The sequence below is a fragment of the Panicum virgatum genome, chromosome 4N (assembly GCF_016808335.1).
Source record: "Panicum virgatum strain AP13 chromosome 4N, P.virgatum_v5, whole genome shotgun sequence".
Taxonomy (NCBI): domain Eukaryota; kingdom Viridiplantae; phylum Streptophyta; class Magnoliopsida; order Poales; family Poaceae; genus Panicum; species Panicum virgatum.
In genome coordinates this window covers 42,657,085-42,716,351 of record NC_053148.1, presented here as the reverse complement: position 1 = coordinate 42,716,351, position 59,267 = coordinate 42,657,085, and the positions used below count along the sequence as shown (strand labels likewise).

At 45.5% G+C, this 59,267-nt stretch overlaps 8 protein-coding genes across 9 annotated transcripts; 5 read left to right on the top strand and 3 right to left on the bottom strand.

Annotated features, from left to right (window-relative positions):
• Window positions 1-18,285: 18,285 nt before the first annotated feature.
• On the bottom strand, window positions 18,286-21,066 carry LOC120671271 (ESCRT-related protein CHMP1). Of its 2 annotated transcripts, none has more exons than XM_039951561.1 (2): window positions 20,209-21,066; window positions 18,286-18,580 (listed from the first exon to the last, which is right to left on the bottom strand). In XM_039951561.1, exon 1 carries the CDS (start codon window positions 20,849-20,851, stop codon window positions 20,237-20,239), a length of 615 nt encoding a protein of 204 aa, XP_039807495.1. In that variant the 5' UTR covers window positions 20,852-21,066; the 3' UTR covers window positions 18,286-18,580; window positions 20,209-20,236. The 2 variants fall into 2 exon arrangements, with proteins under 2 accessions (XP_039807495.1, XP_039807494.1); XM_039951560.1 differs by having other exon boundaries at window positions 18,290-18,569; window positions 20,209-21,063.
• Window positions 21,067-22,912: 1,846 nt separating this feature from the next.
• On the top strand, window positions 22,913-26,633 carry LOC120671270 (proteasome subunit beta type-3-like). Its single transcript, XM_039951559.1, has 7 exons — window positions 22,913-23,082; window positions 23,176-23,357; window positions 23,449-23,556; window positions 24,751-24,840; window positions 25,784-25,868; window positions 26,057-26,151; window positions 26,336-26,633. Exons 1-7 carry the CDS (start codon window positions 23,077-23,079, stop codon window positions 26,382-26,384), a joined length of 615 nt encoding a protein of 204 aa, XP_039807493.1. The 5' UTR covers window positions 22,913-23,076; the 3' UTR covers window positions 26,385-26,633.
• Window positions 26,634-28,860: 2,227 nt separating this feature from the next.
• LOC120671269 (PX domain-containing protein EREL1-like) lies at window positions 28,861-36,345 on the top strand. The gene is made up of 10 exons (XM_039951558.1): window positions 28,861-29,212; window positions 30,256-30,384; window positions 30,845-30,943; window positions 31,828-31,920; window positions 32,043-32,151; window positions 32,261-32,919; window positions 33,170-33,334; window positions 33,418-33,660; window positions 34,524-34,742; window positions 35,580-36,345. The coding sequence occupies exons 1-10, from the start codon at window positions 29,093-29,095 to the stop codon at window positions 35,856-35,858; spliced, it is 2,115 nt and encodes a 704-aa protein (XP_039807492.1). The 5' UTR covers window positions 28,861-29,092; the 3' UTR covers window positions 35,859-36,345.
• A 1,165-nt stretch (window positions 36,346-37,510) lies between these two features.
• LOC120671268 lies at window positions 37,511-40,646 on the top strand. Its single transcript, XM_039951557.1, has 5 exons — window positions 37,511-37,968; window positions 39,040-39,175; window positions 39,749-39,972; window positions 40,096-40,269; window positions 40,360-40,646. Exons 1-5 carry the CDS (start codon window positions 37,780-37,782, stop codon window positions 40,444-40,446), a joined length of 810 nt encoding a protein of 269 aa, XP_039807491.1. The 5' UTR covers window positions 37,511-37,779; the 3' UTR covers window positions 40,447-40,646.
• Window positions 40,647-46,083: 5,437 nt separating this feature from the next.
• On the top strand, window positions 46,084-47,900 carry LOC120669420. Its single transcript, XM_039949178.1, has 3 exons — window positions 46,084-46,328; window positions 47,004-47,443; window positions 47,539-47,900. The coding sequence occupies exons 1-3, from the start codon at window positions 46,084-46,086 to the stop codon at window positions 47,898-47,900; spliced, it is 1,047 nt and encodes a 348-aa protein (XP_039805112.1).
• LOC120669419 lies at window positions 47,543-49,728 on the top strand. The gene is made up of 3 exons (XM_039949177.1): window positions 47,543-48,424; window positions 48,512-48,724; window positions 48,917-49,728. Exons 1-3 carry the CDS (start codon window positions 47,926-47,928, stop codon window positions 49,726-49,728), a joined length of 1,524 nt encoding a protein of 507 aa, XP_039805111.1. The 5' UTR covers window positions 47,543-47,925.
• A 1,084-nt stretch (window positions 49,729-50,812) lies between these two features.
• Window positions 50,813-53,790, bottom strand: LOC120669418 (desmethyl-deoxy-podophyllotoxin synthase-like). Its single transcript, XM_039949176.1, has 5 exons — window positions 53,759-53,790; window positions 52,504-53,383; window positions 51,739-52,378; window positions 51,299-51,354; window positions 50,813-50,911 (listed from the first exon to the last, which is right to left on the bottom strand). Exons 1-5 carry the CDS (start codon window positions 53,788-53,790, stop codon window positions 50,813-50,815), a joined length of 1,707 nt encoding a protein of 568 aa, XP_039805110.1.
• A 205-nt stretch (window positions 53,791-53,995) lies between these two features.
• LOC120671266 lies at window positions 53,996-56,049 on the bottom strand. Its single transcript, XM_039951554.1, has 5 exons — window positions 55,735-56,049; window positions 55,185-55,338; window positions 54,801-54,979; window positions 54,526-54,699; window positions 53,996-54,440 (listed from the first exon to the last, which is right to left on the bottom strand). The coding sequence occupies exons 1-5, from the start codon at window positions 55,933-55,935 to the stop codon at window positions 54,354-54,356; spliced, it is 795 nt and encodes a 264-aa protein (XP_039807488.1). The 5' UTR covers window positions 55,936-56,049; the 3' UTR covers window positions 53,996-54,353.
• Between the last annotated feature and the right edge of the window lie 3,218 nt (window positions 56,050-59,267).

Below are 59,267 nucleotides of genomic sequence, written 5' to 3'. Positions count from 1 at the left end.
CCAATGTTATATGCTGAATACTGAACCCATTTTTCTTTTGTTGTCCCTGCTGATCTGGGATCTTTTGACAGCCCCTGGACTATAGAGTGCCCGGTTCATGTGTGTCTTTGCGACACAAAGAACATTTGTTCTTTCATAGGCCCAAAAGAAGCTACATTCACAGTGACGAACCGGTCTTTGACCCATTGAAAGGAGCCAAAACCGAACCGTGAGCAAGATATATGTCGAGTATTCAACCAGATACTAGAACAAGAACATGTAAACAAGCCTGATAAAATCATGAAGTATCTGTGTGCTGTTTTCAAAACAAAATATGGTCACCCAAAGCATCACAACCTCTCCAAAGACATTTATCACAAATTCGCTGAAACAAGTATAAGGCATATGTAACCGAAGCGACAAACACATTGATACTAGAAAGGATAACACACACCAAACTCACCACGCAAACGTGCAAACGTGGCTTGATTGAGTGGTTTAGTTAAAATATCAGCCAACCGCTGACTAGTATCAACATGCTTAAGCTCAATATCACCCTTTTCAACATGATCTCTTAGAAAATGATAACGAACATCAATATGTTTCGTTTTAGAATGCAGCACAGGATTCTTAGCAACACTGATGGCACTGGTGCTATCACACAAGAGAGGAACATGAGAAAACGACAAACCAAAATCGCGAAGGGTAGCTATCATCCATAAAAGCTGAGAACAACAACTAGCAGCAGCAACATACTCGGCCTCTGTAGTAGATTGAGCAACATTGGATTGTTTTCTAGAGGACCAAGAAACAAGAGAAGAACCCAAAAACTGGCAAGTACCCGATGTAGATTTTCTATCCAAACGACACCCAGCAAAATCAGCATCCGAATAACCACACAAACTGAGCGTCGAAGAAGCAGAGTACCAAAGGCCAAATTCAGGAGTGAAACGAAGGTACCTCATTATGCGCTTCACCGCCTGACGGTGAGAGGTCCTGGGAGACGCCTGAAAACGAGCGCACAGACACACAGCAAAGTGTATATCTGGTCTCGTCGCAGTCAAGTACAAAAGCGACCCAATCATGCTTCTATATTCCTTCTGATCCACGGATTCTCCATCTTCATCAGCATCCAAAGCTGCGCTAGTCGGAATGGGCGTTGAAATTGGCTTAGCATCAGCCATGTCGAACTTCTTCAGGACATCCATTGTATATTTTCCCTGATGCACAAATGTCCCTTCCTGTGTTTGTTTAATTTGCAATCCTAGGAAAAAGGTCAACTCACCCATCATAGACATCTCAAACTCCTTACTCATTGATTCTGCAAACTTTGCAACAAGAAAATGAGACGAACCACCAAAAATGATATCATCCACGTATATCTGAACTATTAGAGAATCATTGCCTTGTCTGAGGAGAAATAAAGTTTTATCAACAGAACCCATTTTGAACCCATTTTCAAGTAGAAAAATTTTCAGTCTAGCATACCAAGCACGAGGTGCTTGCTTCAACCCATATAAAGCCTTTTGTAACTTGAAAACATGATTAGGAAATTTAGGATGTTCAAAACCAGGGGGTTGTTTAACATAAACTTCCTCTTCTATATACCCATTCAAAAAGGCACTCTTCACGTCCATTTGATAAAGCTTAAAACCACGTGAGACAGCAAAAACAAGCAAAATGCGAATAGCTTCTAAACGAGCAACAGAAGCAAAAGTTTCACCATAATCAATACCCTCCTTTTGACAGAAACCCTGAGCCACCAATCTGGCTTTGTTTCTGACAACAAGACCATCTTCCCCTTGTTTGTTCTTAAAAACCCATTTAGTACCAATTGGTTTGCAAGAAAAAGGTGGATCAACCAAAACCCAAACCTGATTCTGTTCAAAATTTTCTAACTCCTCATGCATGGCATTGACCCAATTAGAATCAGACAGCGCATGTCCAACATCACGGGGTTCAAAAGGGGCAACAAATGCAGAATGCGCAAGGACACATTAATTTCTAGATTTATACCTTGTCGTGCGCTCATTCAAGTTACCTATCATTTGTTGAGGTGGATGGCGACGCTGAATATGTCGAGGTGCTGTTCTAACAGAAGTTGCCTCCCCCTCAATTGTAGCTGGTTCATGATCAACAGTAGGTATAGCTGCAGGATCTGCTGTGGATGTGAAAAGCTCAGAAGGCCCATCGTCTATCGTGCTGCTAGGCGTCTGAATGGGAGTTGCCTCGAGCACAGCAAGATCCTCTGTTGCATCATCATCATCGTCAAGTCCATCAACCTCATCTTCAAAAATGTTTTGTCCAATCTCATCATCACCTACACACTCAAAAGCAGAAGAGAAACAAGGCATCGTCTCGTCGAAGGTGACCTCACATGTCTCCTCGATGCGATTAGTATCAAAATTAAGAACCCGGTAAGCTCGCCCTTGCAAAGCATACCCCAAGAACAACCCATCAGAAGAACGTGATTCAAATTTGTCCAAAGGGGGAGATTTGACAAACAAGGTTACCGATAGAATCTAGAACTCGCGAATTGCCTTTCTTAAAACGCACTTCAAAACCATCATCAAGAAGTTGTGAGACAGAAAGCAAGTTATAATGTAAGTTCCGTACCTTCGCGACGTCCTTTAGCATGAATTTATTGGTTACCTTGATACAGCCATGTGCCATCACTTTTCCTTTACTATTGTCCCCGAATGTAATGTATTCTTTACCGCTCGTGGGGGTGAGGCTGGAGAACCATCTATCATCTCCGGTCATGTGACGCGAACAACTAGAGTCCATTATCCATATGTTCTCCTCGCCTCCATCCTGCAATCAATAACGAACACGAGAGTGAGCTAATGACTCAACACTGGGGTTAGGATAATGCAATGAAAATCAGTGCTGGGCCATTTGCTCAAAAGAAGCATTAGCAAAATCAAATCTCTCGAAAGAACGACGATGCCCACGAGGGGGAAAACGTGGCATGTCATTCCTATATGACACAGGGGCACTATTATGTGAGCGAAAACTAGAAAAGCGAACAACTGGCGCACGTCTATAGTCACTACGATCATAGGCACCATGTGCAGGGTACCGATCACGTCGTTCAGCACGCTTCCTACGGAAGCAAAACTCCGCCAAATGACCATCACGATCACAAAAATCGCAATGGTAAATATTTTGAGTAGGAGCAATGACAACCTTAGCCTTAGAAGTGGAACCAGAAAAATCAGGCTTAAGGTTATCCAAATGTTCACAAGTTGGTGGCCATGTGTTATTCAGGCTTTTGAAGTGTTTGGGTTTAACCCTCCAAACCTGCTTTTTAGGAACAGACTTGGGAGGTTCTACCACAAAACCTTCAGATGAGACCGGTGGACTCTTCTCACTGGGAGTAGGCCCATTGTTCTCACCATCTGCATTCTTTTTACCAAAAGTACGCTTCAAATCATAACCAACACCAAAATGTTCACCCCTTTTAATTTGTGCAATAGTCATACCAATCTGGGGCTCACGCATAGAACACCAACCAAGGATTGTTCTCAAATGAGTGTTTTCTTCTTCTAAAGCAGCATTGTCCTTCTTTAAGATGGAAATTTCAGCAACAAAAGTAGGACAAGTCAAACACTCAGGTAAAACAGGACAAGTGTGTTTTTCCAACTGAACAATATGTCATTTAGCAACATTCAACTCAGTTTGCAAAATTGGACAAGTAGCACAAGCACCAAGTAAAACAGAACGAGAGCGAAGTTCATCCAATTCAATCTTAGCACAATCAAATTTATCAACTAAAACAGCATGCTTAGATTGCAATTCAGAAATAGAAACCATATGAATAGAACATTCCTCACATTCTACAGCAGCAGGTGTAGCATCTTTTAGTGTTTTTAATTCAGCAGATATTCTATCATGATCAGCCTTAAGTCTTGCTAGAATTTTATTTTGTTTATCAACAAGTTTAGTCAACTCTTCAATTTCTTCTTCAGCAGAATTTTGTACCTCATTATCAGAAGAGTCGTTGCTGCAGTCATATGCATCACCCTCATTTAAAGCCATAGTGCACATGCCTCCCTTGATGTCAGCAAGAAAACAGAGTCCTCCATCATTGGTCTCTTTGGGCTTCTCATCTTTCGGACTCTGAATCACTAGAGTTGTAGGAGGCATCTGAATCAAAGCTACCCAGCGAAGAAAAGAGAACATGTGCAGCCTTCTTGATTTGCTTGTCAGTAAACTTCTGTTATCCCTTCTTTCTCCCACGCCTATCACTCTTGTTCTTCCTGTCCCTTGATTGTTCCTGGCGCCTGTAGCTGTTGCCATGCTCCGGTGCCTTCACCTTGCTTGGACAATCAGCAATGAAGTGTCCACGCTCACCACAGTTGAAGCATCCTTCTGAACGCCTTCCATTTCGCCTGTTTTCATATACCCGCTTGAACTTGTTGGTGAGCAAAACAAGCTGATCATCATCAAGTACCTCCAACTCATCATCTGCAATATGACACAAGGAGGACAAAACAAAACTAGGAGTAGATGAAAGATTAGCATTAGTGTTAGTACTCCCAGAAACCAAAGCCATTGGAATATTTGAAGAAGAACTAGCTGTGGGATTGTTAAGCTTTTTTCGAAATTGGATGTCGATCTCTTTGGATTTAAGCTTACTGAAAAGCTCATCAGTTGTAAGAGTCTCATAATTAGTAGACTCAACAATCGCTTCCACTTTTGTGCCCCAAACATCCAAGTCGAGTGCATGCAACAATTTGAGAGCCCTTGCATGATCATCATACGGCATAACCGTTATGTTGGCTTTTATTTTGTTGACAAGACTCAAAAATCGAGCGAAAAGATTTTCGATAGACTCACCAGGCGATTGCATAAAATTATCATATTCGCGCCTGTAAGTTTCGAATAACCGGATCTTCACTGCGTTGGTGCCCTCATGAAAATTTTGTAGAGTAGACCAAATCTCATGAGCAACTTGTTTGTCAGAAACACGATCAAATTTAGATTTGCTCAAAGCAGCAAAGAGAAAATCTACAGCTTTGTTATTGTTTTCATATTTTGTAGCGTGAGCTGCATTTGAGGGATCAGCTGGAATCACATAAGTCGTATCAATTGTAATGTTCCAAATTGCAATCCCTTTCCCCTTGAGAAAGGCACTCATGCGAGCCTTCCAGTACGGGTAATCGGTTCCATCAAAAGCAGGTGGATGTGAAGACGAAGTCATGATCGACACAAGTGGATTTCACAACAGATTAGGTATGAGAAAACCTTAACCGGCTCTGATACCAATTGTAGGACCGGAAAATGCGACCAGAGGGGGGTGAATGGGAGCAACTCAAAATAATTTCGCACGGAAGCAAACAGATCAAACTCCCAAATTTCAAGAATTTTAGCAAATTAGATCCAAACGCGAGGAAACTCGAAACATAGGTTCACAAGATCACTAGAAATCTATTCTCAAAATATTATGCAAGGAAATTAAGTATAAAATGCGGATCAAGAAAACCTAGATTGAAACCGACGATAAACCTGACGAAGAACAAATAAGCACGATACAATGAAATGAAGAACAATATTTAATGATAAAGTATTAAACCAAGTACTTGTTCTTACAAAATTGCATCTAGCCTCCGCCCGATCGTCCTCCCTCTCTTGATTAGAGAGATCAACAAAAATCCCTCACTAGGAATTAAACCCTAGGCTAGACTGGAGAGAGTGCACACAAGAAGAGCTTCAGGGAGGTGGCTATTGTAGCGCGGAACTGTTCACAGCGGCTACTGTAGCAAACGCCCCAAAAACCCTAAAACGCATACCCCTCAATCCTAGGTGCCACATATTTATAACCCATAGGGTGGCACTACCTAAATTACAAATTTGCCATTACGTAAATCAAATTAACGTAATCGGCGCGTATCACGCAATATCATCCTCCACGACAAACAATCTCGATGTCTGCGATCCTTCCATCTAGCACCATGGCGTCCCGTGATCTCGCCGCACGACGATCCGGAATCTTCTCGCGATCGACAATTGTTCCCGTCTTCGGCCACGTCCGCCGCAACGAATGTCCGGGATCTTGGTTTTGTGGCTTAACCAAGAAACCGTCCACCAACGTTCTCTCGCTGTGTCGTTAGGTACAGTAGACATACACCGCACGATCTCAAATCCCTCGAACACAAGTCTTGATCCACCCTTCACCGCTCTCAGTCCATCGGCGTGGCATCATATCTTCATTCTTCACACGTCGCCGCATGTTCAGTCTTCACCTATCACTTGCAACGACACCAACCAAGAGAAACGTCACACGCACACTGTGTTGTTCAATCACTCATCACAAGGTCCTAGCCCCACGAGCATCTCATGTAATATATCTTCTGCCGCCGCCATGGCTTCCGCTACTGCTGTTGAGATGGTCGCCATCTTCCTGGTGGTTCTGATGACCACGGGCCAGCTGATGATGGTTGATGCAACGTTCAAGTACAGTGAGCCGGAGGGCAGGAAAACGTTGCAGATTAAGCGGCTGGCGGCCGAGGGGGAGGCGGTCCCGACCTCCGAGAAGCCGGCGGCGGGCCTGTCGGGAGGAGGCGTCGCCGTCGAAAGCTTCCATGGCGGAATATTTTTCTAAAGAACTTTCAATTAAGAACATGTGACGATTGAGTGCTTTACACCTCACACGACATAGATGTCGGAATATTTTTCTAAAGAACTTTCAGCTCAATTTAGTCCTTGTCTTGTCCTCTTATTGCACGACGAGCTAACTTTGCGACGAGCTTCCCTAGGGCTAAGCCGCCAACAGATCGCCATACCCACACCCAACAGGAAGAGATACACAACCCGGAGCTACGGGTTTCCCACGAAAGCAGCCCGCCTCATATTGATATCTTCCTTTGTTCGCTCCGCCAAGCTTCCTTGCTCTAAATTGTCACTGCTGAACAATTGATTGCAATTAATAATATGTCTGAAACGAGGGATGGAGCTGAAAAGTTTTCAGTATCTAGGTACTGCAGATTAAACCAGGGGTCTACTGTGGCAGGAGTCCATTTATCTCCTCACTGTCAAGGCAGGTGCACCAATGGCTGCATGTCAATAATGCATTTGATTTACGCTAAATCAAAGCCACACGATCATTGGTCCCAGGTTGACCTAGAGCAGCTGCTAACCGGTTTGATTGAGATCAGCAAGTTTCAGTGGAACTCTCCAACCGAACCTGTTTACTTTAAGACCTTAATTACCTCCAAGATTTGCCTTTCAGTTTGTCATTTTGCTCGGAGATTTGTCTGCCACATTCAGAGGCCCTGCGCAATCGACATCTACGTCCCAAGGGTCTAACACCTGGATTTGTGAGTGTCATGATCATGCACGACAGCATGAGTAGTTTACAAGTACTGTCATTGACATTCTGAAAGAGACGAAGAAGCGACGAAGGCGGGGTTTGGAGGTATTCTAGTAGAGGATTGCCCACACGACATTGTCTTGATTAGACAATGCAACTTACCGTGGCATTTTCTGCTCAAGGAGAACTTACGGCGACATTTTGGCGCGCCAGTCTAATCTACCTCAATTATTTGGAGAAAAAGGCGTGCCATGGCTGAAACTTTTACTGCAGTAAACACACGTGATTTAGGGAGTGACAGATGTTATCGCCCATTCCTTCGTCTTTTGTCCTTTTGACTTGGTCGAATGCTGAGAACAAGTGTGGTGGTTGATTTGGAGGATATGGTTGTGTCCAAGAAACTCGAATCTTGGCGTCCATTTTTGACGCATGCTAATGCTTTCCGTCGTCAAAATTATGGACTCGTGTGATCTCGTGAACATGGATTCTTGGACACAATCCATCGTCTGGGCTTCGGCCATGACATGGGCCTGTCCAGGTTGACAAATGGCAACACGAGGCCCAAGTCCACGGCCCAGTCTTACAGCCCAAAAAGAAAGGGAGAAGGAAAGAACGGCCGCTCGGCGAGACGGCTGCGATTTTTGTGCAGATGGTGCTCTGGGCGTGGCGGACGGCAGCGAGCGGCTTCGTGGTGCATCGAAGAGCCCTGCCTTTTAGCTTTCCAGCAGCCCGCAGGTCTCAAGCGCCGCCGCCTCAAAAGCTCTAGACTCTAGCCGTCTTTCGCGCTGCACCGAGTCGATCGACACTCCACAGGGAATCCGTGCTCAACCACAATCGGCGTGGCATCATATTTTCATTCTTCACACGTCGCCGCATGTTCAGTCTCCACCTATCACTTGCAACGACAACAACCAAGAGAAACGTCACACGCACACTGTGTTGTTCAATCACTCATCACAAGGTCCTAGCCCCACGAGCATCTCAATCTCCTCCTTGATGAGTGCATTGACAACACCACACCACACAAATTTATTCAAACAAAAATAGAGTAAAAGAAGAAAGAAAAGAAAACAATCTAACAAACTTGATCCCCAAAGACATGGGCTAGCAACAAAAGCTAGGCTCGACACAATCAAGACAAATACAAGAGTAACTGAAAAGCTCCAAAGCTGACAAACTCCCCCTGTCAAAATGCTCAAACTCAACCACCCCTTGAGACTCAGCAACATTTCAAAAGCATAATCTCAGCAAGAAAAATTAACTCCCCCTGCAAAATGAATTTGTGTCACTCATTCTCCTCCTTGTTGACAAAGCACTCTATCAAGTAAAAGATACATGAGGGGACGGCACAGATAGAAGCTTCAGAGACATATATCAAATACTTATACCAGCGAACCAGCAAAACCAGTTGTTCAGAAAAGCAGCAACACAATGCAATGACCATAGAAATTTAAATTAGAACCTTTTGAAAACCAATTAGTCAGACCATGCAAACAAATTCAAAGCTAGTATCAAGCTGAAGACAAGACATATAGCAAGCTCACACGACGGGTAACAAAGCTTCCAATCAAAGTGCACTGCAAATGCTTGAATCAGGTCTATGCCATGAAAGACAAACCCGTGGCACACACAACACCTGCGACTGGGGCAAGCTGTGAGTAACCAACTTAGGCTGCCATGCCTAAAGCACAAGTCTGTATATACAAACCCAAATCTCAGCATCATATATATATATATATATATATATATATTGTTCCCAATGTTATATGCTGAATACTGAACCCATTTTTCTTTTGTTGTCCCTGCTGATCTGGGATCTTTTGACAGCCCCTGGACTATAGAGTGCCCGGTTCATGTGTGTCTTTGCGACACAAAGAACATTTGTTCTTTCATAGGCCCAAAAGAAGCTACATTCACAGTGACGAACCGGTCTTTGACCCATTGAAAGGAGCCAAAACCGAACCGTGAGCAAGATATATGTCGAGTATTCAACCAGATACTAGAACAAGAACATGTAAACAAGCCTGATAAAATCATGAAGTATCTGTGTGCTGTTTTCAAAACAAAATATGGTCACCCAAAGCATCACAACCTCTCCAAAGACATTTATCACAAATTCGCTGAAACAAGTATAAGGCATATGTAACCGAAGCGACAAACACATTGATACTAGAAAGGATAACACACACCAAACTCACCACGCAAACGTGCAAACGTGGCTTGATCGAGTGGTTTAGTTAAAATATCAGCCAACCGCTGACTAGTATCAACATGCTTAAGCTCAATATCACCCTTTTCAACATGATCTCTTAGAAAATGATAACGAACATCAATATGTTTCGTTTTAGAATGCAGCACAGGATTCTTAGCAACACTGATGGCACTGGTGCTATCACACAAGAGAGGAACATGAGAAAACGACAAACCAAAATCGCGAAGGGTAGCTATCATCCATAAAAGCTGAGAACAACAACTAGCAGCAGCAACATACTCGGCCTCTGTAGTAGATTGAGCAACATTGGATTGTTTTCTAGAGGACCAAGAAACAAGAGAAGAACCCAAAAACTGGTAAGTACCCGATGTAGATTTTCTATCCAAACGACACCCAGCAAAATCAACATCCGAATAACCACACAAACTGAGCGTCGAAGAAGCAGAGTACCAAAGGCCAAATTCAGGAGTGAAACGAAGGTACCTCATTATGCGCTTCACCGCCTGACGGTGAGAGGTCCTGGGAGACGCCTGAAAACGAGCGCACAGACACACAGCAAAGTGTATATCCGGTCTCATCGCAGTCAAGTACAAAAGCGACCCAATCATGCTTCTATATTCCTTCTGATCCACGGATTCTCCATCTTCATCAGCATCCAAAGCTGCGCTAGTCGGAATGGGCGTTGAAATTGGCTTAGCATCAGCCATGTCGAACTTCTTCAGGACATCCATTGTATATTTTCCCTGATGCACAAATGTCCCTTCCTGTGTTTGTTTAATTTGCAATCCTAGGAAAAAGGTCAACTCACCCATCATAGACATCTCAAACTCCTTACTCATTGATTCTGCAAACTTTGCAACAAGAAAATGAGACGAACCACCAAAAATGATATCATCCACGTATATCTGAACTATTAGAGAATCATTGCCTTGTCTGAGGAGAAATAAAGTTTTATCAACAGAACCCATTTTGAACCCATTTTCAAGTAGAAAAGTTTTCAGTCTAGCATACCAAAGCACGAGGTGCTTGCTTCAACCCATATAAAGCCTTCTGTAACATGAAAACATGATTAGGAAATTTAGAATGTTCAAAACCAGGGGGTTGTTTGACATAAACTTCCTCTTCTATATACCCATTCAAAAAGGCACTCTTCACGTCCATTTGATAAAGCTTAAAACCACGTGAGACAGCAAAAGCAAGCAAAATGCGAATAGCTTCTAAACGAGCAACAGGAGCAAAAGTTTCACCATAATCAATACCCTCCTTATGAAAGAAACCCTGAGCCACCAATCTGGCTTTGTTTCTGACAACAAGACCATCTTCCCCTTGTTTGTTCTTAAAAAACCATTTAGTACCAATTGGTTTGCAAGAAAAAGGTGGATCAACCAAAACCCAAACCTGATTCCGTTCAAAATTTTCTAACTCCTCATGCATGGCATTTACCCAATTAGAATCGGACAGCGCATGTCCAACATCACGGGGTTCAAAAGAGGCAACAGATGCAGAATGCGCAATGACACATTGATTTCTAGATTTATACCTTGTCGTGCGCTCATTCAAGTTACCTATCATTTGTTGAGGTGGATGGCCACGCTGAATATGTCGAGGTGCTGTTCTAACAGAAGTTGCCTCCCCCTCAATTGTAGCTGGTTCATGATCAACAGTAGGTATAGCTGCAGGATCTGCTGTGGATGTGAAAAGCTCTGAAGGCCCATCGTCTATCGTGCTGCTAGGCGTCTGAATGGGAGTTGCCTCGAGCACAGCTGGATCCTCTGTTGCATCATCATCATCGTCAAGTCCATCAACCTCATCTTCAAAAATGTTTTGTCCAATCTCATCATCACCTGCACACTCAAAAGCAGAAGAGAAACAAGGCATCGTCTCGTCGAAGGTGACCTCACATGTCTCCTCGATGCGATTAGTATCAAGATTAAGAACCCGGTAAGCTCGCCCTTGCAAAGCATACCCCAAGAACAACCCATCAGAAGAACGTGATTCAAATTTGTCCAAAGGGGGAGATTTGACAAACAAGGTTACCGATAGAATCTAGAACTCGCGAATTGCCTTTCTTAAAACGCACTTCAAAACCATCATCAAGAAGTTGTGAGACAGAAAGCAAGTTATAATGTAAGTTCCGTACCTTCGCGACGTCCTTTAGCATGAATTTATTGGTTACCTTGATACAGCCATGTGCCATCACTTTTCCTTTACTATTGTCCCCGAATGTAATGTATTCTTTACCGCTCGTGGGGGTGAGGCTGGAGAACCATCTATCATCTCCGGTCATGTGACGCGAACAACCAGAGTCCATTATCCATATGTTCTCCTCGCCTCCATCCTGCAATCAATAACGAACACGAGAGTGAGCTAATGACTCAACACTGGGGTTAGGATAATGCAATGAAAATCAGTGCTGGGCCATTTGCTCAAAAGAAGCATTAGCAAAATCAAATCTCTCGAAAGAACGACGATGCCCACGAGGGGGAAAACGTGGCATGTCATTCCTATATGACACAGGGGCACTATTATGTGAGCGAAAACTAGAAAAGCGAACAACTGGCGCACGTCTATAGTCACTACGATCATAGGCACCATGTGCAGGGTACCGATCACGTCGTTCAGCACGCTTCCTACGGAAGCAAAACTCCGCCAAATGACCATCACGATCACAAAAATCGCAATGGTAAATATTTTGAGTAGGAGCAATGACAACCTTAGCCTTAGAAGTGGAACCAGAAAAATCAGGCTTAAGGTTATCCAAATGTTCACAAGTTGGTGGCCATGTGTTATTCAGGCTTTTGAAGTGTTTGGGTTTAACCCTCCAAACCTGCTTTTTAGGAACAGACTTGGGAGGTTCTACCACAAAACCTTCAGATGAGACCGGTGGACTCTTCTCACTGGGAGTAGGCCCATTGTTCTCACCATCTGCATTCTTTTTACCAAAAGTACGCTTCAAATCATAACCAACACCAAAATGTTCACCCCTTTTAATTTGTGCAATAGTCATACCAATCTGGGGCTCACGCACAGAACACCAACCAAGGATTGTTCTCAAATGAGTGTTTTCTTCTTCTAAAGCAGCATTGTCCTTCTTTAAGATGGAAATTTCAGCAACAAAAGTAGGACAAGTCAAACACTCAGGTAAAACAGGACAAGTGTGTTTTTCCAACTGAACAATATGTCATTTAGCAACATTCAACTCAGTTTGCAAAATTGGACAAGTAGCACAAGCACCAAGTAAAACAGAACGAGAGCGAAGTTCATCCAATTCAATCTTAGCACAATCAAATTTATCAACTAAAACAGCATGCTTAGATTGCAATTCAGAAATAGAAACCATATGAATAGAACATTCCTCACATTCTACAGCAGCAGGTGTAGCATCTTTTAGTGTTTTTAATTCAGCAGATATTCTATCATGATCAGCCTTAAGTCTTGCTAGAATTTTATTTTGTTTATCAACAAGTTTAGTCAACTCTTCAATTTCTTCTTCAGCAGAATTTTGTACCTCATTATCAGAAGAGTCGTTGCTGCAGTCATATGCATCACCCTCATTTAAAGCCATAGTGCACATGCCTCCCTTGATGTCAGCAAGAAAACAGAGTCCTCCATCATTGGTCTCTTTGGGCTTCTCATCTTTCGGACTCTGAATCACTAGAGTTGTAGGAGGCATCTGAATCAAAGCTACCCAGCGAAGAAAAGAGAACATGTGCAGCCTTCTTGATTTGCTTGTCAGTAAACTTCTGTTGTCCCTTCTTTCTCCCACGCCTATCACTCTTGTTCTTCCTGTCCCTTGATTGTTCCTGGCGCCTGTAGCTGTTGCCATGCTCCGGTGCCTTCACCTTGCTTGGACAATCAGCAATGAAGTGTCCACGCTCACCACAGTTGAAGCATCCTTCTGAACGCCTTCTATTTCGCATGTTTTCATATACCCGCTTGAACTTGTTGGTGAGCAAAACAAGCTGATCATCATCAAGTACCTCCAACTCATCATCTGCAATATGACACAAGGAGGACAAAGCAAAACTAGGAGTAGATGAAATATTAGCATTAGTGTTAGTACTCCCAGAAACCAAAGCCATTGGAATATTTGAAGAAGAACCAGCTGTGGGATTGTTAAGCTTTTTTCGAAATTGGATGTCGATCTCTTTGGATTTAAGCTTACTGAAAAGCTCATCAGTTGTAAGAGTCTCATAATTAGTAGACTCAACAATCGCTTCCACTTTTGTGCCCCAAACATCCAAGTCGAGTGCATGCAACAATTTGAGAGCCCTTGCATGATCATCATACGGCATAACCGTTATGTTGGCTTTCATTTTGTTGACAAGACTCAAAAATCGAGCGAAAAGATTTTCGATAGACTCACCAGGCGATTGCATAAAATTATCATATTCGCGCCTGTAAGTTTCGAATAACCGGATCTTCACTGCGTTGGTGCCCACATGAAAATTTTGTAGAGTAGACCAAATCTCATGAGCAACTTGGTTGTCACAAACACGATCAAATTCAGATTTGCTCAAAGCAGCAAAGAGAAAATCTACAGCTTTGTTATTGTTTTCATATTTTGTAGCGTGAGCTGCATTTGAGGGATCAGCTGGAATCACATAAGTCGTATCAATTGTAATATTCCAAATTGCAATCCCTTTCCTCTTGAGAAAGGCACTCATGCGAGCCTTCCAGTACGGGTAATCGGTTCCATCAAAAGCAGGTGGATGTGAAGACGAAGTCATGATCGCCACAAGTGGATTTCACAACAGATTAGGTATGAGAAAACCTTAACTGGCTCTGATACCAATTGTAGGACCGGAAAATGCGACCAGAGGGGGGTGAATGGGAGCAACTCAAAATAATTTCGCACGGAAGCAAACAGATCAAACTCCCAAATTTCAAGAATTTTAGCAAATTAGATCCAAACGCGAGGAAACTCGAAACATAGGTTCACAAGGTCACTAGAAATCTATTCTCAAAATATTTTGCAAGGAAATTAAGTATAAAATGCGGATCAAGAAAACCTAGATTGAAACCGACGATAAACCTGACGAAGAACAAATAAGCACGATGCAATGAAACGAAGAACAATACTTAATGATAAAGTATTAAACCAAGTACTTGTTCTTACAAAATTGCATCTAGCCTCCGCCCGATCGTCCTCCCTCTCTTGATTAGAGAGATCAACAAAAATCCCTCACTAGGAATTAAACCCTAGGCTAGACTGGAGAGAGTGCACGCAAGAAGAGCTTCAGGGAGGTGGCTACAGTAGCGCGGAACTGTTCACGGCGGCTACTGTAGCAAACGCCCCAAAAACCCTAAAAACGCATACCCCTCAATCCTAGGTGCCACATATTTATAACCCATAGGGTGGCACTACCTAAATTACAAATTTGCCATTACGTAAATCAAATTAACGTAATCGGCGCGTATCACGCAATATCATCCTCCACGACAAACAATCTCGATGTCCGCGATCCTTCCATCTAGCACCATGGCGTCCCGTGATCTCGCCGCACGACGATCCGGAATCTTCTCGCGATCGACAATTGTCTCCGTCTTCGGCCACGTCCGCCGCAACGAACGTCCGGGATCTTGGTTTTGTGGCTTAACCAAGAAACCGTCCACCAACGTTCTCTCGCTGTGTCGTTAGGTACAGTAGACATACACCGCACGATCTCAAATCCCTCGAACGCAAGTCTTGATCCACCCTTCACCGCTCTCAGTCCATCGGCGTGGCATCATATCTTCATTCTTCACACGTCGCCGCATGTTCAGTCTCCACCTATCACTTGCAACGACACTAACCAAGAGAAACGTCACACGCACACTGTGTTGTTCAATCACTCATCACAAGGTCCTAGCCCCACGAGCATCTCATGTAATATATCTTCTGCCGCCGCCATGGCTTCCGCTACTGCTGTTGAGATGGTCGCCATCTTCCTGGTGGTTCTGATGACCACGGGCCAGCTGATGATGGTTGATGCAACGTTCAAGTACAGTGAGCCGGAGGGCAGGAAAACGTTGCAGATTAAGCGGCTGGCGGCCGAGGGGGAGGCGGTCCCGACCTCCGAGAAGCCGGCGGCGGGCCTGTCGGGAGGAGGCGTCGCCGTCGAAAGCTTCCATGGCGGAATATTTTTCTAAAGAACTTTCAATTAAGAACATGTGACGATTGAGTGCTTTAGGCTATCTCCACCCCATCCCCTCTAAATTTCAACTCTAAAAGGAATATTCTTGCCTAGTCATCGAGATTTTTCCCTCCATACCAACTTCTCCCGCACTCCATCAACTCTACATTTCTACTCCATACCCCACTACTCAATATTCTATACATTTGTATCAACCACCCCACCTCTCCGTCCAGGTGCGCGTGCGGCATGGCACCATTCGCAGGGCCCACGCCAGGGCAGTGGAGGTGTCTTTCTCTCACTCCAAGCGTGGAGGTGTCCATTCTCTCTCCCCACCATGGAGTTCATCGTAGAGGTGTGGGCTGCAGCGTTTTCCACTCCAAATAACAGCTCTAAACGGGTGGGGGAGTGGTGGAGGTGTGGGGTGCGGATAGTCTTACACCTCACACGACATAGATGTCGGAATATTTTTCTAAAGAACTTTCAGCTCAATTTAGTCCTTGTCTTGTCCTCTTATTGCACGACGAGCTAACTTTGCGACGAGCTTCCCTAGGGCTAAGCCGCCAACAGATCGCCATACCCACACCCAACAGGAAGAGATACACAACCCGGAGCTACGGGTTTCCCTCGAAAGCAGCCCGCCTCATATTGATATCTTCCTTTGTTCGCTCCGCCAAGCTTCCTTGCTCTAAATTGTCACTGCTGAACAATTGATTGCAATTAATAATATGTCTGAAACGAGGGATGGAGCTGAAAAGTTTTCAGTATCTAGGTACTGCAGATTAAACCAGGGGTCTACTGTGGCAGGAGTTCATTTATCTCCTCACTGTCAAGGCAGGTGCACCAATGGCTGCATGTCAATAATGCATTTGATTTACGCTAAATCAAAGCCACACGATCATTGGTCCCAGGTTGACCTAGAGCAGCTGCTAACCGGTTTGATTGAGATCAGCAAGTTTCAGTGGAACTCTCCAACCGAACCTGTTTACTTTAAGACCTTAATTAGCTCCAAGATTTGCCTTTCAGTTGTCATTTTGCTCGGAGATGTGTCTGCCACATTCAGAGGCCCTGCGCAATCGACATCTACCTCCCAAGGGTCTAACACCTGGATTTGTGAGTGTCATGATCATGCACGACAGCATGAGTAGTTTACAAGTACTGTCATTGACATTCTGAAAGAGACGAAGAAGCGACGAAGGCGGGGTTTGGAGGTATTCTAGTAGAGGATTGCCCACACGACATTGTCTTGATTAGACAATGCAACTTACCGTGGCATTTTCTGCTCAAGGAGAACTTACGGCGACATTTTGGCGCGCCAGTCTAATCTACCTCAATTATTTGGAGAAAAAGGCGTGCCATGGCTGAAACTTTTACTGCAGTAAACACACGTGATTTAGGGAGTGACGGATGTTATCGCTCATTCCTTCGTCTTTTGTCCTTTTGACTTGGTCGAATGCTGAGAACAAGTGTGGTGGTTGATTTGGTGGATATGGTTGTGTCCAAGAAACTCGAATCTCGGCGTCCATTTTTGACGCATGCTAATGCTTTCCGTCGTCAAAATTATGGACTCGTGTGATCTCGTGAACATGGATTCTTGGACACAATCCATCGTCTGGGCTTCGGCCATGACATGGGCCTGTCCAGGTTGACAAATGGCAACACGAGGCCCAAGTCCACGGCCCAGTCTTACAGCCCAAAAAGAAAGGGAGAACGAAAGAACGGCCGCTCGGCGAGACGGCTGCGATTTTTGTGCAGGTGGTGCTCTGGGCGTGGCGGACGGCGGCGAGCGGCTTCGTGGTGCATCGAAGAGCCCTGCCTTTTAGCTTTCCAGCAGCCCGCAGGTCTCAAGCGCCGCCGCCTCAAAAGCTCTAGCCGTCTTTCGCGCTGCACCGAGTCGATCGACAGTCCACAGGGAATCCGAGCTCAACCACCCGGGGCCGCGATGGCTGATGCTGCTGCGACCCCAGCGCCATCATCCGGATGGGACTTCAAATGGTAACTCACCTGAACACCTCCCTCCTCAGTCCTCCCTGCCCCACTCTCTTCACAGAGCAGCGACAACTGCCCGCTTCCAACGGTGGAAGGATAACGGGCCGCTGCGCTCTCGGCCCACCACGGGCCTCGCAGCCTACTCCAACGAACCACCATCTTTTGTTTTTTTTTTTCACAAAATGTTACTAGTGGCATCTAATCGTCGGGAAATAGAACAAACATGATCCGGTGCCGTATACTTCGTCGACGCAATTCTTTTTCAGAAAATGCTGCGCCGCTGTGCAAGATTGAAGCGAGCTTGAGAGATGGCATGAAAAGAATATTCGCATTTTCAAAGGAGATTTCCTTTCATTTTGTCTATGCTTATTCCTAGGAGGACTGGTACTTGATTTAACGAGGGGTACTTTGATTAGATTTCCCAATGCAAAATCCATTGTTACATTGCAAAAGGCCTGGATACACATATCCTTCTCCCAGCACATCTTCATATCCCTGTATATGCTTATCTCAAACCCATGGTTTAGGGTGCGATTGTGATCAATTCACAATAATGATTTTGTTGATGAGATGAGCACTTCTTTTTTTTATCAAAAGAACTGTATCACGAGTACAACCTGCCAATGTTGAGTACGAATTTGGTGATAACAGTTTGATCTTAGGGCAATGGAATGAGCGGTATGGCAAACTGATGCCAAGTATTGACAGCTTTCAATATTTGTTCAGACGAGATTTGGACTGGCCAAACAGCAACGGGGAACCACAATGTTTGCAAGCCCGAAAATTACGGATTTTATAGTACAATATGACACAGCAAAGTTTTCATCAAGTCCGCAGACCCCACATGGCGATGCCAACACACGCTTAAGCATCACAGTATTTACGAATCTACCAAATATGAGTAGCAGTCCACGTGACACTGGGTAATTGCCGCTCGGCAGCATAGCATGAATGGCATCTGCAAAAGAGCTACACTGATATTAGTATACAGAAGGTAAGTTCAATAAATCAAAAGCATGAATCTGAAGAATGCCACATAATGGAGAAGCGCAAGAGGAGATAATGAGGATACTCAGCATCCATTAGTTTAGCACACACATAAGATAGAGGACAATTGCAGAGCATTTATAAGTTATAACTTACCGTAAATTAACAGATCAGTATAGCTCAGAATTTTGAAAGTCTCGATCACATAGTATCTACGCAACAGCAGCACCAAAATCATTACCACTGCTTTCTTTGATAGAACTATAAGTTTGAGCAAATACCGCTTCTATATACAAGTCAAACTACTGATACTGTGCAAAATGTTACATGTGCTTCAGAAATTCATTTGCAGATATGCAATCTAAATGGCAACACACAATAAAGAGCAGCATGTCAAAATAAAACTGAAGTGAGACTACTACTTTATCCATACTGCAACTGGCCCTCCTAATTCCGTGAACATGCTAATAAATTGGTATCAGTGAAACTTGCTTCATACAATCATACAAGCCTTAATTTTGCAACTTAAACAAACCTTTTACAACCAAGAGAAACCATCTTTCACACATGTTCTAAGATTCACAGTGAGACTAGTCCTATGTCAGTTCACAAACTTTCTGCTGTCAAAAAAAAAACACCAGCTTTTTACTTCATAAGACATGATATGGTAAAGCAAACAGATGTGTTGATATGGATCAGCTGATAGAGCTTAAATCTGGATATCCCAGTATGCTTTCTGGAAATCCTCATACATAAAACACCAAGCAAGCAAGCAATTTTACTACAACTCTACCTGAACTTATCTCTGACTTATTAATGACTATGCTCCAGCAAAAATAAAACTGCAAAAGTATACACAGCCAGAGTTAATCTGGTAACAGCACCAATATTCAATATACTGGAGCACAAGATGAGCATGTTCCACATGCTGTAAGTTCAAGAACCGTACGCAATTGTTGACAAAATATTTTCCAAGAACACCCTCAGGCTTTAGCTGGCAGTAGCAAATTATGGAACAGCTAACTAGAAGAATGTGAAGAACACAGTAGGCGTTCATGTGGTCAATTCCTTAAGATAAAATGAACTTGAATATTACCAGGAAAAAAGAAAAAATTGTGAAGGGTCCTTATAGTCACAACTATTACAGGGGCAAGTGATTTTAGCAACATAGGCCTCGTACCCAGAATTGACCAGCTTTGTGATATGAAAGCCTCACAATCACAAGAGAAACTTACTTCTATGGCATTATCAGATTTAGTTATAATACTGTGAGCCTTTGCCAACCATATAACATCCATAATAATGATTTTAGCCTTTTAGGTAGTGCTACGCTGCTTCAGGCATCTACAGACAAAAACAGCTGTAGTAACCATACGGCTATTTTAAATGCAAAAAATAATAAGGTACCCCACAATCAATATGCATATCTTGGAAATATTTAGTGGTGAAAATTTGAAGAGAAGGATGATAATGGATACATACAAAACCACATTCACTTGCAATGGGGCACAATGCTATCCAGCAACGCAATCAATATAGTAGTTTGCGACAATATCCCATAGGCTGCCGCAGCAAAACATACATTAAGGCTAGGACCAATCTATCATCACCTGAAAAAGCTGAAAGCCTGAAAGGTGCTCAGCCGCGGGCCTTGAGCTCAGCAAGGCGGCGAGAGAGGTCGTCCTCGTCGACCTTCTCCTTATCCTTGGCAGCAGGGATGGCGTGCGCCGCGGCCTGCGGGAGGCCGACGGAGACCTCGAGGCCATAGTCGTCGGCGACCTGCTGCATGAGGCTGTTGACCTCGGTCTCGGGCGTGGAGAGCGAGGTGGAGCCGGCCATGGCGCCCTCCATGAACTCGGCCTGGACCTCCATGTTGACGAACTGGCGCTCGAAGTTGTCCATGGTCTCGGACATCTTCTGGAGGTTCCCGGTGGCGAGCGCGGAGTCGAGCGACTTGACGATGGACTGCATGGACTTGCCGATGACCTGCATCTTGGCCTGCGTGTCGAGGCGCGCCACGACGGCGTCGAGGCGGGAGGCGAGGCGGAGGTAGTTCATGTGCTCGGTGCGCTTGCGGATGGCGTTCTCGGCGTAGATGCGGGCGCCGTCCATGTTGCCCTTCTCGATCGCCTTCTTCACCTTGAGCTTCTGCTCCTTCTCCTCCTTCTCGCACTTGCGCGCCTGCCGCTGCAGCGACTTGGAGGTGAACTTGAGGTCGAAGATCTGGTTCATCAGCTTCTCGGGGTTCCCCATGGCGGCCGGCGGGCGAGCGTCTGGAGGGCTGGGCTGGATCTGGGATTCGGCGAGGGTTTGGGGAAGATCGGCGGCAGATCGAGGTGGGATTTGCGGCGGCGAGGAGTGGGGAGGAGGGGAGCGAATGGGGATTTTGCCGGAGCGATCGGGGAATTGGATACGATTTTGATCGGGGAAGTCGACGACCACGCACGCGGTTTGGCCGTTTGGGGGTTACACGGCTAAGCAACGCGCTGCCGTTTGCGGGTGGCTGCGTGTGGGGTCTTCGTGTGGCAGCTAGGGTGGTAAAGGGCCCAATATTTTGAACTAGAAAATCTAAGGATCGGGCTCTAAAAGGGCCGGGCTCTAAACATATGTATTTTTGAACTAAAAATTTTAAGGGTTTTATTGGGCTGTGAAGAGGCCATTAGGGCCATGGCCCATTACCACCCCTAGTGGCAGCCGTGTCCTGGCCGTTTGGTAAGTCACGGCGTGCCTCGCGGCTACGGAGTACGTATCCACCGTTCATGGACATCCAACGCATTCTTCCTCGTTGACTTTGTTTTTCCAAAGAGTTTTCTTAATAGAAAAAACTAATATATATTACTATACCCTGTACATCATCTTAGACTCTTAGTTGAAACAAAGAAAGTAGATAGATCTTCCCCAATTGAAATTTTATAAGTGAAGGGAGTTTTTAAATGCATCGCAGACTCCTAAAGACGTTACATGTCCAGTAATTATGTAGAGCTCTTAGAGTAAGGAGAATCATATAGATTCGCAAAAAAAAAGGAGAATCATATAGAATACCAATTGTATAACACTCTAAAACAAACTACATTTATATGTCGCCCGTCAAATATGAGTAATTGAAATTATACAAAACTTGCATATATTAGACAGTAAGGAAGTTAGTTGTAGGTGGATATTTAAATGTTATATGTTTCCTATCTTTTTATGGCTTTTGCATATTCCATTAATAATGTAAAAATTGGTCTTACATTGACTCCTCGTATCTACAACCCTGCTGCAAACACAAATGGATGCCAAACACAAATAGATGCTGTTTAAGAAAGGAAAAAGTCATTTTTACCTCCCTGGATTATTGGACGAGTTCGCGTTTCCTTCCTAAACCGCAAAACCGTCTATTTGGACTCCTCGAACTTGCAATACCGGACATATTACCTCCTTAACCGGTTTCTCTAAGTGTTTTTCCTTCTTTTCTTTTATATTTTTTTGGCTGAATATTTGAAAAATCATAGTAAATCATATAAAAATTATAAAATAGAAAATCAAATTTTGTTGGACTCCACGTAACTAGATCTATGCGGTGAATATATTATATAATATATTTTAGTACAAATTTTTTTCTATAGATTTAGATATATATTTTTTCTGTAATGAATACATAGCTGCAGTTTGTGTGGTCCAATTATGGTTAAAATTTTATGGTGGTCTAACTATTATATTCTTAATATGTAATAAAATTTTATGCTCATTGGATCAAAATGTTTACCTAGACAAATCTATAACTCAAGCATGCATGATCCAATGAGTTTGAAATTTTTATTACAGCTCAAGAATGTAATAATTAGCCCACCATAAAATTTTCACCATAATTAGACCACACAAACTTTAGCTCTGAATTAATTACAAATAAATATATATCTAAAGTTACAGAAAAAATTTTGTACTAAAGTATATCATATCATATCATATGTTCAGTACATAGATCTAGTCATATAAAATCTAACAAAATTAAATTTTCCATTTTATGATTTACTATGATTTTTTTAAAAAATTCAACCAAAATAAATATAAAAGAAAAGGAGAAAATCCACTTGAGGAAACCAATCAAGGAGATGATATGTCCGGTATTGCGAGTTCGATGAGTACGAATATACGGTTTTGTGGTCTAGGAAGGAAACGTGGACTCGTCCTATAGTCATGGAGGTAAAAATAACTTTTTCGTTTAAAAAGAAGTCGAGTTCGATAGTTTGAATTTAAGAGACACCGTTAGTAGCCGACTCGGATCACTCGAATAGACCCCGAGCACAAACCGCACCCAAACTGAGGTCGGACTCGGACGGCTCCGGCGTCGCCGGACCTTCTTGCTCACCAAGAAGTCCAACTCGGCCTCTCCATCAAAAAGCCCAGCTCCGTCTCTACTACCACCCTGCTCCGCTCCTCTCGTCGACACCGACGCACCAATCCAAACCCTCCGCGACCTCGCCGCAGCTCCGGCCATGTCGGTGAGTACCTCCAACTTCCGCGCCCCCCGTGCCTTCCTCCCCTCCCTATGGATCTCGAATTCCTGACGGGTTTTCGACCCCCGCCCTCTGCAGATCTTCGAGTACAACGGGTCCGCCGTGATGGCGATGGTGGGGAAGAACTGCTTCGCGATCGCCAGCGACCGGCGTCTGGGCGTGCAGCTGCAGACCATCGCTACCGACTTCCAGCGGGTGTTCAAGATCCACGACAAGCTATACGTCGGCCTCTCGGGGCTTGCCACCGACGCCCAGACGCTGTGAGTCGCGGCTCCCGGATTCGGCCCCTGCTCGCCCCACGGGTTGTTGTTTTTTTGGTTCGGCGGCTTAGGGTTTTGGGTCCCTGTGCAGGTACCAGAAGCTGGTGTTTAGGCACAAGCTGTATCAGCTGCGGGAGGAGAGGGACATGAAGCCCGAGACCTTCGCCAGCCTAGTTTCTGCGCTCCTTTACGAGAAGAGGTGATAATTTTACTACCGCAATTTCGTTGGAATTGTTTAGAATACTGGATAGACCTTGCTTGGTAGTTTTTGTTTTAATGCTCTGCCAGATCGTGAGACAATAGATGCACAATTTACTGGATATGCTGGCGGTTAGTATATTTCGATGCTGCTTGAGTGTTTGGTCATAGGAAGGTCTACTGGAGACAAGTACAATGATTTTAATGTTGATATGTATTTTTGGGAACAGATGGAAGTGAAGCTTTGTGCTCTCATAAATTTATATGTCTAAAATTTTTTTAGAAAACTAAGCCGGCGGGGAAAGACCGCCCCACAGTATTTGCACTAAGAAGAAGCTCTCAGTCAACTGACCGATAAAAGGCCCCTAACCCCATTTTCACCCTATAGGGCTGCACTATTACCTGGGCCGGCAACCACTGCCACTACCCCTGTAGGGCTACTGGCATCCTGCAACTATTTTTTTTAGGGTCGTCAGTGAGGTGCTTTTTTTTTTCTTTTGGTGCTGCCAGGTCTTGGATCCTGTCCGGCAGCTCCTGCACCTAGGGATCTGACCGTTATGCAATGAAAGGTTTACGGCTACGCTAGTGTATGTTGCACGGACTGCCCATTTGTGGCTTTGTGCTGAATGTGCTTTCTATGAACTATACATCGGTGTTGCCACCATTAATTGTTTCATTTAGATCCAGAAATAAGTACATACTTTTCTGTGCTCAAGATATTAGGTTTTGTAATTGGTCAGAATATTCAACACCATACTGTAATGGTGTTTGGGGATGCAGAACTTTGACGCTAGATATGTTGTTTTGTCTTCTAGACTTGCTGCTACACTAGGGGAGTACTTCATATGTGCTCTGTATGCTTGTTATGGTCAATCTATGAGTTATTTATTTTGTACAGAATTAGCTGAACATAAACCAACCTCATTGACAATTTTAAAGGAGCCTTGTTACAACTAGAATGATATGTTGCAAAGTTTTTTCTTCTTAAATGGAGGAAGATGAAACTAAATCATTATCTAAGGAACTAGGGTAGGTATGCTCATATTTATGAAGATTCTGATCGATATGCACCGTTTTTTGAAGCACTTTAGTTTGCAGTTGCTCATAAATTAGCTCTTGTGTTGCAGTATTGATACTGACTTATAGCAATTAGCAATATTCATCTAGTTTTTGTCATGCCACATGAAATTTTCAGATTCGGGCCATATTTCTGCCAACCAGTCATTGCTGGACTTGGAGATGACAACGAGCCGTTTATTTGTACCATGGACTGCCTTGGTGCCAAGTAGGTACCTGCTTACGTTGTTTTAACTTTTTGAATCTTGGTTTATTTTCTGCTTGGAAAATTGCATTTTATGGTACTAGTGAAATCAATTTTTTTGGCTAATGAGTCTCATCATCTCATGTCACTTTTTGTAGAAGTTGTCCTTAAAGTTCGCAATTATTGTCCTCAAAATAACATTAACAACCATGCTAGAAGTTCGAACCAGTTCCAAAAAAAAGTCATGGCGCCAAAGGAATGTGAAAATTTCTCAATGCCATGGAATGAAAAATTCCGCCTTGCTTAAGCATCAATTTTACTGTGTTGATACACCAATTTAAGTTCTTGTTGGCCTGCGGAACAGATTTCACAATAAATAGGGGAAGATAATGTAGCATGTTAGTTAGCAAAAAAAAAAACTGTGCTAAGATACAATTTTGAATGTTCAATATTGTTCATTTGATTCTTCCTCTTGGTGCACATGCATGCAACCTGTATATTGTAAACGAATACATGGTTGATCACTAAATTTTCAGACAAAAAAAATCTATTGATAATCTGAGTATTGGAACGTGCTCCTCAAATCATATGTACTCCATCTGGTTTCAAATGTAAGTTGTTTAAGACATATACTATAATATGACACTTTGACTTGCAATTATTTAATAGTAGTACTATTTTAATTACAGAAAGCTATATACTATGAAAGTATTTTGTACAGTGAATCTAGTAACATCGATTATTTGTTTGTCAATCTATGTAACTTTGCACTTATTGATGTTTCACATTAATGAAGTTTGAGTGTTTGACCAACTATAATCCTAAAACAATGTTTGGAACAGGGGAACTGTGCTTGATGATAATTTGTTTGTCCACCAAATTTGATAACTCTTGTTCATCTCCCTCATTTTGCCTCTGTCAGTGCTGTGTTCTAGCTTACTGATTGAAGATGTATCTTCCTATGCAGGGAACTAGCCAAGGATTTTGTTGTTTCTGGGACAGCATCAGAATCTTTGTATGGTGCTTGCGAATCCATGTACAAGCCAAACATGGTATGCTCTTTGATACGCTTGATCAGCCTGTTTTCTTGAGAAGAAGACATGGCAGATGACATTTTTCACTTTTGTTTCGGGTCTACCATGTTTATGAAGTTCCTTTCTGGGCTGTACTTTTTCTTAAGTTTGTTATGTTCTTATTTTGAGCAAATTGAAATGGCATCATCCTTTTTTTCTCAACATAGGAACCTGACGAACTCTTCGAGACTGTATCCCAAGCTCTGATGTCATCAGTTGATCGTGACTGCCTTAGCGGGTGGGGAGGCTACGTGCTGATCATGTAAGTTCACTGGAATGAACTTTCTGTTACCACTTAGTATGCATTAAGAAACTAGCTTGACTCTTTAGTGATATCCACCATGTCTCTAAAGAAATTGATAGTAGAGAGTAGGGAATTAGGAGTCGTTGTACCAGGGAACTTTATTTGCTTATTATCACCTTATGTATCGTGCTTGTGGGTGCAGAACGCCGACTGAAGTGAGAGAACATGTGGTGAAGGGCAGGATGGACTAAATCAGCACCCTAGAATTCTTAGGCCACTTTCCGATGCTTTGATGCCGGCATGTTACCTCCGGTCTGACAGAAGTATATCCGTGTTGTGTTTGGATTGTGAAGTAACATTGTATCATCACAGTTGATGTTACATTCTCTGAGAGGGAACATTGGTTTCTTTATCCCAATACCACTATCTTTGTTTGGCAAGACTTGTGACGCTCATCAGCTTATGCATGGTGTATTTCAGTTTAACGGTGGAATACTGAATCGTTAGTATTATTATTATTCTAGCTGGAGCAATATATTCTTTTGCAGAAATCATCAGAGTAGCAGATTGCGGTGGTTGCGGTATTTGGACCAAATGGTCTATATGAGTGGGCTAGTAGTATTTAGCTATTGCAATTACCTTAGTGTTTAAGGTATATATAGATACATACTGCAAAGGACAAGGGGTAAAAAGTCTGGTAGGGTTTTTAATGACTCTGCACTCACTTATTTTTACTTAAAATGAGACACTGTAGCGAGAAGATGTTCCGTCAAACTAAGAACAAAATTAACTGAAAGCCTGATAACACCATTCTTTTTCCTGCAACTACTCTTTTTTCCTGCAACACCATACTTCTTTTTTCAACTACTTCTCCTGCAACTAGCGAAATCATAACAGCATCGGCAGAAGCTGCTTACTTTTTGGAGTTCGCGAAAGGTTTTGGTATTGTAGCATGTTTCGTTGTTATTTAACAATTAATGTTCAACCATGGACTAATTAGACTTAAAAGATTCATCTCGTATGAGTAATTAGTTATTTTTAACTGTATTTAATGCTCCATGCACATGTCCGAAGATTCGATATGATGAGTACTGTAGAATTTTTTTGAAAACTAAACAAGATCTTATTTATCAAAAACACGTTCACATTTTCAATTATTATTTTTACAGACAAAAAACCATCAATTTATAACTGCACAACAATCCGACTCAAATCGTGGGCCGAGAGGTCCAGATCCAACCGAGCCAAACCGCACCGCTCCCCCAAGGCGACCGCCGCTCCCGTCCAGCCGGCCGGCCCAGCTCCACTCCACCACCAACACCATCAGGACTGGGCATTCGGGTTACCCGAATTTTTCGGGTCGGGTAATTCGGGTAATACAAAATTCGGGTAATAGAAAATGCTACCCGATTTTAACTCTGAAAAATCACTACCCGACAATTCGGGTACCCGCAATTTCGGGTTCGGGTTCGGGTATACCCGATATACCCGAGGTCCTCCGATTTGCAACTGCAAGGCGCCGGTGCTCCTTCTCTCCCCCAGATCGATGCGCAGCTGCGGGTGGCGAGGGTGGCGCCGCGGCACTCGCCACTCGGGACCGGCGGGGACGTGAGGTGGAGAGAGAGAGAGAGAAGGGAGCCCTCCTCCCACTGACCACTGGGCCCTCCCCCACCCATCTCCCTCCGGCAGCCCGAGCAGGGAGGCGCGCGGCCACCTCCCCCCGCGCCGCCGCCTGCCTCTTGGCTGGCGAGCAGGGAGCAGGGAGGCGCATTGGCCACCTCCACCCACCCTGTATTGCTGAAGATGAAGCTCGCGGCGGGGGCGAGGCGGAGCCGGCGGACGAGATCACCGGCGGGGCGCAAGTCCGGCGAAGCTCGAGGTCCGCGAGCAGGGGAACACGGCGGGGCGCGGGACCGGCGGAGCTCGCGGTCCGCGAGCAGGAGAACGCGGCGGGGGCGAGGCAGAGCCAGCGGACGAGGTCGCCGGTGGGGGCGCGGGGCCAGCGGAGCTCGCAATCCGTGGGCAAGGGAGCGCGGCGGGGCTGAGGAGGAGCCGATGGGCGAGGTCGCCGGCGAGGCGCGGGGTCGGCAGAGCTCGCGGTCCGCAAGCAGGGGAGCGCGACGGGGGCAAGGCGGAGCCAACAGACGAGGTCGCCGGCGGGGGCGCGGGGCCGACGGAGCTCGACGGAGGCGGGGCCGGTGGATGGAGGCGGGGTGGGCGAGCGGGAAAGACGGACCCTGAAGCTCGCGCTCACGGAGTGGCGGCGGCGGCGCGGCGTACTGGAGGCCTGGGGGCGGCGGCGGCGGCGCGGGCGTACTGGGGGGTGGGGGCGGGGCGGCGCCGGTGGGGCGCTGGGGTCTGGTGGCGGCGGGGCGCTAGGGGGTCTGGCCGTCTGGGCGGCTCCGCGTCTGGAGGCTGGGGCCTGGGGCCTGGGGCGCTGCTCGCTGGGGTTAGGAGCGGTGGGCTGGTGGGCTGGGCCGCTGGGCCAAAAATAAAAAAATAGACTTGAGTGGGCTGATTTCGGGTAGTTCGGGTAATTTGGGTACCGTGGCCCAATACCCAAACTACCCGTAATAATTTCGGGTACCGTGGGTTAGAACCCGAATTGGGGTTCGGGTTTTTCGGATTCGGATTTTTCGGATTCGGGTTCGGGCTCGGGTTTTTTTAGATTCGGACTTCGGGTTTCGGGTATTTTGCCCAGCCATGATCAGCACACAGCGGCGGTGGAACCAAACCGTGGAAGATACGGCGGGGCGGGCGCTGCCGCTGCCTTTGCTGGCGTTGGCAGTTAGATGCGATCGCGGGAGCGTCCGCCACCGCGTCCGCCTCAGGCCGCTGCTCCCCTCCGCGGCTGCCTCTAATCTCCCTCCAGCACTAGTGGGAAACTAAGGAATCATCGGCGCGACGCCTCGGCAGATTCGTCCGCCCCGATCCCACCGCCGCCGCCGTCCCGCGCGCGATGGCGATGGCGACGCCGTCGTCGGGGCGGAAGAAGGCCCCCAGCCCCCCGAAGCACCGCCACGACGGCACCTCGCCTTTGCCGCTCGGCATGGACTGGAGCCCTCCCCCGAAGAGATGGGTAAGCGCCCCCGCCGCCATCCCCTCTCCCTTCTCCCGTCGCGCCGCCCCCGCCCCGCGCCGTCTCGATCCGGCTCCCGCTCTGATCTCGGCGGCAGATGCGGCTCCCGCCGGCGGCGCCTGTGGGGCGATAGCGATCCCGGTTCCGGGCTGGATTCGATGCTACTTTGCTCGATTGCGCTGGATGTAGGTGTGTTCGCCGTGCTTGGGGTGTTGCCGATCGTCGATGGGCCAGGCGGCTTTGGGTTGGATTTGGCTGCAGCTGCGTTGGGCTTACTAGTAGCTGCGTTGGGCTTACTAGTATGTTGCTGCATGTGTCCGGGTATTAAATGTGTGGGTTGTGGGATCTGCAGCCAAATTCGCCGAGCTGAGCGCCACGTTGTGCGTTTGCTGATTCCGTAGCTTAGAGCTTTCCTTCCGTTAGGGTTTTGGATTTGTTGTATTTCACTTTCGCGGAGTAGGATATGGGTTTGATGCATTACGGCATTAGTTTACTGAGTGTGGGAGTGGATGAGTCCATTTTAAGTCTGCTCTTTTTACAAGGGTTTTGGATTATGTTTAGCTTGTAAGGAGTAGGTTTTGTGTTTCATGGTGTACTTTTGATGAGAGTGGGATTGGAAAAATCAGTTGTACTCCACCTTGATGGCCTTGTTACTCAGTAGCAGTCTTATGTGGAGTCTGAGAGCTTCTTTTTTCCAGGATTACAGGTGTCCGTTGTAATTTAGCTGGTTAATGTTTTGATCCTTCAGCGTTATTGCATGATTTAAATTTCTGCTCATGCTGTGTTGTGTCAGTTATTAAGGTTTCGAGTTAGTATGATCAGTGGCACCTTTAGCACACTTTTGCCTGAAATAATTCTGTATGCTTAATTTGGAAAATTCGCTAATGCACAAAGATGTAAACCGTGGCAGAGTTTCCATGAAAAGGCGTCCTATTCTAAAGGGTTTCCATCAAGAAACATTTCTTGTACTTTATTGGCTCCAGCAAAATGCTCTAAACTGTCTATTGGTTGACGCTGCCCATGGGCTTGTTGCCTGCATACAGGAGGGAAGGAACACCATATGGCCACATAACCCTCAAACAGGATGGAGTTACTGTGTAATGATACCTTCTTGGATCACTCAGACACCTGAAGCTGGTGTGACCGCTGACAGCTTTTTGAAATCTGTCGTTGTAAGTACTGTTTACCTTGTAGTTTACCTTGTAGGCTTCTTATTTCTCTTATTTGTATCAATGCATGCTGTAAATGACTTGAATACAGTCAATTTAGTTGCATTCCATATGCCAATTGGAAGGTGTTTCAGGGATTGTCCTTGTTATACAATAAATTTAGCTACATGTGTCACCAAACTTTTATGAACCAATGAAAAATGGAAAAGAAATTATTCAGCAAAAACTGTTTTTCTTTTAAGGACATCTCCATTTACAGTATTTGGACATCTTAATATGTTAACTATATTTTGGGACTTCAATGTGTTTCTAAAAGATTGTGTTACATATTCCCTTTTTCTTGTGTGCGATGTGAATAGTTGCAATCAACAGGAAAAAGGCACTTATCATTTGCATCTCATTGAAATCTTGAACCTTGATTTATTCTTTTTATGTATCTCTCTTTAATGCCCATAAAGGACAGTTTTACAGGATACATGTTGGTATACAATCTCCAGAAGGCTTTAGCTCAAGCCATGGAATTCTCCGAAGGTTTAGTGACTTTTTGAAGTTATGTTCTGATGTAAGTTGAGGCAATTGTTGGCATGTTAATTCAAATATTCCAAGTGTTGCCAATTTGTTGTTTCAAATATCGAGTATCTTAAACTTGCGATGTTTTCTTCCTGTAACTCAAAATCAGCTTATACTATCTGAATATACCATTACTACTTACCGAAAATAGCTATGGGTATGTAGTTCTATGGGTTGAAAATGTTGAACAAGGAAAGGCAAAGTGAAACAAGTCTTTGAATAGTTGGTCTTTTTGGAAAAAAAAGGCATGCTCCTTTTGAAAAGAACAATCCTTCTTTAGCCCAACTAACCTGGCAAGCTGCTCGGGCTGACAGTAAGTTTTAGAATGCAATTATCATGAAAAAAAAATCACTGTGTAGCTCTAAATAACCAATTTGTGTCGATAATGACTTGCTGTACTAAGTTTTAGAAATGCACTCAATCCGTAAGTATGATTGTGTAGTTAAACATAATTAGTTGTGTTGATAATGACTTGAATATGTACTGCGCAAACTTACTGATTGCTATTCATTGCTGCATTACCTGTTGCAATGCATCGCATAGATATGCAGTGGTTCTGGTTCATGTTCTAACACTCCCAGTTCCATTGTTCTTACAAGTTACAAGTCTGTACCAATGCTAGTTCACACAGTCCTCCTTGTTAACCTCAGAAAAATGATCTATGCTTTGTTCTGATGTTGATATGTTTCATTTGCTATGATTTGTTTTCATGGAGAACCTTGTCATTTTAATTAACTTGGTGATTTCCTGAATATGATATGCCAATGAAACTCTGCTATTCCATATTCATTAGCTCTTGATATCTCATTTCATAACATGTGTTTTCTTTCAAGTTCAATATTTTCTTTCTCATACTTGAAATGTCCCACGCTGCAGCTTAAGAGTGCATTTCCCAGAAAAGATGTCCCGTCGGCTCCTCCGAAGCATGCTTTCTTGAGAATAAATACGAGCAGGTTGCTTCTAGAAGAGGTAAGATGTATCTTGACTCAATATACTTGTTAATTTTCCCATGTCACCTGGATGCTTTATGTTAAGTAGTTAACTATTTTGTCTTCTTCTTAGACTGTATTCTCAAACTGTTCTGGTTGCAGAGAAGGCATGCATTGGAGGAGTGGATGCAAAAGTTGCTTTCTGACATTGACTTGTCAAGAAGTGCTCCTGTTGCCGCTTTTCTTGAACTTGAAGCTGCCGCACGTTCATGTATGTGCTATTTGATTTATATTTTCCCCTAACTGTAAATTATTCATTGTCTTAAGCGTGCGCATTGAACATAATAGCAGATTTAATTATATTGTTGTGCTAAATTTAGATTTCCAAGAACGAAATGGGCGTCCTTCTGAAGCAGGTTCTTCTGCTAAAAGTAGTACGGACTCTTCTCCGCATCCTGATGGACCTGCTTCTGGTTCTCTCACTGAGTCCAATAAAGTAAATCATGCACTTACTCGTGGTAGCAGTCTGACAGGAGCAACTGGCAATGGTGTGTTGGGAGAAGCTATCTTAGATCAGTCCGATGAGCATGTTAGTAGTGTCCCGAATCACAGGAAAGGGAACCTTCTCTTTTTGGAACATGATGGTAGAAATGGTTCGGTAGCGTCTCACAGGCGAGTTGTTTCTGAAGAGGATCGTGATTCTAATCCTGGCCATGCTCGGAAGGACTCTTCTGAAAGTATTGGAAGTGATTTGAGCTCTTTAAGAGGAAGTGAACTATCTGCTCCAGGTGTTAGTAGTTCCCTATGGGATGGTCCTGTGGATGGACATATTAGTCAAACAGAGCATCTTACTGGTTTAGATATGCAGCTTTTGTATGATGTGGATACACAAGTCATCCTTCCAAATGATCAAAAACAGAAGTTGTCTAGACTTTTGATCACCATGCAACGAAGAATAGGGACAGCAAAAACTGATATGGGGGATCTAATAGCACGACTAAATCAGGAAGCAGCTGTCAAAGATTATCTTACTACAAAGGTATTGTTTTTCATACTATTCATTACTTTATGATTTCCATGCATCGAGCTTTACTTAGTGTTATAGGTTCATACATTAAAAACAAAATGCGCTTTCAGTTTCCATGTTGAGTTTAACATTGTATGGTTTTCCAAGTTACTATGTTTTGTTTTTTTTTTGTGCATTGTTAGTTACAGTCAATGGATTTGTGTGTATCAACCATTCTGTGGATTCTAGGTACTCTGTTTAGTATTTATGATTTCTCATGTAGGTTAAAGATTTGGAGGTTGAATTGGAAGCAACAAAGCAAAAAGGTCGAGAGACACTACAACAAGCTATCCTGGCTGAAAGAGAGAGGATTACTCAGATGCAATGGGATATGGATGAGCTCCGCAGGAAGTACTCTGAGATGGAGTCAAACCTGAAGATTGAACAAGTAACTTTTTCTTCACTTTCTTGTGGTCTAGTCATTTTATTAGCCATATGAAGGTACTGATTTCCTCATGCTGTAATGTGCAGACTGAGAAACCTCATGCGGAGTCAGAGATAACATCTGCTAGTGGTGAAAATGAAACATTAATTGAAGAATTGGAAATCAAACGAAAAGAAGTTGAGAGTTTGAAACAGCGTCTTGGAGAAGTTGAGGCAAAGTCTAAAGCAGATATAAAGGTTCTTGTCAAAGAGGTCAAGTCTCTTAGAAACTCCCAAAAAGATATGAAGAAAGTGCTGAATCAGTATCTTGAGGAGAAGACTGATTTAGAGGTATAGTGAACCTAATATCTAAAATGATAATCCTCTAACATTGTTATAGCAATAGCAATTTTGGTGGTTTTCTAGCAATACTTGTTTGCTCTAGCTGACAGCATGCTCAACATTTTCAGCTGCTTGTAAGCTTGGTGGACCAATATGGCTAACTAACTGCCCTTCTTTTCACTTGTGTACCCTGCATGCTACACTGGAACTTAAAACTAAAAATCCTATAGAACTGTTGCCATGTTAAGCTTGGTGCAGGCAAGCTGATAAGATGTTCTAGCATTAAAAAATATAACCATCTCAATCACTGACCATGAGTATTTTTTTCTTTTGGTTTTTAACATCTCTGTGTGTTTAACATCTTTCGGGTTTCATCTCTAGCCTACCCCAACTTGCTTGGGAAAAAAGGCTATGTTGTTGTTGTTGTTGTTTAACATCTCTGTGTGTTTCCTTTTTTCTTTTTCCAACCATGGATGGGATGAAGTTGCTTTATCAAGCTAGGAAGAGCAGTTAAAGGCTGTGATTATTCTTAAGATCTACAAATGCATGAACACTTCGTTTTATTTTGTTATCTCCATGTGATTCCTCTTGTCAAACTTGGATGGATAAAGGTTGATCTATCTATACAAGCTATGTTCTAAAAGGATTTCTCTTTGTACATTCCTGATTTTTGGGTATTCAAATTTAATGCTGCTTCTCTATTTACTTATTAATTGCATGAGCTGAAGAAAGGGGATGTGTATTTTTATGCATACTAACATCTTCAGATCAATTACTTAAATCCAAAGCTTCTGTACACTTGTAATCCTGTAATTTCAAATTTTATGCATTCAGTATTTTTAATATTTTTAATTGTATTTTTTTTGTTCCAGAGGGTTATTAATAGAGAGAAGCAGCGGTCAACACGTATGAGGTTATCCCGAGAAAAATTTCTTCACGAGTGCAGACTGCTGCGTGAGCGTCTACAGGAATGTAGTGCTAAATTTCTAGCAGAAGAACAAGACGACTTTACTATTGATCCGTCGTCCTTGCCTGATGCACTAGATCTTCTGGCAACATCAGACAACAGAATACGCCTACTCGTTGCAGAGGTAAAATTTAAATGTTATGGTAGAATAATGTCATTGATTACCTGTTTTAAATGTTATGGTAGACTAATGTCATTTATTACCTGGGCCTGCTTGGCCAAATTCTAGTTTTGCACTCCTAGAGAGCAGCCAAAGATATGTTTCTTTTCTTCAATATAGAAAAAACATACTTTTTTGTCCTACGGTAAATTAGAATGTTATGCAAGAAGATTAATTGTGTTACAACCTCCATTTCAAATTATAGGTCGTTTTAGCTTTTCTAGATACATTGCATTTAAGATTTAGTGCTCTATCAATTGAGCTACATCCCCAGATATAGGTTATGTCTAGATACATAGGAAAAACTATGTACCTAGAAAACCAAAATGACCTATAATATGAAACGGGGGAGGATATTTTATCCTAACACAGTAACATAGAGATGACTAATCCAGCTCTGGAGCTGGAGCAGTCTTGTGAAATAGCTTAGTTTTTGAATTCTTTTTTTAAGCTAGATTGTTTTCAATTTTGTAAAACTGGGTGTAGTTAGGTAAACTTGGATAATGTTCCCAGCTCCCCACCAACTTCCTAGCTTTATAATTATTAAGATGAATCACAAGTTCGCCACATCTAGTTCTGCAACAAGGGCTTGCACTCTGAGTTGCAACTCATGTATGGAATTTTGTAACAATGCCTTCTTCAGTAGATATAGCCGCATTGGATCCTTGAATCGTTTGGTTTTATGTTGTAGAATTTTTTCACTCTGGAAAACAAATTTCGTGCGGTCAACACTCAACTTCATCCCACCACTTTTTAATGTGGGTGCCTGTACTAATCTATGCTGTCCCTTCATACCTCCAGGCTCAACTTCTAGCACGAGGTGATGAGCAAGGCTCTTCTGATGATGGTGACAATTCTGATAGTAGATCCTCATTAACTATGGGCACTGAAGAGGCAAATGTTACTGATGAAGATACAACGAAAATGCTGTCTGATCTGCTTATCGATAATGCGCAGCTGAGGATGCGCCTCAATGCTGTCATCCGCAATGCTGTAAATACCACTGTGAAGCCAGAGAAAGAAGGCAGTGGCGAAGTTCTCCCTAAGAAGACGGTCCTTAACTGGTTGCTCGACAGATGAGAAAGCACCGATGTATATTCTTGTGAATTAGATCCTCCAAACCTATGCGGCTTGATCAAAATTATATGCTGAGCATTCCTATAGGGCCAGAGAGTAGCCTCGGGATAAACAAGGCCTCCATGCCGAGGGAGCCTGGAAGCTTTGACATGCTGCTGCACGATTGTTTATCTACATGGAAATCATGGAGGATAGTACATTTGGTGGGCTTGTCATATTGGCGATCCTGATGCGAGGATAGTAAGGTCTGCCCAGCTATTGAGAAACTCGCAGATTGATTGGCCCCCGTTTTTGCATGATATATATATGTAATTAATAGCTGGCGGATACCTGTATGTACAGATATGTTTCTGGCTCTCAGCCCGTGGATCACCAGCATGACTATACACAGTGGCATCACTCTAGACCAATCAATCTCCCATGGACTTGCCGTTCCAGTGTCAGTTGTGTATTTCAGTTTGAAGGAATATTCCACCATGTTCTTGTCTTTTGAAAGTGTGTTCTTCATTTGGTGCATTTAACTGTCAATGCCCCGTCAGTATTGCCCGTGCGTATCAGCATTGGTGCCTTGGTGGCCGAACAGATCCTGGTCGCGATCGCTGTCAGGATGATACAAAGTCGTTTTTTCGCATCTTATCTGCGGTCCCTTGATCAAATCATGCAGAGCCCCGACGCATAGATAGCTCCTGCACGACTTAACCCTAGGGACGTCTTGCACGGAAATCGCCCTAGGTCCAGGGTTAACCTAACCGGTGGGAACCGGTCCGGTTTGACCGGTTACCGGTCCGGTCCGGTTCCGGTTCCGGCCGGTACCAAACCGGCCAAAATTCAAATTTTAAATTTGAATTCAAAAAATGAAAAATTCCCAAAAAATTCCTAAAAATACTTTAAGGTGTGATGAATCTAATGGTGTCAAATTTTCTCAAAAATTCATTCATTTAGTATAGTTTGTGGAAATTTAAAGTTAAATCAAAAAAGAAAAAGAAAAAAAATAGGCCGGCCCATGAAGGCCCACCGATCAAACCGGTAAAACCGGCCGGTAAACCGGTCAAACCGGTCGGTAAACCGGTAAAACCGGCCGGTAAACCGGTTGCACGGGAGCTTTTGAATTTCAAACCGGTCAAACCGGTAAAACCGGCCGGTAAACCGGTCAAACCGGCCGGTAAACCGGTCGGAACCGGTTGCACGGAAAAATTTAAATTTATTTGAATTTGGATTTGAATTCAACCAGTTTCCACCGGTTACCGGCCTAACCGGTCCGGTAAACCGGTACCGGAGGGCGGCGGTAACCGGTTTCCGGTTGAGAAATAAAACCCTGCCTAGGTCACGGCACGGAGCGGCCAGATAGAAAAAAGCGCCCCGCGCTGGGCCCGCCGGTACCACGGGAAAAGCCCCAACCCGGGCCCGCCTGTCGGCCAGACAGCACGCGGCAAAGCTGCGCCGTGTGAACACAGTCACGTTCCGCTGCCCAAAAAAGAACGCGCAGATCACACGCAGGCAGTGAATTCCCGCAAGCTCCACTTAAAAAAAAAAAGAATTGCCACAAGCTAACGTTAACAGATTATTATATATTTATATAAAAAGGAAAAGAGAAATGGGGAAAAATCAACGGTAAACGAGACGGGACAGCGCGATAAATACCCCCCGCTGTCAGCGAGCGCGGACGAAGCCGTCACGAACGCAACCCAACCCATCAGCCCATCTCGCGACCCGGGACCAAGCCAATCAGGGCGGCTCCGACGCGGCGGCGACCAGGGAGCGGGAGCGGGGTCGAGGCCCGGCCGTGGGATCGCCGAGGGGCGGCGGGGAGGAAGCGCGCGCGTGGCGGATGTCCCGCGGCGGCGGGGACTAGGGCGACGGCGGCGGCGGTGACCGGGGGCTGCGGCGGCGCGACGAGGCGGCGGCGCGGGAGGGCGGCGGCACCATGTCTGCGGTAGTCTGTGGCAAGAGGTCCTCATCCATCTTCGCCGACGAGCTCCTCCCGCCGTCCCCTCCCTCCCCTCACCACCACCACCCGGCGGCCAAGAGGTCCCGCCGCTCCCCGCCGCACCGCGGCCGCCGGGAGGCGCTCCTGCTCCAGCTGACCTCCCTCTTCCCCGACATGGATCCCCAGGTTCGCCTCCCGAGCTCTATCCTTTCCTCTCCCCAGGAGTCGTAGGTGGTGGATGGCGAGATGCGGTTCCGGTCCCGTGATCTGGTGCTCACCATTTCGGGTGGGATCGGTACTCCGACGCTGAGGCGCGGTTTCGCTGCTGCTAAAGTTGTGACCCCAACAATTTTATCGTGTGCTGATGGGTATTTGGGCTCGAAATCGGGAGATCGTGGCACCTGGAAGCTGAAATGGAGCTCCTTTTCTGGGATTGATATCTTTTACTTAAAAACTGCGAAATGATAGGCTGAAAAGCCCCCATTTCTTGGGTTATCTTTGATTGATGTATGTTTAAATGCTTGCTCTGGTGCCTGCGATACTGTGAAGATAGAAATAGAATTCTAGAATGGGTTGCCAATGTTGCATTCGATGGCTTTGAGGCATGATGGCACTGAAAATCGTTTGTTAATATGTTTTCATCAACTGATATCCTGTGTATGCTTTCTTTTACAATGCTAATTGCTAAGGGAAGGTCTAGGAACATATGGATTAGCCATAGTTAATTCATCTCACTTCTGAAGCTGTACACATCATGTCTTGTAGCTGCTTCAAGAATGTGATGTCCCCGGCACACAAAATGAATTTCTTTAATCTACAAGTGTCACCTTGTCGGCTTTCAGCCTGCGGCGTCTTCTCCTTCTCCAGTCTCATCGTCGGCGCCGCTCCTGCAGTCATGACTGCGGGAGGATGTTAGAGTATATTGGGATATCTCCAGATATGGTAGATTAGGATTTTATAATCCGGCTTGCCTTATCTCTAAGGGAGGCTACTTACCCCCTAAGCAAACTCCTATATATTCCGCCCATGAGGCTCAGCAATACAATCCATCCATTATACACCAATTCTATTCTTCTACAACAAGGTTTTCCTACATAAGCGCAAAATTATTCTCCTGCTGGCTCCTGATGGTTTGAATTATTGCTGTGTAGTATGAACTAGGTCTTATTTATACTAAATGCAGATATTTACTTTCCCTGCTAATATCTATATTATATGTGCAACTAAGCTGACAATGGTTATTTGGAACAATTGTAGTTGCTTGAAAAGGCTCTGGAAGCATCTGGAGATGACTTAGATTCTGCAATAAAGAGTTTGAACGAGCTGCGCTTGGAGTCCACTGGTTTCAAGTCCGAAAATGGCCAGCATACTGTAATTCAGCCATCTGTTGAAGGTTGTTTTCTACCAAAGACCCTTGTTTTCCTTTGATGCAATCATGTTTCAAAAATCATACCTCCTCATCTGTTTAGTTCTTTTTTATTCTTATGATAGTTACCACTTACCAGGCAATGAATTGATGGAAGTTTAGGTTTTAACACTCCCGTTTGAATTTGTCCATCAGTATTATTTGGAGCCCTATTATTCTATTAAGGTTTCCGTGATTTGTTAATTCATAAATTTGTTACCATCATGCACTGTCTCAAACTCATGCTTGGATCATAAATTCATAATACTAGAATTGGATCATAAATTCATAATACTAGAATTGGATGATACTGCTTTGTCTCTGGTTTTACTCGTAACTTCACCTTGACATAACATCAAGCTCTGAGCTCTTGCACTGCGTTTAGTGGTTAACATAATGATGTATCACCTAGAAAAAGTATTACTGCCATGGTAAATATGACTGTATCACAGTTTATTTCCTAATTCATTTTTTTAATTTCTGCTTTCTGATTCGGAAAAGCAACCCAATTTTTTCCAGATTGTATTGCTGATAGTAGCAATGATTTTGCATCCTTGACAGGCATTCCTAATGGTGCCGTGGATTCCGCTACAGAACATCCGCCTGCCGCTGATAATTATCAGACAAGTAATAATGGCTCTGAATGGGTTGAACTATTTGTCAGAGAGATGACTAATGCTTCTGACATAGATGACGCACGGGCTCGGGCATCTAGAGCTTTGGAAGCTTTGGAGAAGTCCATTGTAGAGCGTGCCGGAGCTGAAGCTTCACAAAATCTGCATAAGGTACCCATGGGTTACTAAATCCTGTAATTACCTGTAGCATTTGATTAAGAAATTTTGTAGAAATTTTGATGAGCGAGCAGGGCATGTTCATTAATAATACTTGCACATTTCCTTGTCATATAGGAAAACATGATGCTTAAGGAGCAATTGACGGTCGTTCTGCGAGAGAACGCTGTCCTGAAGCGGGCGGTCGCCATTCAGCATGAGCGCCAAAAGGAGTTTGATGAAAGGTCTCATGAAGTCGAAAGCTTGAAGCAACTTGTTTTGCAGTACCAGGAACAAGTGAGGACATTAGAGGTAATAATCCTAGTCCTTCCTAACACCACGTTTCTTTTCTCTGTGACATGTCAACTGACGAAACTTTTGGGTTTTGTTCATGTACTGCAGATAAACAACTATGCCCTCACAATGCACCTCAAGCAGGCTCAGCAGAACAACTCCATACCCGGGCGTTTCAATCCTGATGTCTTCTAAGCATAGCTGCAGGATGACCCCCTTCAGATTAATAATCTATGAAGATGTCATGTTTTACCAACTCCCCCTGGAATGGGGATGTGGGACTGGTGGATTCACTGCCCATGGGTCCAAAATTTTCATGTTACAATATATATTTAAATGTGCTGCCTTCATGCAATTTTTCTATCCTATATAATGTTTTCCCATGGGTGATTCAATATATGGCTACCATGCAGTGACAAGGGTAGAACCGTAGGGGTGGTAATAGGCCATTGGTAATAGGCCATGACCCTAGTGGTCTCCTCACAATCCTACTTGATTTTTATACATTTTTAGCTCAAAATCGTATAGGATTAGAGTCTGACCCTTGAATTATCCAAGTCAAATTTTAAGACCACCACCTCGTGATGCGGGAGTCAGTGAAGCTTGGTCTACAGCTGTAATCCTCAGAAAACGTATCTGGCTAAAAACTTTGTTCATCATCGAACCGTTAGGGGGACTCTCTCCCCTCCCGTCAACCCTACAAAAATCAACCATGAAATATGTATTCGGGGTTCTCCGGATGGAGCTGGACATGGCCGAGGCGCTCGGGATCACGGCGAGGAGGAAGAGCGACCCGTGGCTGCACGCTGCTGTGCACAGCACATAGTCAAGAAAACATTGTGCTGTTTTTCAATTCTATAGGCATCTCGAATTCCCTTTCTGTTGGCCTTGTTTTGAAATACTAGCTACGTCATCAGCGATCAGATTCTTCCGCCATCGTCGTCTCTCTCTCTCATGATTGGTGCAAATACAAATTGGATGCACACGAGATGTAGCTAGGGCATCCTCTTCTTTAGTAGATCAAATCAAATACGGTTGGGGAATCATACAGTACGATGATGGGAATAATATGGGCGAGTCGAAAAAGGAAGGCCACTGCGCCCTGCAAAAATAAATAAATTAATTAATAAATTAATTAATGGGAAGGCTACTTGTAGTGCCCCTATTTTTACCATGGATGATGGGTGGAGACCAAAATGGGCATTAGTCAGTATTTGCTTGATGTAAACTTCATCTATGCAAATGAAACATAAATTCATGTCACTAAAAGTATTTGCGCACTTATAGGATATTGAGATGTATATTTCAAAATGAGCTATTTGTAGTGTTAAAAAATGGGGCATTCAAGGAAAAGTGTTAAAAAAATGGGGAAATGGTAAGTAATCTGGAAAAGGATAATCGACACCCCTTCCATCCCTTTTCACTCATCTTTTTCTTCACATCAATATATAAGTCTCTACTGTCTAGTACACTGTGCACACAGTCGATTTTGTTTTGATCATTTACAGTCAATCACCAACTGGAACCGGGCCAGGCCACCATCGATACCGGCGGGACCGGCAGCAACCTGCGACCCGAACTTGCACCCATCCAACCAGTTCACCTCTCTGCTCCTTTGTGGTTGTGTTACCTGCTTGCTGGAGTACGAGCACCTGCTTGCTGGAGTTAGAGCCGTAAATCTGGGCCGTGCTTAATGGGCTGGCACGAGCACGGCCCGAAAACCTGGGCATGAAGTCCGGCCCAGCACGAAAACAACTGGGCCGTGCTAGCACGGCACGAAGGGCGGGCTGGGCCGTGCCTGAGATTTCGGCCCATCGTGCCGCCCGGCACGGCACGGTGTCCTGGGCCGTGCCTGGGCCGGCCCGGCAGCTGCAGATCTGGAGGATCACTAGTGTTAATTTCTTGTAATTTTTGCCATTGTGGAAAAAAAATCTTTCAAATGGTGGTATTCATGATCTATGGGCCGTGCTTGGGCTGGCACGGCCCGAAGGTGGCCCGACGTGCTTTTGGGCCGTGCTGGGCCGTGGTTTCAGGTCTTAGGCCCAGCACGGCACGGCCCGGTAAAATTCCGTGCTTTATCGGCCCGGCACGGTTCAGCCCGAAGCACGATGGGTCCGTGCCGTGCCGGCCCGGCACGGCCCAACTTTCAGCTCTAGCTGGAGTACGAGCACACGGCTGCCATCTGCACAGTACTAGTGCGTTGCAACTGGCGGATGGACAAGAGAAGAGGAGGAAGAGCGTAGAGGGTCGTGAGGGCAGCACTCAGCAGCAGCCATGAGGTCTTGTTGGGTTGTTCCGGATCGATCGTGGAACGGTTTCATTCTTTGGGGGATGAGTGGATCCGCTTGTGTTACTCGATTTTGAGAGGGGTATCGTTCCGAGGTCAAGATGTGTGGGGATTGACTCCGGATCATTATAGGAGACCGAATTAGCCAAAACGGGTTGCTTTTTTTAAATTAGGTTAGATTTTAAATCGGATGAAATCAAGCCGTGCGGAATAGGCTCCCGTGCGGAATAGGCTCCCCCCCTAGTTTGAGATAGAAACGAACTAGGCCTCGGGTGGCGACCGGGCCCGGCAGTTGTCCACGTGACGGTGCTACCGCGAGAGATGTCGTCTCATCGTCGGGCTCGGCCGTGCGTGCTCGGGCGACGACAATGATTGAGGTCTTGTTTATATACATAAAAGTGAATCTGTAAAGTATTGTAACACTTTCGTTTGTATTTAATAATTATTGTTTCGTTATGGATTAACTAGTTTTAAAAGATTCATCTCGTAAATTATAGACAAACTATGTAATTAGTTATTTTGTTTAGCTACATTTAATACTTCATGCATACATTCAAAGATTCGATGTGACGTGGAATTTTATAAAATTTTGAAATTTTGAAGGAAAATAAATAAAGCCTGAAGTGGAACTAAGAGTGAGGTGGAGTAGTACGTGCACACAGAGGCAGCAACACAGCCCATGGTCAGGTTTAGTTTTTTCAATTTCAGTCATAAATTATTGTATGTTTAAACACTAATTAGAAGTACTAAATATAAATTTATTACTAAATTAATTTTATAAATTGTGATTTAATTATAAAATAAATCTACTAAGCCTAATTAGTTCATAATTTGATAACTAATTTTTATCATAACCACCCACTAATCATACATTAATTATATTTAATAGATTTGTCTAGAGATCTAATTGCAACTTATGCAATTAATTTTATATTAAATTGATATCCGTATATTTGAATTGACACCTAAATATCAATGTGATGATTACTTAAAAAAAATCGAACGAGGGGTTGGCTGTGATTTCTTTAAACAAAATATGCTATCTTTAAACAAAATATGCTATCTTTAAACAAAATATGCTATCTTTTTCGAGTGGGCCGGGACAAAATGCAAAACGGATTTGTTTTGTACTTTTGTGAACGTGATCTCCCCTTCCTGCCCCCAACCGGCAGGGCAGTGAAGTTATAGTGTGTTGGAAATGAACTAGCTAGCTGTCAAAATTTACTGCGTGGCGTGAGCAAAACCGTAGCACAGACAAGCTGTCAGCAGCACGTCGGAGAAACAGGCGGAGACGCGGAGTGAAGAAGAACCACCGCGCGCCGCCTCGAGCCACCGCTGTCGACGCAAGGCAAGCCAAGTAGCCAACCCCAGAATCCCCCAGCATATGGGGATGGAGATGGAGCATTTCCAGGTCTCCCTCATCTTCTCGTGTTGCCTTGCTGCTGCTGCTGCTGCGGCGGCGGCGGTGCCGCCGCCATCGCCGACCTCGTCCGATCTCTCGCAACGCCGCCCGCTACCTGGACCGCTGGCGGCGGCGACGCCTGATCCTTCAAGGGCGTCACTTGCTCTCCCTCCGGCCGCGTCACCGCCATCGACCTCGCGGGGCAAGGCCTGGCGGGGACCCTGCCGTCCTCCCTCTCCAACCTCACCGCGCTCGAGTCGCTCCAGCTACAGGGCAACGCCCTCTTCAGCTGCCCTTCCCTCCGCGCCTTCTCGGCCTCCAACGCCAGCTTCACCGGCCGCTTCCCGGCGGCGGCCGTGGCCGCCAACCTCACGTCGATCAGGACGCTGCGCCTGTCGCACAACAACCTCACCGGCGTGATACCGGCGTCCCTGGGTACGATGGCGAGCCTGGCGGACATCTCCCTGTCCTACAACCACCTCCAGGGCCCGGTGCCGACGTTCAGCCCCGCCGTGGCCGCCGACGTGGTCGCCGGGAACGGCTTCTGCTTGGACGAGCCTGGGCCGTGCGACGCGCAGGTGAGCGCGCTGCTGCAGGTGGCGGAGGGCTTCGGCTACCCGCTCAATCTCTCGAGGTCGTGGGCGGGGAACGACGCCTGCAGTGGCTGGCTGGGCGTGGTGTGCGACGCGTCCGAGGTGACAGGTTTTCCTTATCACTGATAAAAAAACGATATTTCCGATATATCAGTATTACCGGTGGGCCCCGGTAAATACAGTTTACCGCTAAAAAATTTCGGCGTTTTGAAATCCATCGCGCCATCCACGATTTCGTGGCCCGCCAAAAGCCCAGGAACGGGTCAAAGTCCTCCCGCAGGCCTCCCCAAACCCTAAATCGATTCATTCCCCAATCCCCACCACTCGTCTCTCTCTGCTTCTCTCTCCCCCGTGTTTTCCTCCCGAGCCGCCGCCAACCCAAGCTTAGCCGCCGCCAGGGGCCAGGGCAGCCGGGGTCGTGCAACCACCGCGCGGCCAGGAGGCCAGCAGCCAGGGCAGCGGGCGCAACACCAGGTCGCCGCGCGGGGCCACCGCGCTCAGGACGCCGCCCCGGGCCGCAGCGCTCCGGCCGCGCCGCCCCGGGCCGCCGCGCTCCGGTCGCCGCCCCAGGCCGCCGCTCTCCGGCCGCGCCGCGCCGGACCACCGCGCTCCGGCCGCGCCGCGCCGGGCTCCTGCTCCTGGGCTGTATAGCCACCGCCTGGACGGTATTCCCCAATCCCCACCACTCGTCTCTCTCTCTGCTTCTCTCTCCCCCCTGTTTTCCTCCCGAGCCGCCGCCAACCCAAGCTTGGCCGCCGCCAGGGGCCAGGGCAGCGGGCGCAGCACCAGGTCGCCGCGCGGGGCCACCGCGTTCAGGGCGCCGCCCCGGGCCGCAGCGCTCCGGCCGCGCCGCCCCGGGCCGCAGCGCTCCGGCCGCGCCGCCCCGGGCCGCCGCGCTCCGGTCGCCGCCCCAGGCCGCCGCTCTCCGGCCGCGCCGCGCCGGACCACCGCGCTCCGGCCGTGCCGCGCCGGGCTCCTGGTCCTGGGCTGTATAGCCACCGCCTGGACGGCGCGTGGCTCGTCGGCGGCGCGTCCAGTCCTGGGCTCCTGGCTGCGTCGCTCCACCCTCGCCGCGCCGGGACGTCGCTCGGGGCACCCACACGCCATTCCTGGCCGCCTTGCACTGCAACCCACCTCTCTGTGTCATCGATCCTCTTCCTGTCCACTTGATTCACTGCAGCAGAACGACACCCACTCTATTCTAGTCAAGGGATCACAGTCACCGTCGCCGCCGTCAGATCTACGTCCGCAGGTTCGTGCCGTCAACCCTCCCTGCTCTTCCACATCCGTAGCGTATTGGATGAATTAAACAGTATGTATGAATTCTTTCCTGTATGTTCAAGAAAAATACAACAGTATGTATGAATTCATTAGTTGTTTTACAATGCTTTTTAGTACCTAGGGAAGTGATTCAATTACCTGCATTAGCTATTCCTAGAGTTGACTATACATAGGAATGCTGCCTCTGCAAATACCTCGTTGATCATCTCTCCTCGATTTCTTTGCATCTTAGGGTGACACGTGTTGCCAAGTCATTTCCACAAAGCCATATGGCGCAAAACAGGGTGCTGATGGTGACAGGAGGCGATGGAGATGATGCTGATGTAGCCATTATTGGGGCATCGAGCAGTGGAGCTGCTGCTGCTGCTGCTGCTGGCAAAGGCAAGGGTATCGCCAGGGAATCAACCACTGGTGTTGTGACCGGTGGTAGGAGCACGAGCACGACGGCGGACACCGGCATTGAGGTGGTCTGCGAAGATGGTAAAGAGGCACAACAGAACACTAGCATTGTTTTGTTCGTTTAATTTCAGTTGCTTATTAGAGTGTATGTGACTCACTATAAATGGAATGAAATTAGAGGGCAATAAATCATCAATCAGGTTAAAAATTCTCTGTATTTCTAATCAGTACAACTGGCCAATATTGTAGGCCTGTTATGAAATTATTTTTTATTCATTCAATTTATGCAATTGTTATATTTTGCCCATTTCAATTAGATTAAAAAGATCATTTATATTGTTTCATTCTAGCCACATTTTTGTATGCCAACTACATACTTTTGTAATTCTTTTTCATTGTAGGGAGGCGGGTCAAATTAAAAGGGTCCATTGAGTATGTATGGAGCCATGGTGAGAAGTATAAAAGTGGCTTTAGCTGCTTTTATTGTAGAACAACTATTGCTGGTGGAGGTGCAACCCGATTCAGGCAGCATTTGGGTGGTATTTCTGGTTCTGTAGTTTCCTGTCCCAAGGTGCCGCGTTTTATTAAGGAATTGATGGTTGATGATGTGACAAAACGAAGGATAAGGTCAAAGAAAAATACAGACCTTAAACACTTTATTCAAAGAGAGGTCATGGCAGGGAGCAGAAATTATGGGACACATTGCAACACAAGAATTCCTCTTGATGAAGAAGCTCAAATTCAGATGGCAATGAGAGTCTTTAAGGGAACATGCTTTGGAACAATGCAGTCCTCCATCTATTGGTAAGGCAAGTGGTAGTGGGGCTGCAAGTTGTTCAGCTAATCATCAAACTAGAATTGACAAGTTTTACAAAAGTCCTGGTAGTTCTTTCCAAGCTCCCTTTGACATAGATTTGGTACGTAGTAGGAATCAAGTGCAGCCTCGAGTGGATGTTATGCTCACTGCGGGTGCTAGAGAGAAGCTTGGGAAAGCTTGGGCAAAGTGGTTCCATGCTAATGATATTCCTGGAAGGAAAGCGGACTGCCCATACTTTCGAGCAGCAGTCAAGTTATCTCAAGAGTTTGGAGATGGAGTGCATATTCCACGTGGAAAAGAAATAGATGGCCCATTATTGGATAGGAATTTTGATGATGTGGAGGCTCACTTAGCTGAATTCAAGGAAGACTGGAATGAATATGGAGTTACCATCATGTGTGATTCATGGACAGGTAGATAAATGTATAATTTTGTGCTTCATTTTGCTGTACATGTTGAATATAATTGTAGTTGTGTTCTTACCTTTTCTTTTGTCTTGATTGTACAGGCCCTACTATGATGTCTATTATTAACTTTATGATCTTTTGCCATGGACGCATGTTCTTTCACAAGACTGTAGATGCATCTGGTTGTACCCAAAATTCAGATTTTATCTATAAGATTCTCAAAGAAGTGGTTGTTGTTGAGGTTGGGATACAAAATGTTGTTCAGATTGTCACAGATAATGGTGCCAACTACAAGAAAGCTTGCAAGCTGCTCATTGCTGAGTATACTCACATCACTTGGCAACCATGTGCTGCTCACACAATTAATTTGATGTTAAAGGACCTAGGGCGTTTTCCTCTTATTGAGCATGTAGTGGACAGTGCAAAGAAATTTTGTAGATTCTTGTATAACCATAATAGGTAATGACTAGTATAATTGAGAAACTTAGATGCTGAATATAAATGTGCTGTGTAATGACTCTTATGCTTGCTTTCTGTTCAGGCTGCATGCTATGATGAGAGAGAAGATAGGAGGAGAGCTGATTCGGTGGAACGCCACTAGGTTTGGCACGGTTTACCTATTTCTTCAGAGTTTTTGGGATAGGAAGGATCAATTTAAGTTATGGATGGCATCTAAGGACTGGGAGGATTGTGCATGGGCTGGTGAAGAGGACCATGAATACACTGAGGCTTGTTTGTCCCAAAAGAACTGGTGGAATGATATGGAGTTGGTGTTAAAAGCTGTCTCACCAATATATACTGTCCTTCGGTTTGCTGATCAGCAGAAAAATGCTACTGTATCTGGATTTCTTGAAAAAATGACACGTGCTGTAAAGGACATAAGTACCAATTTAAGTGACCGAAGACATAAAGATCTCCTTGACAGTTGGAAGCAAATAATCAACAAAAGGCTTCACTATCTTCTTAATGATACTCTCATAGTTGCAGGTAAGGGTAGAAATAAAAACTTATATTCATGTGCCTCTTTTATGCATTGTCAATTTATTAATCTTGTTGAACCTGTTCTTTTTCTAGCTGCTGCACTAGACCCAAAAACAATTTATACTACCAAGCTTTCAAAAAGTTCAAAATGCAAACATGCTGTAACATTGGCTCTGAAGAAGCTTGCTCGTTCATCTTCAAAGGCTTCCGCTGCAATTGACCAATATATCCTCTTTAGAAAGCAAGGAAAGTTATTTGGAGGAGAAGAGGCTCGAAGGTCGGCCCTTAATGGCCGTGTGAGTGCAGGTGATTTCAGATTGTTGCCATTCCCGAATTGACTTAGATCTCAATTACATTCTCAGTTTATATGTCATTCTTTTGTTTGCAGCTTAGGCATATTAGTAGTTTATTCTTATCTGAACCTTTATTAAGCAATACTTTCCTTCCATGTTATTAGTATTAAAATGAATTAGATCTGCAGTACTTTTATTTTTCTAGCTGATTGGTGGGATCAATATGGCGGGGACTACCCGGACCTGCAATACTTTGCAAAGCGTATTGTTTCACAATGTATGTCTTCTAGCGGCTGTGAAAGAAATTGGAGCACCTTTGCCTTGGTTCATACCAAATTGAGAAATCGTTTAAGTTATGACAAGCTCCATAAATTAGTTTATGTGCACTATAATTTGAAGTTGCGCATCCAACTATTTCAAGACGAAATGCAAAGCCTTCAGGACATGCAATGCCATCTTGAATCAGATTCTGATCCTTGTAGCATCTTGATGGATTGTGCTATGTATGATGAAGACAACCCGATCATGGATTGGTTGTGCAACTCTAGAAGTCAGTCAGTACCGACTCTTGATGAATATGTTGATAGTGATCTTGACCTTGAACCACCCAATCCTAGTGCATTTATTGTAGAAGAGTTGGGGATGGACGAAGCAGAGGTGGCTGCATTTAAGAATGTTACTTTTCCCAAAAAACGTGGTAAGAAAAGAAGGTTAGCATATGAGGAAGAAGAGGAAGAAGATTTTGCAGATGATGTTGAATCAGATTCTGCCCAAGGTAGCCCTACGTATGTCGAGTCAGGGGACAGCAGCTCTGATGATGGAGGTGATAATGGTGAGTTTTCAGTTTTGATTGTATTCTCCACATTCTTTGTATTAAGTTTGTCAAGGCCACATATATTCGATCAAAATGTTATTTTTGTCGAAGGTCACGGTGATGATGGTGACATTGGACGGGCTTGTGGTGATGAAGAACCTGTTGGAGATCCAAATAATGGTGGTGGTACAAATGAGCTTTGACTAACTTTTTATTTTACTTGCACAGCATATACTTTCAGCAACACTATATATATATGTATATATATATATATATGCATTTGGATAATGTTTTCAGCTACACATTATATATATGCATTTCATCTTGAATAATATTGATCTGAATGTTGTAGTATTTCTGAATAATATTTGACAGCCCAATCTTGTGTTGATAGTTGAGCTAGGATGCTTATGTTATGTACATCTTTATAGGTGCTGAAAATACACAGGATGCCTCTGTTCGTCCAAGATCAAAAAGGTTGAGGAAAGTCTCTTGCTTCTACCCAGGTGCAAAGGTTAGATGGATTTCTTGCCATCATATGAATTAATTGAATTGGAATTTAGTGACCAGATTTTGAGCATATATGCAATTTTTGCAGTGATATGAGCATCCTAGGGGCCACAGACTATGAACTGATATGGAGATCAGAATTTTGAGCCATATGTGGCTATGTTGTGCTTGTAATATTTTGGACTGCATACTACTTTGGTGTCCAAAGTTGGGTCTGTGGATTGTAGTATTTGGGACTATGAATTGTTGTGTGTGTGTTCAAGTTTCATTCGAACTTTGTAATATTTGGGACTCTGGACCAAGCTTGCTATGGACTGTTGTTGCAACAATTTCATTCTAACCAGTAGCATTTGGGACTGTTGGTTGAAATATTTTGGACTTTATTTGTTGTTTCACCACTTAACTTAATGTAGAATGCCATGAGCCTATATGGTGGGCAATCCAATAGGTGTTATTGAATATGTGCTATCAAAGGGTGACTTTCTCTGATTTTCTACATCATTTATGTCTAGTTTTTCATGTTCTTTGGTTTGGAAAGGATCTATGTTTAATTCTGCACAAATTTAATGTTTTTTTCTAAATTTTGTCCGAAAAAAAAAGTCTATCACTGATAGAATTCCGATATATCCGATATTTCTGTTTATCAGTGACCTCCGATATTTTTTTTCTATCGATAAGGAAAACCTTGAGGTGACCATCCTCGGCCTGACGAACTACAACTTGTCAGGGACGATATCGACGGCCATTGCCAACTTGACAGGGCTGAGAAAGCTTGATCTAGCCGGCAACCGTCTCACCGGGGAGATCCCGGATGCCCTCGCGGCATTGCCGAATCTTGTCCTCGTTGATGTCAGAAACAACAGGCTCACCGGCAAGCTGCCCAAGTTTAGGGCATCGGTTGATGTGTCAGCAGAAGGGAACAGCAGCCCAAGTTTGGGGAGTCATCATGGTTCAGGACAAGGTAGTCTCGATGATGGCTCTTCACCATCTTCAGACTCCGCTGCAGATGCATCATCAAAGTTGAGCGCAGGAAACTGTTATTCTTGGCATTGTCGTAGTTGTGCTTGTTTCCTGGATGGGCAATTAGACTGTAAAATCTCTTGTTTTTCTTCATAAGATCCAATTTTTATTTTGCCTATGCTTCTCTGAGTTCCTGATGAGCTCTGCCATTGCCTGATTGGATCAACTTCCAATAAGTTGCCTAGCTATATGAGCATTTTATTGTCCAAATAAGTTTCCATTAAGTAATCAATAATAATCAACCTTGGAGATCTTGTCCTTTTGAGATGTGCAATCTAATTTCATAGCACTTCCAATGCCTGATGAACCTCAAGAACAAGTCACAACTCACAAGTGACAAGGTGTTTCTTCCCATTCATCTCAGATGGCCAACCTCCTGATTCCTGAACGGCTGCTTGCTGCGTGAAGCAGTTGAGTACAAGCTCCTTCAATTAATAAAGTAAATCGTGAGTTCACCGTTTCCCTCTTTGCTCTCGAAGATTACTTCTAGGCTTCTCTATGAACCTGAAGCCCAATTCAGTGAACCTCTACCACCACAAAATCAATGTTCTATAATATTTCGGAAACAATGTTCAAGTTAGAATGGAAATGTTCGAGAAAGAAGGAAAACAATGTTTTATGGACGAAAAAGATGTTCCATCCAACAGATAAAATATATATGTTCTAGGATTCCACTCGCTCACAGATATTAGGTGCTGGTACGCGGACGGTGGCCTGCATCCACAGGTCGGTCTTCCTCCTCGCCGTGATCCCGAGCCCCTCGGCCATGTGGAGCTCCTCCGGCGCAGCGCCTCCGGGGAGCTCCCAGTCGAAGTGGAAGAGGAGGCTGGCGAGCCCGAGCTCCATCACGGCGAGGCCAAGCCCTATGCCGGGGCAGATCCTCCTGCCCGCGCCGAACGGCACGAACTCGAAGTCCGTGCCCCTGAAGTCCGCCTCCGCCCGGGCGCCGCCGTCCTCGAACCTCTCCGGCCGGAACTCCTCGGCGTCGGGGCCCCAGATCGCGGCGTCCCGGCCGATCGCCCACGCGTTGACCAGCACCATCGCGCCCCTGGGCACGTCGTAGCCGAGGGCGTAGCGCGTCTCCTCCTGGCACTCGCGCGGGAGGAGCAGCGGCACCGCGGCGTGCAGCCGCAGCGTCTCCTTCAAGACGAGCTGCAGGTAGCGCAGCTCCGGCAGCGCGTCCTCCGTCACGCGGCTCGCCCCGGCGAGCACGCGGCGCACCTCAGCCTGCGCCTTGCGCAGCGCCGCCGGGTGCCGCATCAGCTCCGCCATCGCCCACTGCAGCGTCGTCGCCGTCGTCTCGCTCCCGGCACCGAAAAGATCCTTCGCAGCATCCGAAAATTACAATGCTGTCAATTTCGTCAGGTGTCGAACGCACAGTAGAGTGGAACATGGTTTATTCGAGGACGTTGGCGAATGGCGACTTGTCGAGAGGGAGCTAATCTTACGATGATCACGGCGCGAATGGTGCCCATGTCGAGGGGAACCTGCAGGCCGCCGTCCTTCTGGATCCTGAGCAGCACGTCGAGGAGGTCTTCCTCCTCGTTGCCGGCGCCGGCCGCCCTCCTCTGCCTGTGCTCCTCGATGACGCTGTCCAGGAGCCGGGTCATCTCGCGGTGGTGCGCCTGCGCGCGGCGCGCCGCCCCGCTGAACGCGCGCGCGAGCCGTGACGACGGGAACACGTCGGCGAGGCTGAACCCCGCGGCCACCTTCACGCCCTCGTCGATCTTCTCCATGAACGCGTCCCGGTCGCTGATTCTGTCGACCACCACGACACGAACGATCGCGTCAGTGACGTACGTGGCGAGAAGGGCGCTGACGTTCACGGGCTTGGGCGGCGCCGGCGCCGACGCCGACGACAGCGATGCGACGGACGCGACGAGGTTGGCGGCCTCGGCCTCGCGCCCGCGGCGGAGGGACCGCACGCGCCGCGCGCTGAGCAGCTCGGTGACGCAGAGCTTGCGGAGCTGGCGCCAGTGCTCGCCGTGCGGGGCGAACGCGACGCCGAGCCCGTCCCGCGTGAGCTCCCGGAGGGTGGCGGTCCGGGGCCGCGTCGCGAACGCGGCGTCGTGGGTCCTCATGACCTCTCGCGCCGCGTCGGGTGCCGACGCCACCACGACCGGGAGCTCGCCAAGGTGGAGCAGCATGAGCGGGCCGTGCCGCCGGGCCAGGTCACGCATGGCGCGGTGCGGGAGAGCGCCCACGAGGTGGTGCAGGCTGCCGATCACCGGTAGCCGCCATGGCCCTGGAGGCAGGTTCGTGCCGTGGTTGCGCCGCCGGAGCTTGACGGCGAGGAGAGGTAGCAGCAAGATCACGACCAAGAAGTAGGGCGCATTTGGTTCGTTGCTGTGCCGAGCCTGGCTCGTATCTAGCATCCAGGCTTGGTTGGGACAGACTCAAGTCATGCAACACCTCATTGTTTGGTTGCTAGTATATACTCAGCTAGGATGAACACAAATCATGTTTGGTTGCTTGCATATAACGTGAACATAGTTCATTTTCTAGCCACCATCGCCCACCCTTGCACCTCGCGAGCCTGGCTCCCAAGAAACGGAGTCCACAGGCGTTTCTCCAGAAGCAGGAGGAGGGGGAAGAAATGCATGGCGGGGGACAGGCCCAGGACGTGGTTCAGGCAACCAAATGTAGCTGTGCTACACTCCAGGAGCCTGGTTCAGTCATATGACACCGAACCAAACACCCCCGTAATGGTGGAAGGATTGGAGTTCTTGGTTCATGATTGCGGTTGCATCTCAGCTTGATCCTCAAGGTTACATATCTTGTAGCACAGTACTTCTCATGAAGAAAAATAATAAAGTAGAGTTCCATGATGTGGACTGGCGGGAAGCAGGTGAATGGCGAGCGAAATATAATACGAAGATTTGTGTTCAGATCTGGAAGCAATGTGTCGTAACAACGTCAAATGAAAATACACATTGTCTATTAGGTGGATGATCCCTGCAAGATGCTTATAAAGGATTTTTTATCATCGTTTCTCAGTAGGGAGCTTGATGGAGAACCATCACAATATGCTATCATAATAATTTAGAACAAAATGGTTTACATGAATTTTCCAATCACTCGAATTTTGCCCGCTTAAACTAGATCCGATACTTTTTTCTGACAAAATGGTTTAGAGAATTCTAAACACAAACTCATTGCAATAACACACATGAATATATCTTTTCTTTGATACTTTTTCTGTCAGAAAAAGTTTCCCCTCTCAGTTTCAGGACATGGTGGACCCATAAATTTCTGCAGCATGATGATTAGATGTGTCTTCTTCAACCAACAGTGTTGGTTAGAAGACGTCCGGATTGCGATAACCATAGGTGCTGCTGCATTGGTTCACTTGCTGAAGATGAAATGACAAGGCATAGTTCTTCTCCTGTATAGTACCAGATGAGATGGTTAGTAGAGAGTTAATAAAAGTTAAGCATTATATATCATAGCTATTGTTTCACGAAACCTACCTCTAATGCCTTTATTTGCTTCTGGTACTTCTCGAGGACCTGATTGAATTGAGACCGCTCCTGCACCATCTCTTGATATTCCTTGAGCCGATTGTGCTGTATGAGGAATGCCCGCTTTAGAACGCCGTTCTGGTGAAGTAGGGCTCCCAGCATCTGCTTCACTATCTTGTGCTCCTGGATTGACAACACTAATTCAGGTGACTTTGAAGTATGGATAACTAATAGTTAGCAAGCCAAGATTCAGAATCAAGAAATATATAACTTTGTATTAATACCTTGTTCATTTTGTGCTTTTCATCTGGGCTAGCTCTAGCAGCAGATTTTTCCAATAGTTTGTGTATCTTGAAGGCGCGATTCTTGGCGTCAACCAAATCTGAAGCAGAGGACATCTCCTTGACAATGAGCTCTGCCCATTCAGAGCCATTGGTGGGAATAGTTGACAGTGGCAAATCAACTGCAACAGGCATTGATGATGTAAGGTTTAAGTTAACTGGTTTAAATGGTTAAGCTAACACTTTGCTGGCATGGAAATATATGTCGCTAATTACCATGGCATATTGGCATTAGTGCCAATTGTTGATTTTCCTAACTGTGACGAATATAATGATTGCATTGTAAACTGAACATTTTGGGTTGAAACATATGCAGATGTTGCATACCTTGAATCGGGACAGCATCATTTGCCCCGTTGTCGGACGGAGCATAGGTTACGGCAGAAGAAGATTCTGTACTTCTATCTGCTAAATAATCTTTGTATGCTCTGATTGCAGCATCCAAGACATTTCCTGACGCTTGTAAATGATCTCGTAGAATCTGTAAATTGAGAAAAAAAAACAAATTATCAGGCACGCATCCTAATCAGTACCAACTTGGACTGTAAGACAAATAACACACGACTGAAGATGTTCCTTGGTACCCACTGGTCAGAACTCTGGGATACCTGACCGGTTTGTGTTGACCGGATGGATTAAAATCCTAAAGGCACCGAATTTTGCAGTCAAGTTTATCAGCTGTTAAATATTTCACGCTAATCACAGCACAAAAAACAATAGCCCCTCGCTTGCCCTATGCTCTATCGGTGCGTTTCTATGTCTGTTCGTCGTGATCGATTAGGGCTATAGAAAAATCCACCTATCATAACAGAGCACAATCACGAGGAAGCAGAGCGCGAGCCAAATCAACTGAAATCGATTGGTTTCGTTGGCGCACCTGCGGGTCGGCGCCGGGGAAGATAAGCTGGAGCGCTTCGACCGGGTCGGACTCCAGCGGGAAGCTGAGGCCGAGGTCCGCGGCGGTCGCCGACGCCGAGCACCGGCCGCGCTTCATCAGGCGCGGCAGGTCGAAGGGGTCGCCGGCGCTGAGGAAGTCGTCCGCCCCGCGCTTCCGGCGCGCCACGACGGTCGGCCCCATGAGGCTGGCGGGGGAGGTAGGGTTCGCGCGGCCGCCGCCGTGAGGTCTCGGTGGATTTTGGATTGGAGCAGAAGTAGAAGAGAGCAGAGAGGGCGGGACTGTGTGGGCTCTGGGTCGCGCGTGGCGTGGGCCGTCGATGAATTTATATGGGTCTGCGGCGGTTGTTGGGTCGGCGAAGCCTTGGAGGACACGGACTCGACTCGATCGCGACCGTCCCCCATATGCCGGTTCCGGCCTCGGACTTGCACGGCGACATTGGACTTTTCCTCGTGTAAAAAGTTTATAGTATCTCCAGCTGTTTTTTTCCAAGGAAACTGTCCGTCAGTCCGTATATAAGAGGATTTTGCTTGGGTGGTATAGATGGTTAAATGGACCGTGTGTCTGACTCGTCATATGGAGGAGCATGACACTAAAATATACGATACGAACACGGTCTGATGAGGTAAGTTTAGTGCTCGTGCCAGCACGACATGCTCGTAGTGTCGTGCATGTTTCGAAACCTACATGCCGGTACGAACACACGACACGACTAATGGACTAGCACGGTTCGACCCGTTACGATTCACATACACACACATCAATCTCTCTAAATTCTAATTCCAATCCCTCACTCCCTCCAAGCTAGCCACCGCTCTCCTCTCTCTCTCCCTCGCGTGCCTGAGCTTGGAGCTTCCAAGCGAGGCCGACGCCGTCATGCCTTACCCGCAAAAAAAAAAAAACTGTCATGCTTTCACCTCTCCTCCTCCTCCTCTCTCACACGCCTAAGTTGTGATCAAAGCACGCCACCGTCGTCATCGCCACGCCCCGCTCTCACCTCCCCAGCGGCCACACTCCATCTCACGCGCCTGAGCTTTTTGCGGGGAACGAGCCAGCATCTAGCATCGTCGGCGCCAGCGTCGGGCTCGGTTCGGCACAGAACTGCCGGACTGCCGGGCCCGGCGTTTTAGCATGGAACGACCGCGCGTGCATCGTGCCGTGCCTCGGCCATACGTGGCGCCGGCACGCCGTGACGGCACGACATGATATGATAAGCTATCTGTGCCCAATCGTGTCGTGTCCAACCGTACCGTGTTATGGCATGTTCGTGTCGTGTCGTGCTCGGCCACAAGTTGGGCCCTCATATTGGGTTGTGCTTTTTAATAATTCTCTCTTTCATTCTAATGATTGATCCAAACTCCTCTTAGCGGAGGGGTGTTCATACGCTTCAAAAATATGTTAAGGAGGAAGGGACCTTCGCTGCTGCCTAAGAGCACACTAAGAGGTTGTTCGATTTTAGTGGCTAAATTTTAGACTATATCACATTAAAGAGAATCTTAATATTTTTTAGTATTAAATAAAATCTGATTACAAAACTAACTGCAGAACTCTGGGGTTAAACTGCGAGACGAATCTAATGAGGTATGTTAATTCATAATTAGCGGATGTAGCATCATTGTTGCAAATCATGGATTAATAGGCTTATTAGATTCGTCTCGCAAATTAGCACCCATCTGTCAAAAAAATTTATAAATAAATTTTATTTGATTTTCCTAAATGGTAAGATTACTTTTGATGTGACAGGGGCTAAAAAAAGCTGATGGAAATAAACAGGGTCTAAGGCTTATGGTCTCACTAGCATTTAATGCACAGCAGTGATAGCAGCGAGTGTTTCTGCTGGCTCCCAGCAAGCGTTTTGCGAGCGCCTGCTCCACTCTCCCTTCTGCTTTCTCTCTCCCACGCAGGATCTCACCGGCTCTTCACCTACCCATAATCAGTGGCGAAACTAGAGCAAATTGATGAGGGTGTACTGACTTTGTGGGTGCATAAAGTTGAGCCGTAAGGGGTGCATATATGGTGAAAAATTAGACCTAAACATTATTTTTACAAAAATTCGTAGGTGCATGAGCACCCCCAAATTTGTATGTACCTTCACCCCTGCCCATAATACTCTAAGAGCAGCTCTAGTCCTCAATCCGACTGATGAGTCCACGCAAGAGGAACCAAACTTTGATTTGATAGCTTTAGTGTGCGCATCGATTCCTAGGACTCGCATATTATCTCCTGTTTAAAGGTCGATTTTCTAACATCCAAAGATCGACCGTCTAAGTGTATTCTGTTCAATTTTTCTCTACACACTGGAGCTGCTCTAAGGTTGGTGAGTATTACGTGGTGTCGGATGCCCCCACATTCAGCCTGGACGCTCATGTTGCTGCAGTCCTTACAGCTTATCTCCTTGCTTCTCCTCCCCCTCACTGCTCTTCTCCGTGCTCAGGGTAGGATGCCTCAATAGCTGCAGTCTTGCTCGTTGACATTACCAATTGGCTCATATACGAGACAGGTATATGGTGTTCTAGCTTCTTAGCGAAGTTGATTATGGGGTGATTTTATCTCTGCTGTTCTTTTTCACGCTTGTTGTATACAGGTTCAAGTTCATACTCCCCCTTGCATGGGGGCGAACTCACGAATATGTTTAAAACTAACATGAGGCTGAGCCTCTTCCTGTCTGCAGGGATCGCATGGTCCATTTGGAGGACTCGCAATAAGATGGCTATCGAAAAGATCTTCCCCCAAAATCCTATTGATCATGTTGTGTACTTGGGTATCTCTTTTGTGCAGAAATGGTGGAGACTGTTGAAACCTGCTGATCAAGAGAAGCTTTCCAATGCTGCTGACACAATGCGGGGCTGGTTGCAAGGCTACAATCCCATTTCTGCTGTGGCGACGGATATCGTGGAACTCTAGTGGAAGGAGTCTTTGCTCTGTTTTGAACATCAAACTTTGCTGTCTGTGCTCACAAATCTGTACCGTACCTCTTATTGCTTTCAATATAAGCTGAGTGATCTCTTTCAAAAAAAAAGTTCATACTCCCCCACAACTCGTTTGGTTGAAGGGAATTGGTGGAAGTGAATTGGAGTTTAGAGATAAGAGCTTAATATTCTCTTGTTTGTTTGGTGGGAATGAGAGTTTTAGTGATATGGGAAAAGAGAGCTTAGGAGGCCAACTCTCACAAAGACCTTAGCAGGGCGAGGGGTGGTCAGTGGAAGATCGATGCATCGCGCACCGTCCATCTTGACTTATGATGTAATTTCCTAATCTCAAACCTATGAACCAAACAAAAGATAAGAATTCTATCTTAAACATCTCATCTTAATTCTCGTTATAAACCAAATAAGAGATTGGAACTCAAAGTCTAATTCCCACATGAATTCCCTCTCTAAAATTCCACCCACAATTTCCATGCCCTTCTCATCACTTGCCAACCACACCGCCAAGACTCAGAACAGGTCACGAAGTCAATAACGTGCCTCACCACTTCATGGAATAAAGATATAGTGCAAGTGCCTACCACGAAG

What these genes read in the sequence shown, in the direction of transcription:
- LOC120671271 (XM_039951561.1), bottom strand. Translation starts at nt 20,851, where the DNA reads ATGGGGAACCCCGAGAAGCTGATGAACCAGATCTTCGACCTCAAGTTC.
- LOC120671270 (XM_039951559.1), top strand. An exon ending in GCCACCGACGCCCAGACGCT is followed by an intron (nt 23,358 to 23,448) that starts GTGAGTCGCGGC and finishes GTCCCTGTGCAG; the next exon opens with GTACCAGAAGCTGGTGTTTA. An exon ending in GGAGGCTACGTGCTGATCAT is followed by an intron (nt 26,152 to 26,335) that starts GTAAGTTCACTG and finishes TTGTGGGTGCAG; the next exon opens with AACGCCGACTGAAGTGAGAG.
- LOC120671269 (XM_039951558.1), top strand. Translation starts at nt 29,093, where the DNA reads ATGGCGATGGCGACGCCGTCGTCGGGGCGGAAGAAGGCCCCCAGCCCC. An exon ending in TTTTGAAGTTATGTTCTGAT is followed by an intron (nt 30,944 to 31,827) that starts GTAAGTTGAGGC and finishes CCCACGCTGCAG; the next exon opens with CTTAAGAGTGCATTTCCCAG. An exon ending in GCAGGTTGCTTCTAGAAGAG is followed by an intron (nt 31,921 to 32,042) that starts GTAAGATGTATC and finishes TTCTGGTTGCAG; the next exon opens with AGAAGGCATGCATTGGAGGA.
- LOC120671268 (XM_039951557.1), top strand. Translation starts at nt 37,780, where the DNA reads ATGTCTGCGGTAGTCTGTGGCAAGAGGTCCTCATCCATCTTCGCCGAC. An exon ending in CTTCACAAAATCTGCATAAG is followed by an intron (nt 39,973 to 40,095) that starts GTACCCATGGGT and finishes CTTGTCATATAG; the next exon opens with GAAAACATGATGCTTAAGGA. An exon ending in AACAAGTGAGGACATTAGAG is followed by an intron (nt 40,270 to 40,359) that starts GTAATAATCCTA and finishes CATGTACTGCAG; the next exon opens with ATAAACAACTATGCCCTCAC.
- LOC120669420 (XM_039949178.1), top strand. Translation starts at nt 46,084, where the DNA reads ATGGCGCAAAACAGGGTGCTGATGGTGACAGGAGGCGATGGAGATGAT. An exon ending in CAGAACACTAGCATTGTTTT is followed by an intron (nt 46,329 to 47,003) that starts GTTCGTTTAATT and finishes GGAACAATGCAG; the next exon opens with TCCTCCATCTATTGGTAAGG. An exon ending in CATGTGTGATTCATGGACAG is followed by an intron (nt 47,444 to 47,538) that starts GTAGATAAATGT and finishes TTGATTGTACAG; the next exon opens with GCCCTACTATGATGTCTATT.
- LOC120669419 (XM_039949177.1), top strand. Translation starts at nt 47,926, where the DNA reads ATGCTGAATATAAATGTGCTGTGTAATGACTCTTATGCTTGCTTTCTG. An exon ending in TGATACTCTCATAGTTGCAG is followed by an intron (nt 48,425 to 48,511) that starts GTAAGGGTAGAA and finishes TTCTTTTTCTAG; the next exon opens with CTGCTGCACTAGACCCAAAA. An exon ending in TAATGGCCGTGTGAGTGCAG is followed by an intron (nt 48,725 to 48,916) that starts GTGATTTCAGAT and finishes TTATTTTTCTAG; the next exon opens with CTGATTGGTGGGATCAATAT.
- LOC120669418 (XM_039949176.1), bottom strand. Translation starts at nt 53,790, where the DNA reads ATGAACCAAGAACTCCAATCCTTCCACCATTA. An exon ending in CCATTCGCGCCGTGATCATC is followed by an intron (nt 52,379 to 52,503) that starts GTAAGATTAGCT and finishes GATGCTGCGAAG; the next exon opens with GATCTTTTCGGTGCCGGGAG. An exon ending in CGTACCAGCACCTAATATCT is followed by an intron (nt 51,355 to 51,738) that starts GTGAGCGAGTGG and finishes GAGGTTCATCAG; the next exon opens with GCATTGGAAGTGCTATGAAA.
- LOC120671266 (XM_039951554.1), bottom strand. Translation starts at nt 55,935, where the DNA reads ATGGGGCCGACCGTCGTGGCGCGCCGGAAGCGCGGGGCGGACGACTTC. An exon ending in AAAAGCACAAAATGAACAAG is followed by an intron (nt 54,700 to 54,800) that starts GTATTAATACAA and finishes TTGTCAATCCAG; the next exon opens with GAGCACAAGATAGTGAAGCA. An exon ending in AGCAAATAAAGGCATTAGAG is followed by an intron (nt 54,441 to 54,525) that starts GTAGGTTTCGTG and finishes GGTACTATACAG; the next exon opens with GAGAAGAACTATGCCTTGTC.